This window comes from Cricetulus griseus (assembly GCF_003668045.3).
Source record: "Cricetulus griseus strain 17A/GY chromosome 1 unlocalized genomic scaffold, alternate assembly CriGri-PICRH-1.0 chr1_0, whole genome shotgun sequence".
NCBI lineage: Eukaryota > Metazoa > Chordata > Mammalia > Rodentia > Cricetidae > Cricetulus > Cricetulus griseus.
The window spans coordinates 221,475,212-221,547,300 of NW_023276806.1; the positions used below are offsets into that span (position 1 = coordinate 221,475,212).

At 40.4% G+C, this 72,089-nt stretch overlaps 1 protein-coding gene across 3 annotated transcripts; it reads left to right on the forward strand.

Moving 5' to 3' along the window:
- Positions 1-2,765: 2,765 nt before the first annotated feature.
- Samd9 (sterile alpha motif domain containing 9) lies at positions 2,766-30,889 on the forward strand. Of its 3 annotated transcripts, XM_027389838.2 has the most exons (4): positions 2,766-3,054; positions 13,115-13,195; positions 17,086-17,150; positions 25,705-30,889. In XM_027389838.2, the coding sequence occupies exon 4, from the start codon at positions 25,713-25,715 to the stop codon at positions 30,456-30,458; it is 4,746 nt and encodes a 1,581-aa protein (XP_027245639.1). In that variant the 5' UTR covers positions 2,766-3,054; positions 13,115-13,195; positions 17,086-17,150; positions 25,705-25,712; the 3' UTR covers positions 30,459-30,889. The 3 variants fall into 3 exon arrangements, with proteins under 3 accessions (XP_027245639.1, XP_027245643.1, XP_035306665.1); XM_027389842.2 differs by lacking the exon at positions 17,086-17,150; XM_035450774.1 differs by lacking the exon at positions 13,115-13,195.
- Positions 30,890-72,089: the final 41,200 nt, after the last annotated feature.

The following is a 72,089-nucleotide window of genomic DNA, read 5'->3' on the forward strand; positions in this document are numbered from 1 at the left end:
AGCCGGTATTCAGTACTCAAGGACTGTAGTATCTCAAACTTATCTTTGGAATTAAAAGCAGCAGCGCATTGGACTTTAAGAAAGGGGAAAAAGAAAAGGTTCAGAATTGTGGGGCTACTCATCCTTCACCCACCATGAATACACTTAATTGTCCTTTGATTGAACTGAAATAATGAAAATTGTAATTCAGCCAATTATGTGTCCATTGTTATTAATCATACTGGAATTATTAATGTTTGCATCCTCTGCTATGCTACTTAAGTGTTAATGGAAAAAATCAGAGCTCATTCTGATAGGAATTTGACATGATGTTTATGAATCTTTAGATACAATGTAATAAAGAAGGCAGATTTAGATTTAATACATCTAAATCTATTAGAGACATCCTAGACCAATTTTTGAAAGGCCATTTTATCTTAATTATCCTTACTCCTTGAGTAGGAGATACTTAAGTACATATGACTCAGTACTTTACTCAGAAGCTGGTAGTCAAAGACAGGTAAGATCTTTATGCCTTCAGACAACCTAAGACATGTCATGCACGAGGAAATGTGTGTTCCAGTGATCGTAAAGGTGATAAGTGAAAGAAGACAACCTAAGACAGACACAGTCATCCGTGTAGCAGATGACTGCTACAAGTATTGATTAATTAAATTGAGAAGGGGGAATTTTTGGGACACTTAAAGATGGGTCCACTTCATCTTGCCTCAAAATCAGAGAGTTCGAAACTGTCAAAAGACCTAAAGGTCTAAAGGCTTGGACACACATTAAGTGCTATAATCCATCTGTAACTTCTGAACACTTGTGTTTAAACTTGATTCCTGAGGACTTACGTTAATGGTATCTTGCATTGGAACCTTTGAAGGTAACTAGAATTATATTCCATCATGAGGGCACTTAACCCTCATGATATCTGCAGGATGTTTCAGCCTTGGTAGCAGATGTCTTATCTAAATAACAACAGACCTGGGCTCAGGTGTTTACTCTTGATCCTGAAGGCCAGATAACAGGTGTGGCTACCAAATACCTGGAGGTTTAATGGAAGTAAGTCTATTTGCTCCTTATACATGATAATAGAAGTCTTCTGCCATTGTTGCCACTTTTAATTGGGTATTTAAGAATGTTGAAGACTAAACTAAGGGAGTTGAGTATTGACTCTATCTTGTGTCTCTGTCTTTCTCTTGATGTCCTTAGCTAGCCTTTCTCAATCCACATTCCCCGTCTCAGGTATAAACTGGGCAAGTCAAGTCGGCTGGCTCTGACTGCAACACCTGCACTGAGTCTAAATTGGGCTGTCTATAGAGGGTGGGAATCATGAAAAATACCACACAAGGAGTTGGAAGGATTTAAAGTATATGGAGAAGGGCTAGTAAAATACAAGTTATGTGGAAGTAGACTGGTAAAATACAGTAGTGTAAAGATTTAAATGAAGGTAGGGTAGGGGCTGGGGCTGGGGAGATAGGGAGTGGAGAAAAGAATTGAAAGAAAGGGTTACACAAAACCAGTGATGATGAAAAATCCATATGGACATATTACTTTATAAGACAACAAAATAATATAATTGGAGGTGGAAGTGTATGAGTAGCAGTACTCTGCAAGGGTGGATAATGTTGGCCCCAGAAGCCATAGGAAAATCCCAGTGTGGGTATGGGACACCTCTCTAGAGTCAGAGAGGTCCCAGAGGCCCCCAGAACAATCCAGCCTATTGCCATGGCTCCTGATTGCTCACTGGAACTAGATGGCAGTCTACATGCTAAGACATGTTGAAGACAGCACTCATTCAGTTGTAGGACACAGGAAAATGGAACTGGTCTAGAGAGTCTCTGTGTGCGCCAGTGCAGAGCTTCTGTTGTCCTTTCTCAGAAAGAACAAATATTTCTTCATTAATAAGGTCGTTCAAATTCTCCAAGTGATACTGTTAGATGATTCAAGATGTCAAAACAAACATTTAAGATCTTTCAATCATATATGTGTGTATATATATATATATATATATATATATATGCCTACATAGAGAGACACAAAAACACATACATATATGTCACAAACTTTTCTTGTACACTGCTCTTTGAATGGCTTATTTACTATAAATATTTATAAACACTAATGGCAAAAACAGAGTGATCTAGTGAAGTGTTGATATTGCTATGAAAATCTTAGTTTACTTGAAATTAACACACATTAAGTGCTATAATCCATCTGTAACTTCTGAACACTTGTGTTTAAACTTGATTCCTGAGGACTTACGTTAATGGTATCTTGCATTGGAACCTTTGAAGGTAACTAGAATTATATTCCGTCATGAGGGCACTTAACCCTCATGATATCTGCAGGGGCTTCATTAGGTGAGGAAGAGGAAACCAGGTGATCAAGCCTGTTCCACCTCAGCCTGTGCTGCACCGCCCTGTCTACTTGAGGACACAGGCATCCCAGGCATCCAGAAAGTTCTCCCCAGGTGCAGCTGCTTCACCTGGATCTTCGTAGCCTCCAAAATCCATAAGTAATACAATTCCTTAGTTTATGAATCACTGGTCTGTTATAGCAACAGAACATATGATGAAACAATATTAGATATCATAAATCAACACAGCTGATGTTCCCAGGGAATCAGTTGGACAGAATCACCCATAGTTTGCCTGTATATCAGGGCTCTCTGCCGGTCCTCAAAAATCTCATTCTTTGGGCTTTACTCAAATAAACCAGAAGATGGCATAGTTACCACTTGAAAGAAACCAAATACAAAAAAAAAAAAAAAAAAAAGCATTCCAGGAAATAGTCTTCTCATATCTGAGAATCGAAAGTGCAATGGAGACAGCTTTTTTTCCCACTTCCTTATACCCTTCCAGGATCAGACACACCCTGGTGTTTCTCAGCCGGTTTGAGCTGGCATCAAGGTAGAAGATTGGTTAGTTAAGCTTTCATCAAGACTACATGACGTTGTTTTTCTCTGGCTTCTCAGGACGGAGAAAATACAGACATCAGACATTTTTATTTTCACCAAAATGGACAGTTTTTTCTTTTTTTTTTCAATCATGGAAGAAATTTGAAAGTTGGGTGAGTACATAATCTCTCCTATCTTTGTTGTTATTGCTAGTGTCTTCAGCAACCATTTATTGAACAGACAGAAGTGTGCTTTGTGGTTAGAAAGTCTGAATTTACTTCAGCACAAAAGTAATAATGTTCTGAGCCTGGATCTTCTGGACTATGTGGTGCTGTGAAAGCAGTCTCCTTTATATTAATCAAAGCATCCTATTCGAGATGTAGTTGACAAGTAGGGACACCTCTATGAATATCCCCCAAAGGAAACCAATATCATCAGAAAGAAAAAACTAAATACTTTAATGCTTGCATCATTCAAAGATACAACCTCCCCCACCGCCGCCACCCCCAACCTAACTGAGGAACAGGCAGGTTAGAAAATAGAGTCCTTGACAGCCTCTGGAGTATTAATGTCAACTCAGATCCCTCTGGGAGAGGCAGAAAGGGACTGCCTGCTAGAGCTTCCCCTACTGAGTTTGGAATGATGGCCGATTATGTTTCTGCTGAGAATCAGAGGCTTAGGTCTGATTCCCCAAGTAACTGATAATGTCATTCAAGGGGAATGTATTGGAAGACCTCCTTCAGAAAAGCTGACAAACACACAGTCAACCCTACAATTCACAAGAGTGTCTGTGTGTTCTGTCATATAAATTCTGTTCCTTCATTGCACCCCGTGAGCTCAGAAGCAACCTTGGGGGACAGACACACAACTTTTTTTTTTTTAACTTCCTAAGTAGCCTTCCTCCTGTTCTTTTGTCTTAAGGGATTTTATATATGTTGTGTGATCCTGCAGCAGTTTTTAGGGTTTCTGCAATCCTTTTAGATTCCCAGGACAGTCTAAAGAAACCATTCATACAGTGGAGTACAGAAAGAAGTTTCATCTCCTAGAGTGCTTTCCCCCAAGTGGCCTCTTCAGGGGTTTTTAGTATATCCAATGCCTGGGGTCCTTTGGAATCTTCCCTTTCTGGTCGAGCCAACACTAAATACACTGAAATGTTAGGAAGTTATAGAAAATAGTGTACCTACCTGGTTCACTATTCGTTTACTATATTCATTTGTACTTGTGCAGTTTAGGTTTGAAACAGGATGCATAATGAGTTGTGCACTTCTGTCAGGAAAGAAAATGTAGAAAGAATGTTGCCTTAAAAGAAGGCCAATCAAGTGATAAGTTATTACAAGGCCCCCTAACATGGAAGGTGATGGCACTGAGCAGGCTTCTGATAGGGAAAGCATAGTCATTTGGAGTATAACATTAGGAATTGTGCTGTTGAGCAGTTCTTGATGGATGGTGTGCACCAACGTTGAGATGTTATTGGAGGTATGTATGAGCAAGTTTGCTGTTGCCATCTCTTGCATGGGGTAGGAGAATCCAACTTTTGGACATTGTGACAGGTTGTCAGACACAAAGTTCATGTTTGAAAACCATGCCCTCCAATTACAAAATAAATCTCACACACACACACACACACACACACACACACACACACACACACACACGTGCTTGCACATGCATGTGCATAATGTTTTAAGTAAGTTTATAACTATGGGTTGGACGATATTTATAACTGTCCCTGTCTGTGTGCAGCCAGAGAGCTGTGGGCTAGATAAGCCTACAAGACATAAATAAAGCATCTTTCTGCCAGTTTTAAGAACTGTAAAGTGGAATAGAATAATGAAAGTGCCCTAATATGGAGCTGGAGAGATGGCTCAGTGGGTAAGGACAGCATTTGCTGTGTGTGCAAGTCTGAGAAATTGAGTCAGAGTCCTAAACGCGCACTTCAAAAGCCCAGGAATAGTGAGCTGCCTGTAACCCAAGCACTCTGTGGGGTGGAGACTGAGAGATTGTTGGTTGTTACTGGTTGCTAGCTGAAGTCTGAGTAAGAAAACCTCACTCTAAGGGAAAACATAGATAGTAATAGAGCAGGACTCCCAATGTCTTAAAATATGCTGGTGGTGCAAATTCCATTCATAAACTGGCAATTTAAATTCATGGTGTAATAGTCCTCTTCACTGAAATCAGTCTGATTATTTGAAAGGTTTATTCCATCTCAAAGTCTGCAAGTGGGTCATTAATCTTTCTATTCAACTTTCATCCTCAAAAGAAAGCACACACATATGAGACATGTCTTTGCCTTTCTGTGTCTGGGTTTCCTCACTCAGGATGGTTTTTTTCTAGTTCCATCAATTTACCTGAAAATTTCAAGAATCCATTGTTTACCACTGGATGCTACTCCATTGTGTAAATGTACCACATTTTCTTTACCCATTCTTCAGTTGAGGGGCATCTAGGTAGTTCCCAGGTTCTGGTTAATTTGAGTAATGCTGCCATGAAGGTAGCTGAGCAAATGTCTTTGTGGTATGAGTGTGTATCCTTTGGGTATATTCCCAAGAGTGGGATTGCTGTGTCATGAGGTAGATTGATTGCCAATTTTCTGAGAAACTATTATACCAGTTTCCAAAAAAAAAAAGGAAAGGAAAGGAAAGAAAAGAAAAGAAACAAGAAACACACACACACACACACACATAGACACAGAGGTGGGGAGAAAGAACTAACAAACCATATGAGATAGCTAAGAAAATATGCTAAAAATCAAATATGAATGAAATGTAGTGTTTCAGATTGAAAACTGCTACCTAGCAGGTGTTTATACTTTTGTCTATTGAGCCTTATTAATAGTGAGGGTAGATAGCTTTCTTCAGTTGGAGTTCGTTTTCATGTGCTGGAGCTCTAACCCCAGGTCTACCAATGAGCTATATCCACAAGGTGGATAAAGTTGAGGTAAAGTTTTAGAGAATGAACTGTGAGTGGAATAAGGAGGTCAAAGCTAGTCCTGAAAGCTGATGTAGAAATACTAAGTGTTTGATAAAATTTAAAACTTGAATACCTAGACTTGAAGTAGTCATCACCCTCAATTTTAGAGCACACGACAGGCTTTTTTCTTGTTTCTCAGCAGGCTTCATCTTATTTTAGTCATCTGTTTACTTCATCATATATTTTAGAGGCATTGGTAGCTTTTTTAAGTTTTTTTTTTAATTTTAGAAACAATCTTTGTATCAATGGCCCCATTCACTTGCCCTCCCATCCACCCATGATCCCCGATGCCCCTAACCTATCCCTCACCCACTGCCCAAGGATAGTGAGGCCTTCCACAGGGGACCATCAAAGTCCTTCACATCCTTTGGGGGGGACCTAGGCCCTCTTTCATGTATTTGGGTTGCAATAGTATCCGCCCCAGAGGGAATGGGCTCCCAAAGTCCATTTGTGCACTAGGGATAAACACTGGCTCCACTGTTAGAGGTCCCATGGATGGTACAGGCCAACTAGCTGGCACCCACACTGAGAGGGCTTGGTTCAATCCAATGCTGGTTCCCCATTACGACTTTACGACTAGGGTCTCTGTGGTCTCACTAGGTCAGGCCTGGGTGCAGGTTTTTCCAGCAAGGTCTTGGCTCCTTTGCTCATCCCTCCTCCATCTCCAAAACTGAATTACAAGAGTATGGCTCAGTGGTTAGCTGTGGGTGTCTGCTTCTGCTTCGATCAGCTACTGGATGAAGACTCTAGGATGGCAACCAAGGTAGTCATCAATCTCATTATAGGTGAAGGGCATCTAAGGCAGCCTCTCCACCACTGCCTAGATTCTTAGTTGGGGTCATCCCTGTGGATCCCCGAACTTTTCCCAAGTGCCAGACCTCTCTCCAAACCTATACTGGCTCCCTCTATGAAGGTATCTCCTTACTGACTCTCCTCTATTTCTTCCCTGTCTCAGTCCTCCTGATCTCTCCTTTTTTCCTCCCCTCTCCCTTCTCCCCCTCTCCCCTTCCCACATCTCTCCTCTCTTCTCCCATGCTCCCAATTAGCTCAGGGGATCTTGTCACCCTCCCTTTCTTGGGGATATCATGCATTCTTTTCTTGGGGTCCTCCTTGTTTCCTAGTTTCTCTGGTGGTGTGGATTGTAGCCTGGTAGTCTTTTGCTCTATGTCTAATATTCATATATGAGTGAGTACATACCCTGCTTGTATTTCTTCAATTGGGAACCTGACTCAGGATAGTTTTCTTCCGGTTCCATCCATTTGCCTTCGAATTTCAAGATTTCCTTTTTTTTTTCTTTTTTTTTTTTTTTTTTTTTTGCTGAGTAATACTCCATTTTGTAAATGTACCACATTTTCTCCATCCATTCTTCGATTGAGGGGCATCTATGTTGCATCCAGGTTCTGGCTGTTACAAACAACACTGCTATGAACATAGTTGAACATAAGTCCTTGTTGTATGAATGTGCATCCTTTGGGAATATGCTCAAGAGTGGAATTGCTGGATCTTGAGGTAAACTGATTCCCATTTTCCTGAGAAACCTTCACACTTATTTCCAAAGTGATTGTACAAGTTTGCACTCTCACCAGGAATGGAGGAGTGTTCCCTTTCTCCAGAGCCTCTCCAGCATAAACTGTCATTGGTGTTTTTGATTTTAGTCTTTCTGGCTGGTGTAAGATGGTATCTCAGAATTGTTTTGATTTGCATTTCCCTGATGTCTAAGGATGTTGAACACTTTCTCATGTGCCTTTCAGACATTTTAGATTCCTCTATTGAGAATTGTCTATTTAGTTCTGTACCCCACTTTTTAATTGGATTGTTTGGTGCTTTGGAGACTAGCTTCTTGAGTTCGTTGTATATTTTGGAAAACAGCCCTCTGTCAGATGTGGGATTGGTGAAGATATTTTCCCATTCTGTGGACCGCTGATATATCTTGTTGACTGTGTCCTTTGCCTTACAGAAGCTTCTCAGTTTCAGGAGGTCCATTTTATTAATTGTCCATCTCAGTGTCTGTGCTACTGGTGTTATGTTCAGGAAGGGAGTCTCCTGTACCAATTAGTTCAAGGGTACATCCTACTTTCTCTTCTAAGAGGTTCAGTGTGGCAGATTTATGTTGAGGTCTTTGATCCATTTGGACTTAAGTTTTGTGCATGGTGATAGATATGGACCTATATGCAATCTTCTATATGTCAGCATCCAGTTATGCCAGCACCATTTGTTGTAGATGCTTTCTTTTTCCCATTGTATAACTTTAGCTTGTTTGCCAAAACTCAGGTGTTTGTAGGTGTATGGGTTAATATCTGAGTTTTCAATTCAATTCCATTGGTCTACCTGTCTGTTTTTGTGCCAATACCAAGCTGTTTTCAGGCCTATAGCTCTGTAATAGAGCTTCAAGTCAGGGATGGTGATGCCTCCAGAAGTTCCTCTATTGTACAGGGTTGTTTTGGCTATCCTGGGTTTTTTGGTTTTCCACATAAAGTTGAGTATTGTTCTTTCAAGGTCTGTGAATAATTATGCCGGTATTTTGATGGGGATTGCATTGAATCTGAAGATTGCTTTTGGCAAGATTGCCATTTTTACTATGTTGATATTACCTATCAAAGAGCATGGGAAGTCTTTCCATTTTCTGGTATTTTCTTTAATTTCTTTCCTTAAAGAATCAAAGTTCTTGCTATACAGGTCTTTCACTTCTTGGTTAACATTACCCCAAGATATTTTAAGTTGTTTGTGGCTATTGCAAAGGGTGATGTTTCTCTGATTTCTTTCTCAGCTCATTTATTGTGTGTATAGAGTAGGGCTACTGATTTTTTTGAGTTAATTTTGCATCCTGCCACTTTGCCGAGGGTGTTTATCAGCTGTAGGAGTTCCCTTGTAGAGTTTTTCAGGTCACTCATGTAGACTATCATATCATCTGCAAATAGTGAGAGTTTGACTTCTTCCTTTCCAATTTGTATCCCTTTGATCTCTTTTTTTTTTTTTTTTGTCTTATTGCTCTAGATAGAACTCCAAGGACAATATTGAAGAGGCATGGAGAGAGTGAACAGCCTTGTGTTATCCCTGATTTTAGAGGAATTACATTGAGTTTCTCTCCATTTAATTTGATGTTGGCTGTCAGCTTGCTGTGTATTGCTTTTATTATGGTAAGGTATGTTCCTGTTATCCCTGATTTCTCCAAGACCTTTATCATGAAGGGGTATTGGATTTTGTCAAAGGCTTTTTTGGCATCTAGTGAGATGACCATGTGGTTTTTCTTTCTCAGTTTGTTTATATGGTGGATTACATTGATGGATTTTCATATGTTGAACCATCCCTGCATCCCTGGGATGAAGCCTACTTGATCATGGTGGATGAGTTCTCTGATGTGTTCTTGGATTCGTTTTGCCAATATTTTATTGAGTATTCTAGCATCAATGTTCATGAGGGATAATAGTCTGTAGTTCTCTTTCTTAGTTGTGTCTTTGTGTGCCAAGGTGATTGTAGCCTTGTAAAAACAGTTTGGCAATGAAACTTCTGCTTTTATTGTGTCGAGTATTGGTATTAGCTCTTCTTTGAATTTCTGGCAAAATTCTGCAGTGAAGCCATCTGGCCCTGGGCTTTTTTTTTGGTTGGGAGACTTTTCATGACTGCTTCTATTTCATTAAGGGTTATAGGTGTATTTAAATTGTTTATCTATTCTTGATTTAATTTTGTTAATTATATCTATCCAGAAAATTGTCCCTTTCCTTTAAATTTTTGAATTTTGTGGAGTACAAGTTTTCAAAGTATGACTTGATAATTCTCTGGAATTCCTCATTGTCCGTGTTATGTCTTCCTTTTCATTTTTGATTTTGTTAATTAGCATGCTCTCTTTCTGCCTTTTGGTTATTTTGGATAGGTTTGTCTATCTTGTTGATTTTCTGGAAGAACTAACTCTTTGTTTCATTGATTCTTTGTATTGTTTTCTTTGTTTCTACTTTATTGATTTCAGCCCTCAACTTGATTATTTCCTGGTGTCTACTCCTCCAGGGTGAGTTTGCTTCTTTTTGTCCTAGAGCTTTCATTTGTACTGTGAATTCTCTAGTGTGACTATTCTCTAGTTTCTTCATGTGGGCACTTAGTGCTATGAACGTTCCTCTTAGTACTGCTTTCAGAGTGTCCCATAAGTTTGGGTTTGTTGTGTCTTCATTTTCATTGAATTCTAGGAAACCTTTAATTTCTTTATTTCTTCCTTGACCCAGGAATGGTGCAATTGTGCATTATTCAATTTCCAAGAGTTTGTAGGTTTTCTGCAATTTGTGTAGTTGTTGAATTCTAACTTTAAATCCTGGTGATCTGATATGATACAGGGTTTATCCCAATTTTTTGTATCTGTCTAGGTTTGCTATGTTGCAAGCATGTGGTTGATTTTAGAAAAGGTTTCATGTGGTTCTGAGAAGAAGGCATATTCTTTTGTGCTTGGATGGAATGTTCTATAGATGTTTGTTAGTCTCAATTGGGTCATAACTTCTGTTAGTTCCGTTGTGTCTTTGTTAAGTTTCAGTCTGGTGGTCCTGTCTAGTGGTGAGAGTTGGGTTTTGAAGTTTCCCACTCTAAGTGTGTGAGGTTTTATTTGTGATTTGAGCTTTAGTAATGGTTCTTTTATAAATGTGGGTGCCTTTGTATTTGGGGTGTAGATGTTCAGAATTGAGACTTCATCTTTATGGACTTTTCCTATGATAAATATGAAATGACTTTCTTCATGTCTTTTGATTGATTTTAGTTTGAAGACTAATTTGTTGGATATTAGGATTGCCACAACAACTTGTTTCCTGGGTCCAATTGATTGGAAAATCTTTTCCCAACCCTTTACTTTGCAGTAATGTCTGTCTTTGTTGTTGAGATGTGTTTCTTCTATGCAGCAGGACTGATTCTGTCTTCGTATCCATTCTTTTAGCCTGTGTCTTTTTATAAGCAAGTTAAGACCATTGACATTGAGGGATATTAATGAGCATTGATTTCTAATTCTTGTTTGGTTTTGATTTGTTGATGGAGGTATTATTGTGTGTGGATCCCTCTTCCCCCCCCCCCCACTTTTTTTCTTTTGGTGTTTGGTAAATTGAAATTATCTATTGCCTATGTTCTTGTGTGTGTAGTTATCTTCCTTGGTTTGGAGTTTTCTTTCCATTACTTTCTGTAGGACTGGATTGGTGAATGCGCATTGTTTAAATCTGTTTTTTTTTTTTCATGGAATATCTTGCTTTCTCCATCTCCAGTGATTGAAAGCTTTGCTGGTATTGTAGTCTTGTAGTCTTGGCTGGCATCCATGTTCACTTAGTGTTTGTAGAACTTCTTCTATTCTTCTGGCTTTCAGAATTTCCATTGAGAGGTCAGGTGTAATTCGGATAGGCCTGCCTTTATATGTTACTTGGCCTTTTTTCTTTTGTTGCTCTTAATATTTTTTCTTTATTCTGTAAGTTTAGTGTTTTGATTTATTATGTGGCAAGGGGACTTCTTTTTTGTGGTCCAGTCTATTTGGTGTTCTGTAGGCTTCTTGTACTTTCATTGGCATGTTTTTCTTTAGGTTGGGGAAGTTTTCTTCTTTGATTTTCTTGAATAGGTTTTCTGTACCCTTTAGCTGTATTTCTTTACCTTCTTCTATACCTATTATTCTTAGGTTTGGCCTTTTCATGATGTCCCATATTTCCCGGATATTTTTCATTGGTCAAATTCGTAGGAATTTGTTGGTCTTGAGATTGTCTTTAGTCGATGACTGCATTTCCTCTAGTGAGTCTTCAACACCTGAGATTCTCTCTTCCATCTCCTGTATTCTATTGTTTATACTCACATCTATAGTTCCTGATCGTTGACCCACCTTTTCTATTTCCAGCATCCCCTCATTCTGTGTTTTCTTTATTGTTTCTATTTTGGCTTTCAAGCCTTGAACTGTTTGAATTGTTTCCTTGATTTGTTTTTTTTTCTTGGCTTCTTTTGCATTCTTTAAGGGATTTGTTTATTTCTTGGATTTTTTGGTTGTCTTTTCCTCCATTTCCTGTATTTTTGTTTGTTTTTTCTTCCTTTTGTTTAAGGGATTTTCTCGTTTCCTCTTTGAGGGTCTCTAATATCTTCACAAAGTTGTTTTTAAGGTCCTTCTCTTCTGTTTTATCTACATTGGGATGTTCAGGTCTTGCTGGTGTAGAGTCCCTTGACTCTGGTGCTGTTGTATTGGTCCTTCTGTTGTTGAGTGTGTTCTTATATTGTCGTCTTCCCATCCCTCTAAGAGTGGGTGCTGGTGGGGTCTCTCCCTCTCCTCTTGTCTCCCGGTGGTGTAGGTGAGCCAAGATTTCAGTGTCTGTAACTCTGGATAGTCCAGCCTCTCCTGGTGTTCTCCTCACTCAAGAGAGGGTGGAAGAGGGCCAAGACTCAAGTGGAGGGCAGAGAGAGGAGGACAAAGGGGAGCCAAGACTGAGGTGTGGCCAGACTCCAGGTGGTCTGTCCTGCTGGGGTGGGACCACTACATGAGGAGCAGATCCAGCAAGTTCCAAGTGGAGGGGGGGTGTCAGGAGAGTCGGCAGTCCCATTGGTGGTTTTTGAAATGAAATGAAGTATGATTTATATGATATGAGCTTCTCTCCATGATACAGTTCTAATGTTTCTCTATACATTCATTTATGCAACTTCCCAGATTCAGAGTACTTGTTCCCATTCCCAGAAAGCACGCCCTTAAGCAGAAACTACTGCCAAAGATTAACTCGGTGTTGGTGCCTTAGTTGCCTCCCTCTTGTATGTGTAAGAGTTAGCTCTGTTCTTGCTGAATCAGCACTTCAGTCTTTTTTCCCCTCACTAAAATTGTTGACTTACAATGTAAGTATATACTTAATTTGATAAAAGCATTCAAATCATTTTTCAGACTAATTGAAACAATTTGCTTTCCAAAAGCTCCATTCACTCTCTACTTTGACCAACAATTAGGCTTATGGGTTTTTAATGTCAGCCATTCTGGTTTGCATGTGTTGTATTATTACATCCATAAAGTTTAATTTTGAATTAAATTGGAACTGCTGTAGATTCTAATCTATTGCATCCACCCAAGTGGCTGTCAAAAGCTCCACTGGTTTGTCTTCCTCCAACTAGTCCTATCTTGTCCTCAGCTCCAAACCAGAATCAGAAAATTGTCCTGAGTTCACCTACTTAAAGTCCTCTCTATCTACAGACTTTTGGCATGTTGCTGTCATTTCATCTGTCTTCAGCTACATAACCTCAAAAGTCTAAGCTTTCCAAACCCTTTAATTGTGTTTCTTGTCACTACAGTGGGAACATCAGTAACCTCTGTGGTCTACTACCTTATACTGGGCAGTGGGACTCCTTTCCCTGATTCTCCAGTCAGTGTTGGTAAGTAATATATTTCATCTCACTTTTCAAAGTTTATCCACATAAAGTTGATTGTAGTATCCTCTGATTCATGTAATTTTTGTTGTAACATCTGGTAAGTTCTTCCATTGCTCTTTTATTCTTGGTGGATTCTTCCACACATCTGTCAATTTTATCACCTTGTATTATTGAGTACCCCTGTGGTGCTTTGCTGTGTACCTCCATTGTGACTGTGTTTTCTACTTTTCTCTTTAAATTTCTTCTTTTGAGTCTATTTTCTCCCTCTTTCTTCCCTGTTTAAGTTTACTGTGTTGCAGTTTAAACTCACTAAGTTATCAGTGTTGGTTATGTCCCCTTTTCATTTCTGATTTTGTTAATTTGTATGTTCTCTCTCTCTGCTTTTTGGTTAGTTTGGATAAAGGTTTGTCATTTTGTTGATTTTTCTGCAAGAACCAACTCTTTGTTACATTGATTCTTTGTACTGTTTTCTTTGTTTCTACTTTATTAATTTCTGGATAAAGGTTTGTCATTTTGTTGATTTTTCTGCAAGAACCAACTCTTTGTTACATTGATTCTTTGTACTGTTTTCTTTGTTTCTACTTTATTAATTTCATCCCTCAATTTGATTATTTCCTGGTGTCTACTCCTCCAGGGTGAGTTTGCTTCTTTTTGTTCTAGAGCTTTCACTTGTGCTATTAATTCTCTAGTGTGACTATTCTCTAGATTCTTCATGTGGGCACTTAGTGCTATGAACTTTCCTCTTAAAACTGCTTTCAGAGTGTCCCATAAGTTTGGGTTTGTTGTGTCTGCATTTTCATTGAATTCTAGGAAGTGCTGATAGCTGATCTTGTCTTTGTTGAGTGGGTGTTCTGTTGATTTTCCATTGGCTCTCAGGTTCTTAGGAGACTGTTCTGTCTGTGGTTTGTCTGTTACTTAATAGGGTGTGTTATTTAAGTAGGGAATGGAGAAAAGGCAATAATGGAGAGAGTAAGAATGAGAAAGGAGGATATTGGGCTCGGAGTATAAAATACATTAGAAAAAACATTGCACATTTGGTATAAAGAAAAGAAGGACACATATAAGAGCCTGTTCCAGTAACATACAAGCCAAAACATATCAACTGAATGCTGCAAATACAGAAATGTACATATCAGAAAGAATCTTAAAGGTTAAAGCAAGTGATGCATACAAAATAGAAAATTATAATTTTAAATTCAAAGAATATTAATACAAATAAACAATAAAATGAAAAAGAAGGTATTATGTTCTCAGCCAGCCCTTCTTCCTGCTTTTGTGGAACACCCTGTTGCCTGTGTTTACCTTAGTTCTGTCCAATACTAGCTAGCCTGCCACACCAGGGAGTCACTGTCTCACAGCACATTGGATCAACCCTTGGGAGAACTGGAGTTCTTCCTAAAGCCAAGATTGTCAGTCTGTTGTTTGTTACCAGGGCTTCAGGGATTGCATGGTGCTTGGAGTTTCTGCTTTCTGTTGTCCCATCCAGTCCCCATCTACCCCCAACAAATGGGTAGAGAGACTGGGGAATTGTCTGTTTCCTATCTGCAATGCATCATCTTTCTGGTTTTTCATGCTCTTTTGGTGTCCTATTACGTCTGTCTTGATTTCCAGTTCTCTTTCTTTCCCCAGCATATAATCTGTCCTTCACTACCCTGACTCTTCTTATTCACAGAGTCATAGAGGAAACTTCTAGCCTGTCATTGCTCCCTAGAGTGACGACTGTCACTACTTTTAACTTTAGTCATCTGATGCCTGTGTATTAATGTCTCTTTGTGGTTTTAATTGACATTTTACTGATGGTGAATTATGTTCAACATCTTTCAATGTGTGTATTTACCATTTATACTTTCAGTAGTAATATCTCTTCCTCTCCTTTGTTAGGTTTCTAGTTGTATATTTTCACTTACGAGTTTTAAGAGTTTGATATATACAAGTACTTCATGTGGTTTGCATATAAATATTTCTCTCTATAGCTTGTTTTCGGATCATCTTAATGTTGTTTTATAGGAAAAAGTTCAACTTATTAGGTTCTTCATTATTAATCATGATTTTGGTGGCAGGACAAGAGTTTTTGACTATTCTAGATCATGAAGATTTTCTTGTATATATTTTCATAATACTGTCTTATGTTCCATTTCAAACTCACTTTGGGTATAAGATGGATTTCCCATTACTCTAGCATTGTTTTTTGAGACAACTGTCCTAGAAGCCTCCACAGAATCAACTTTTGCATCTTGCATTTGGGTATATTTGCATGAGTCTATTTCTGGGATCTTAATATATTGATATATTTATCTCTTTACTAATAGCACAGACCTTAAATAACTGTAGTTGTCAAAATGTTTTGAAACACTCCCCCACCTTATTCTTTAACCTATCCTACTGTACCTTTTGATTTTTCCACATAAATTTTATAATAATACTGTCTGTCCATTAAACTACTAAAATTTTGCTAAAAATTATTTTCAACATTTTTTGAAAAATTATTTGTATCAGATGACCCTGGCTAATCTTGGAGATTACAAAACGAAAAAAATAGACATGAACATGAGAAAAAAATTGTAGGGAGAAGGGAGAACGGACAGAGTGCTGAGGAGGTAGAAGGTACATATGTGAAACTGTAAAATGAAACAACTAAAGCTAAAATGAAAACAACTGGATATAAAGTAAAAATTAAGTATATAATAAGTGTGTGTGTGTGTGTGTGTGTGTGTGTGTGTGTGTGTGTGTGTGTGAACATATCACACAAAGCATGTGGAAGTCAGAAAACAACTTTTTGGAATCAGTTGTTTCCTTCCCCCATGGATTCCCAGTCAAGAGGCAGATAGCGATGAACCCTTGTGTGTTATGGAATAATCTTTTTGCACACTGTGAACAGGAGACTTTGTCAAGGCGCCTTCTGATTGAAGGACTAAATGGCCAATAGCTAGACAGGTAGTGGTTAGGTGGGACCTGTGGACAAAAGGAGAGCCCAGAGGTGAAAAAAGGTGGAGTCGTGAGTCAGATGCAGAGAAAACATAAACATGCTATGTTGAAAAGAGGTACTGCCACATGATAGAGCATAGATAAGAAATACGGATTAATTTAAGATGTAAGAGATAGTTAGTAGCAAGCCTAAGCTATTGGCCTAGTATTTTTAGTTAATAATAAGTCTCTGTGTGGTTATTGGGGAACCAGCAGTCCTGATTTTAAAAATCCTACCACACTTGTATTCAGCTTGCTTTCTCCTTATTCAGTCCTGGACCCCATCCCTTAGAACAGGATCACTCATGTTTAAGTTGAGTCTTCCTACCTCAACTAGTCCAGTTTAGACAATTTATCACAGAAAGGTCTATCTCAGTCATTGTTCCGTTGCTGTGAAGAGACACCATGATCACAACTCTTATAAAGGAGAGCATTTAATTGGTTCTTACTTGCAGTCTCAGATGTTTAGTCCCCTTTATTGGAATGGCAGGAAGCATGATTGAATACCAGCAGACGAAGGAGCTGAGGGTTCTATATTCAGGTCCTAAGGCAGCAGGAAGAGAGAACAGATTCTCCAGAGTAAGCTCTGTAGCTTATAGAATGAATATATACATAATGTGTGTGTTGTGTGCTTGTACGTACGTACGTACGTACGTACGTATGTATGTATGTATGTGTATGTGTATATGCATGTATGTATTTATTGAAATGACTTACAGGCTGAAGTCCAACAACGGCTGGCTGAGAATGAAAAGTCCAAGAATCCAGTAGTTGCTCGGTCCATAAGACTGAATGTCTCAGCTAATCTTCATCATATCCTGAAATCCTGAAGAAGTAGGCTCTAATATACCAATGAAGAAATGGGTTGCTAAAAGGTGAGGGCAAACAGGCAGAAAGCAAAATTTTCCTTCTTCTATGTCCTTATATAGGCTTCCAGCAGAAGGGACAGCCCAGATTAAAGGCGTGTCATCCTGCCTCAAGATCCAGATCAAAGGTATGTGTCTTCCTACTCCAAGGTATGGACTACAAGTGGATTCACACACTTCAAACCAAGAAAAAACAAAACCTCACACAAGTGTACAGGATTGTACATTCACTCATTGTAGTGACTTTCAAGATGCAATCCATTACTTGAGTATAGTTCATTCAGGATGTACTTAAGTTTACAACCAATAAGAGCTATCACACTGGACTTGGCTTGAGTTTTTAAAAAACCTCAAAACCTACCCTCAGTAACACACTTCCTCCAAGCAGGTCACACCTCCTAATCCTTTCAAATAATACCACTCACTAAGCATTCAAATATATGAACCAATGGGGGGGGTCATTCTTATTCAAACCACCACAATGCCCAAAGATTTGTTTCTATAGTGATTCTAAAATCCATCAAGTTGACGATCAGGTGCACCCACATAAAATATGCACCCAAATGCACTAAATAAATGTATAAAATTCTTAAAGATTATGTTGTGACTGGTAAACATTCTGTATGATTTCAGTTAGTTTAAATTTGTCGAAGTTTGTTTTATAGTTTAAGAAATGAAAAATCTTGACTTAAAAATGGTACTTTGTGGTTCTTAAATTATTCTATAAATGCAATTTAGCACCTATTGATAGATGGTAATGTTAATGGTACATTTTTCTATATGTCTTCTATTGCTGTCTAGCTAGTGTATCAATAGTTAAAGCAGAGAAAGATATTGAAGCCTCTAGTTATATATATCGATTTGCATAGAATTATAAAATCCTAACAGTGTTTCCATCACATATTTTGTAATAATTTTTTTCTGGTGTAAATACCTTTAGGATTTCTGTGACATCTTATCGGGTAACCTTTTATCAATATATAACATCTCTGTCTCTGATTATTTTCTTTATTCTGTTATCCTGTTACCTTTTTCAGTAGTTTGTTAGTATAAATACTTCTGCATTTAATTGAATAATATTTTAATGATGTAGATCTATCTATATTTTTACTTTCAATTGATCATATCATATTTCAATTGGGTATCATGTAAACAGGATACAGTACAGCCATATTTTTAATTCAATATACCAATTTTGCATTTTTAATTTCTGTATATAAACATTTATATTGAAAATGATTGTTGATACACTACAACTTAATCCTGCTTCAGTGTTCTTTCTATTATCTATTTTTAATCTGTCCATCTTATCTTTCTGTCTTCTTTTGAGTTGAGTTGCTTGACAATTTTTCTATAATTACATTTATATGCATATTTTGGTGTATTACTTTTTATAGCTTTTAAAATTATTTCTTTAGATATTTTATCATACATGCACAATTTATGGTCATCTAAAAACATCCCTTTGCTAATTAGATTAAAATGTTGAAACCTGTCTATAACAATACCACCCTGAGTGCACCCAATCTTACCTTATCTGAAATGTCGAAACCAACCTCTCTTTCTGTGTTCATATTTTAGGTCTGTGCAATGGGACCAAATAATGCAAATGGTTCTCAGTCAATGGCATACACTTGCTCTAAACAGAAAGATATAGACAAGTAATTATGTCTGACTGCAGCTAACTATCAATTACTTTGATAATCTACTCTGGGATTTATATTTTCTGAGTAGATAACACAAAACATTAGAATAGTGTTCCAATAAGAAAACCAATTAATATCTCCAAATATTAAGTGTTTTATGCCTATCATAAATCTTTAATTAATATTTGATTATTCTATTCCTTTCTAACTATGCACAGCACTGATATGTTCTATCTCATTTGTCTGTGTAACACCAAATTGAACAAACAACACTTAGCTCAACACTTAGTTTCATATTTTTCTTTTTCTTCTATTTATCAGGAGTGAATATTCTTTTTTTAATTATTATTTTATTAGTTCTAGTTAGGGAACAAGCTTATTTCAAGTCCCTTCTCCCTCTCCCTCCCCTCACCCTCAACCCTCCTCCCACCCCCAGTCTACCCCCCACCCCATCCACCCACCACTCCCCAGGCAGGGTAGGGCCCTCAACTGGGGCTCTGCAAAGTCCACCAAGTCTTCCTATGCTGGTCCTGGGCCCTTCCCCATGTGTCCAGGGCCAGAGTGTAACCCTTCATATGGGATGGGCTCTCAAAGTCCCTTCTTGCACCAGGGAAAAATACTAATCCACCACCAGAGGCTCCCTGGAGTGCAGAGGCCTCCTTATTGACATCCATGTTCAGGGATCTGGATCAGTCCTGTACTGGCTTCCCTGACAGCATCTGGGGTCGATGTGCTCTCCCTTGTTCAGGCCAACTGTTCCTGTGGGTTTCTCCAACCTGGTACAGACCCCTTCGTTCTTCATTCCTTCCTCTCTTCAACTAAATTCCCGATTTCGGCTCATTGTATATCTGTGGATGTCTGTCTCTGTTTCCATCAGCCACTGGGTGAGGGCTCTAGGATGGCATAAAGAGAAGTCATCAATCTCATTTTAGGGGGAGGGTGTTTAGGTTATCCTCTCCACCGTTGCCTGGATTGTCAGATTGTGTCATCCTTTTAGGTCTCTGGAGATCTCCCTGGTTCCAGATCCCTTCTCGGGTCTATAGTGGCTCCCTCTGATATGGTATCTCTCATCCTGCTCTCTTTCCTCTATTCTTCCCCCAACTCAATGTTTCTGCCCCTCCATTTCCTCTCCTCTTCCCCTCTTCTCTTGCTCTTATTGTAGCAGCTCCTTTCCCCCCACCCACCCTCATGCCCACAATTAGTTCGGGAGTTCATGCCACTTCCATTCCTGGGGACCATTTATCCCTTAGAGTCCTTCATGTTTCCTAGTTTCTTTGGTGAAGAGCATTATATACTGGTAATCCTTTGCTCTATGTCTAAAATTCATATATCAGTGAGTACATACCATGTTTGTCTTTTTGTGACTGGGTTACCTCACTCAGGATGGTTTCCTCTAGTTCCATCCATTTGCCTGCGAATTTCAAGATTCCATTGCTTTTTTCTGCTGAGTAGTACTCCATTGTATAGATGTGCCACATTTTCTCAATCCATTCTTCAGTTGAGGGGCATCTAGGTTGCTTCCAGGTTCTGGCTATTACAAACAATGCTGCTATGAACATGGTTGAACATATGTCCTTGTTGTAAGTACATGCCCTATTTGGGTATATACCCAAGAGAGGAATGGCTGGATCTTGAGGTAGACTGATTCCCATTTTTCTGAGCAACCACCATACAGATTTCCAGAGTGGTCTTACAAGTTCGCACTCCCAATGGAGGAGTGTTCCTTTTTCTCCACATCCTCTCCAGCATAGATTGTCATTGGTATTTTTTATTTTAGCCATTCTGACAGGCGTGAGATGGTATCTCAGAGTTGTTTTGAGTTGCATTTCTCTGATGGCCAAGGATTTTGAGCACTTTCTTAAGTGTCTTTCAGCCATTTCAGTTTCCTCTGTTGAGAATTCCCTATTTAGTTCTGCACCCCACTTTTTAATTTCATTGTTTGGTGTTTTAGGTGGCTAGCTTCTTGAGCTCCTTATATATTTTGGAAATCAGTCCTCTGTCAGATGTGGGATCGGTGAAGATATTTTCCCATTCTGTGGGTGGTCGTTGTATCCTACTGACTGTTTCCTTTGCCTTGCAGAAGCTTCTCAGTTTCAGGAGGTCCCATTTATTAATTGCAGACCTCAGTGTCTGTGCTACTGGCATAATGTTCAGGAAGTGGTCTCCTGTGCCAATTTGTTCAAGGGTAGTTCCCACTTTCTCTTCTAGAAGATTCAGTGTGGCTGGATTTATGCTGAGATCTTTGATCCATTTGCACTTAAGTTTTGTGCATGGTGACAGGTATGGATCTATCTGCAATTTTCTGCATGTCCGAATCCAATTGTACCAGCACCATTTGTTGAAGATGCTATCTTTTTTCCATTGTATAGATTTAGCACCTTTGTCAAAAATAAGGTATCCATAGGTGCGTGGGTCGATATCAGGGTTTTCAATTCAATTCCATTGGTCTATCAGTCTATTTTTGTGCCAATACCAAGCTGTTTTCAGAACTATGGCTCTATAGTAGAGCTTGAAGTTGGGGATGGTGATGCCTCTAGAAGATCCTTTATTGTAAAGAGTTGTTTTGGCTATCCTGGGCTTTTTATTTTTCCAAATAAAGTTGAGTATTGTTCTTTCAATGTCTGTGAAGAACTGTGTTGGGATTTTGATGGGGATTGCATTGAATCTGTAGATTGCTTTTGGTGGGATTGCCATTTTTACTATGTTAATTCTACCTATCCAAGAGCATGGGAGATCTTTCCACTTTCTGGTATCTTCTTTATTTTCTTTCTTTAAAGTCTCAAAGTTCTTATTGTACAGATCTTTCACTTTTTTGGTTAGTGTTACCCCAAGATATTTTATGTTGCTTGTGGATATTGTGAAAGGTGATGTTTCCCTGATTTCTTTCTCATTGGATTTATCATCTGTATATAGTAGGGCTACTGATTTTTTTTAGTTAATTTTGTATCCTGCTACCTTGCTGAAGGTGTTTATCAGCCATAGGAGTTCCCTGGTAGAGTTTTTCAGGTCACTAATGTAGACTATCATGTCGTCTGCAAATAGTGAAAGTTTGACTTCATCCTTTCCAATTTGTATCCCTTTGATCCCCTTTTCTTGTCTTATTGCTATAGCCAGAACTTCAAGTACAATATTGAAGAGATATGGAGAGAGTGGACAGCCTTGTCTTGTTCCTGATTTTAGAGGAAACGCTTTGAGTTTCTCTCCATTTACTTTGATGTTGGCTATTGGTTTGCTGTATATTGCATTGATCATGTTTAGATATGTTCCTGTTATTCCTGTTCTCTCCAAGATCTTTATCATGAAGGGATGTTGGAGTTTGTCAAAAGCTTTTTCAGCATCCAGTGAGATGATCATTTGGTTTTTCTTTTTCAGTTTGTTTATATAGTGGATTACATTGATGGATTTTCGTATGTTGAACCATCCTTGCATCCCTGGGATGAAGCCTACTTGATCATGGTGGATGATTTTTCTGATATGTTCTTGGATTCGGTTGGCCAATATTTTATTGAGTATTTTAGCATCAATGTTCATGAGGGATATTGGTCTGTAGTTCTCTTTCTTAGTCATATCTTTGTGTGGCTTGGGTATCAAAGTGATTGTAGCCTCGTAGAAAGAGTTTGGCAATATCCCATCTGCTTCTATTGTGCAGAACAGTTTGAGGAGTACTGGAATTAGCTCTTGTTTGAATTTCTGGTAGAATTCTGCAGTGAAGCCATCTGGCCCTGGGCTTTTTTTGGTTGGGAGGCTTTTGATTACTGCTTCTATCTCATTAGGGGTTATAGGTCGATTTAAACTGTTTATCTGATCTTGATTTAATTTTGGTAAGTGATATTTATCCAGAAAGCTGTCCATTTCCTTTAGATTTTCCAATTTTGTGGAATACAGGTTTTCAAAGTATGACCTAAAGATTCTCTGGATTTCCTCAGTGTCCATTGTTATATCTCCCTTTTCATTTCTGATTTTGTTAATTAGCATGCTCTCTCTCTGCCTTTTGGTTAGTTTGGCTAGAGGTTTGTCTATCTTATTGATCTTCTCAAAGAACCAACTCTTTGTTTCATTGATTCTTTGTACTATTTTCCTAGTTTCTACTTTGTTGATTTCGGCTCTCAGGTTGATTATTTCCTGGCGTCTACTCCTCCTTGGTGTGTTTGCTTCTTTTTGCTCTAAAGCTTTCAGTTGTTCTGTCAATTCTCTAATGTGACTTTCCTCCAGTTTCTTCATGTGAGCACTTAGTGCTATGAACTTCCCTCTTAGCACTGCTTTCAGGGTGTCCCATAAGTTCGGGTATGTTGTGTCTACATTCTCATTAAATTCTAGGAAGTCTTTAATTTCTTTTTTTATTTCTTCCTCAACCCAGGAGTGGTGCAATTGGGAGTTATTCATTTTCCACGAAAATGTAGGTTTTCTGCAATTCGTATTGCTGTTGAATTCTAGCTTTAATGCATGGTGGTCTGATAAGATACAGGGGGTTATTTCAATACTTTTGTAACTGTGGAGGTTTGCTTTGCTGCCAACTATGTGGTCAATTTTTGAGAAGGTTCCATGTGGCGCTGAGAAGAAGGTATATTCTTTTGTGTTTGGATGGAATGTTCTATAGATATCTGTTAAACCCAGTTGTGTCATAACTTCTTTCAGATCCTTTGTTTCTTTGTTAAGTTTCTGTCTAGTAGTTCTGTCCAATGGTGTAAGGGGGGTGTTGAAGTCTCCTACTATAAGTGTGTGTGGTTTTATGTGTGGTTTGAGCTTTAGTAATGTTTCTTTTACAAATGTGGGTGCTTTCGTATTAGGGGCATAGATGTTCAGGATTGAGACTTCATCTTGATGGATTTTTCCTGTGATGAGTATGAAATGCCCTTCTTTATCTCTTTTGATTGCTTTCAGTTTAAAGTCTAATTTGTTAGATATTAGGATTGCTACCCCAGCTTGTTTCTTGAGCCCATTTGATTGGAAAATTTTTTCCCATCCTTTTACTCTGAGGTATCGCCTGTCTTTGAAGTTGAGGTGTGTTTCTTGTAAACAGCAGAAGGATGGATTCTGTCTTCGTATCCATTCTGTTAGCCTATATCTTTTTATGGGTAAGTTAAGACCATTGACATTTAGGGATATTAATGTCCATTGTTCATTGGTTCTTCTTTGTTTTGGATTTATTGTTGGTGGTATCATTGAGTGTGGATTTTGCCCTTCTGTTTCTTTTTGTGTTTGGTGAAATTAGATTAACTACTGCCAGTGTTTTTGTGAGTGTAGTTATGTTCGTTGGGTTGGAGTTTTCCTTCCAGAGCCTTCTGTAGTGCTGGATTTGTGGATATGTATTGTTTAAATCTGTTTTTGTCGTGGAATATCTTGTTTTCTCCATCTATAGTGATTGAAAGTTTTGCTGGGTACAGTAGTCTGGGTTGACATCCATGCTCCCTTAGTGCTTGTAGGGTATCTATCCAAGACCTTCTGGCTTTCAGAGTTTCCATTGAGAAGTCGGGTGTGATTCTGATTGGTTTGCCTTTATATGTTACTTGGCCTTTTTCCTTTGCTGCTCTTAATATTTTCTCTTTATTCTGTAGATTTGGTGTTTTGATTATTATGTGTCAGGGCGACTTCTTTTTGTGGTCCAGTCTGTTTGGTGTCCTGTAAGCTTCTTGTACTTTCATAGGCATATCCTTCTGTAGGTTGGGGAAGTTTTCTTCTATGATTTTGTTGAATATGTTTTCTGTACCTTTGAGCAGTGTTTCTTCACCTTCTTCTACACCTATTATTCTTAGGTTTGGCCTTTTTACGGTGTCCCATATTTCCTGGATATTTTGTGTTAGGGATTTGTTGGATTTGATGTTTTCTTTGGTTGATGAATGTATATCCTCTAGCGAGTCTTCAGTAGCTGAGATTCTCTCTTCCATCTCTTGAATCCTGTTGGATATACTTACATCTTTAGTTCCTGATTGTTTATCCAACCTTTCCATTTCCAACATGGTCTCATTCTGTGTTTTCTTTATTGTGTGTATTTCAGCTTTCATGCTTTGAACTATTTCAAGAGCTTCCTTCACTTGCTTGGATGTTTTTTCTTGGCTTTCTTTAGATTCTTTAAGAGATTTATTTATTTCTTGAATTTTTTGGTTTGTCTTTTCCTCCAATTCATTTAATTTTTTGTTTGCTTTCTCTTCTATTTCTTTAAGGGATTTTCTTGTTTCCTCTTTAAAGGTCTCTATCAACTTGCTGAGATAATTTTTGAGGTCCATCTCATCTTCATGCTCTGTGTTGGGCTTTTCAGTTCTTGCTGGAGTGGAGTCCCTAGATTCTGGTGGTGTCATATTGGTCTTTCTGTTGTTGAGTGAAATCTTATTCTGTCTTCTCCCCATATCTTCTTTTAGTGGGTGCAGGTGGGTTCTCTCTATCTCCTCTCGTGACCCAGTGGTGTGTGGGGGCCAGGAATTCAACATCCACAACTCTGGATGATCTTGACGCTCCTGGTAGTCTCCTCACTAGTTCCTAGTTCCTCGGTCGTTAGGCGGAATGGAAGAGTGGGGTGCTAGCAGATTCGGGGCGCAGGGAGCTCCTCCCTGCCTGGGCGTGTCTGGCCCAAGCCCGCAGGCACAGGCGGGGGTGGGGGATGGGGGTGGGCAGGGTGTATGCTGTTCTGGTCTGGGGTCGGGAGCGGGCAGAAACTCATTCACCTAGTTCCAGGTCGGTCGGCGGCGGAATCAGGAGTGAATATTCTTAATAATACAGAAAACACACATTATGCTTGACAACCATAAAAAGGATGCTGTATTAGTGGAATTATCCCCATACACTTCATATATAAAGCCATAAAAAGAATGCTCTATGAGTGGAAATATCCCCATACACTTCATATATAAAGCAAAGAAAGCAAAGAGAGCTGGGGATAATGCGCCAGCGTTTGTGTGAAGAACAGTGCTGGTTGATATAAAACACACTGGTGTCAGAAGCTTTTCAAATGTTGTGACACATGCATGCTTTACCAACTTAAAAACAGAATGTTTCATGTTTTCACTCATTAACTACAACATTTTTCTTCTTCTCTATACAGCTCTCAGAATGGCAGAGAAACTCAACCTTCCAGAGAATACAAATGACTGGACAAAAGAGGATGTGAATCTGTGGCTAGAAGGTCATAAGATTGACCAAAAGCACAGAGAAACCTTGATGTTACAAGATGTGAATGGAGCAGTCTTGAAGTGGTTAGACAAAAACCATCTTGTTGAAATGGGCATAACCCATGGGCCCGCTATCCAAATAGAAGCACTATTCAAGGAACTGCAGAAATCATCTTCAAAACAGCCTACTCAGACATCTAAGAGGAAAAGGGGTAGTAAAAATATTCCTAAAACTCAGACAGAAATTAGAGAGACTCCAAAGCAAAACCAAAGGGGTGAAGAGAACACAGATAAGGCTGATGCCTCTGCCTTGAGGCCAGAGGCTAAAGGTGCTGAATCAGCAAAAAATGAGCTGATGGAAGATAAAACAGAGCTACAGGGTAAACAGTCACCTCCAGGACCAACATGCATTGCATACCCTTTCAATGAATTCAGTAATCCATATCGTTACAAATTACATTTTATCCTACAGCCTGAAACAGGGCCCCTCAATCTCATCGACCCAGTACATGAATTCAAAGCCTTCACAAACACAGAAAAAGCCTCAGAAGAGGACATTAAGATGAAATTTAGCAATGAGATTTTCAGATTTGCTTCAGCTTGTATGAATTCACGTACTAATGGGACCATTCATTTTGGAGTCAAAGACAAACCCCAAGGAAGAATTGTTGGTGTGGACCTCTCCACTGTCACCAAGGACACCCTAATCAACCACTTCAATCTGATGATAGACCAGTATTTTGAGGCCCATCAGGTCCAACAAGCAAAGAAGTGTATTCGAGAGCCAAGATTTGTAGAAGTTCTACTGCCAAACAGTACCCCGTCTAACAAGTTCGTTATTGAAGTGGATGTCCTTCCACAGCACTCGGAATGCAAAGAAGACTATTTCCAGATAAAAATGCAACATCTTAAGAGCCAAACATGGCAACAGAGTTCAAAGCACTCAGTGTTTGTTCGAGATGGGCCCCAAAGTAAGGACATCATAGGGAATAAAACTGATTTCAAAGCCTTTAAGTTAGGTTTAAAAGAAGTGGCAGACTCTAGGAAAGAAGCAGAAACGAAATTCAAAGAGAAACCAGAGGGAAACAAGAGTGAGGGACAAAAGCTAATTGATCTGTTGACAGGAAACCAGGATCTGTTAGATAACTCATACTATGAGTGGTACATACTTATAACAAATAAATGTCATCCAAACCAAAACAGTCACTTAGAGTTCCTGAAGGAAATTAAATGGTTTGCTGTGTTGGAGTTTGATCCTGAGTCTGAGAGCAATGGTGTAGTCAAGGCTTTCAAACAAAGCCGAGTAGCAAACCTCCACTTTCCAAGCCAATTTGTAGAAGAAAAAACTACATTAAATGAGAAGATTTCCAGCCTGAATCTCTACCAGCAACCCAGCTGGATTTTCTGCAATGGCAGGTCAGATCTGGAGAGTGACAAATACAAACCCTTAGATCCTATTTCCTGGCAAAGAGAAAGAGCTTCCGAAGTCAGGAGGCTGATCTCATTCTTTACACGTGATGATATAATGCCCAAAGGGAGATTTTTGGTGGTATTTTTACTACTGTCCCCTGTGGATGACCCCAGAGACCCTCTCATTGAGACTTTCTGTGGTTTCTACCAAGACCTCAAAGGAATGGAAAATATACTGTGTATTTCTGTATTCTCAAGCATCTATCAGGTATGGAAAGACCTACTTGAAGCAAGATTAGCAGGACAGCAAGATGAATTATCGAACCGAAGCATTTCTGCTTTAAATCTTGCAGAGATAAATGGCACTATTCTTAAGTTAAAATCCTTAACTCAGTCTTCAAAGCGATTCTTGCCATCTATTGGTTCAACTACTGTCCTTCTGAAAAAGGAAGAAATCATGACTGCCTTGGAGATTCTCTGTGAGAATGAGTGTGAAGGTACACTCTTGGAAAATGACAAAAAGAAATTATTTGAATTCAAGACAGCCAAAGAGCAAGACTTCTACAGGGGTGGCAAAGTGTCCTGGTGGAACTTCTACTTCTCTTCCGAAAACTATTCTTCATCATTTGTGAAAAGGGATAAGTATGAAAAACTTGAAAAAAAAATTCAAGAATGGGCAGATTCCTCTCAACCGGTGTGTGCAAAAATTATTCACCTGTACCATCATCCAGGCTGTGGAGGAACTACTTTGGCCATGCACATTCTCTGGGATCTAAGAAAGAAGTTCAGATGTGCTGTGCTGAAAAATAAGACAGAGGATTTCTCAGAAATTGGAGAACAGGTGACAAATTTAATCACCTATGGAGCAACTAGCCGTCAGGAGTACTTACCTGTGCTGCTCCTCGTTGACGATTTTGAAGAGCAAGACAATGTCTACCTTCTGCAGGCCTCCATCCAAACTGCTGTTGCTAACAAACATATTCGGTACGAGAAGCCTCTGGTGATCATTCTCAATTGCACAAGGTCACAAAATCCTGAGAAAAGTGCAAAGATCCCGGACAGTGTTGCTCTAGTTCACCAACTGTCTGACAAAGAGCAGAGAGCATTTGAGCTTAAGCTGAAAGAAATCAAAAAACACCATGAAAACTTTGAAGATTTTTATTCTTTTATGATCATGAAAACAAATTTTGACAGAAAATACATAGAAAATGTGGTCAGGAACATTCTGAAAGGGCAAAATGTCGCCACCAAGGAAGCAAAGCTCTTTGCTTTCCTAGCTCTTCTTAACACATATGTACCCGATACTACTATTTCCCTCTCACAGTGTGAGTACTACCTAGGCATCTCAAACAAGAAGGCTTTCTGGGGGACAGAAAAGTTTGAAGACAAGATGGGTACCTACTCTACAATTCTAATCAAATCAGAGGTCATAGAATGCGGGAGCTACTGGGGGGTGCGTATCATTCACCATGAGATTGCCTCTGCCTCGCTGGAAGAATTGAAGAGAAGCTACAATTTAAGCAAAAGTGAAATCGTGATGAATATGCTCACAGAAAATTTATTCTATGACATGGGTATTGGAAAAAGCAAGTTTTTCCAAGACATGCAAACACTGCTGCTCACAAGGCAGCGCAATGAACATGAAGGTGAGACAGGAAACTGGTTCTCCCCATTCATCGAAGCATTACATAAAGATGAAGGAAATGATGCCGTAAAAGATGTGTTACTTGAAGCTACCCGCAGGTTCAACCCCAATGCATTCATTTGCCAAGCCTTGGCGAGACATTTCTACCTTAAGGAGAAGGACTTTAAAAATGCTTTATTTTGGGCAAAACAAGCAAGAACCATAGAGCCCAATAATTCTTACATCTCAGATACACTGGGCCAAGTCTACAAAAGTAAAATAAGATGGTGGATAGACGATAATATAAGGAATGGGAGTATCTCAGCTGAAGATCTGACTGACCTTTTAGACTCGGCAGTGCATGCATCGGATGCTTTCAAAGATTCTCAACGGCAAACCGAAGACAGAGAATATGAGGGGAAAGAAAGGTTGAATCAAAAGTCAAAAAGGAGGTACGATACTTACAACATAGCTGGTTACCAAGGGGAGATAGAAGTTGGACTCTACACTATCAAGATCCTCCAACTCATTCCTTTTTTTGACAACAAAGATGAACTATCTAAACGAGATATGATCAACTTTATATCAGGAAATCGTGATATCCCCGGGGATCTAAATGAATTTAAGATAGCACTCAAGAATTTTATTCCTTATCTCACTAACCTGCAATCTTCTTTGAAGAGAGCCTTTGATTTTTTTGATGATTACTTTGTCCTTCTAAAACCTAGAAACAATATAAAGCAATATGAAGAGTCAAAATGTCGGAGCAAGGTGGTAGGGTACTTTAAGAGATATGTAGACATATTCAGTCTCTTGGAAGAATCACAAAATCAAAATTTTAGATCAAAGCTCACTCTACCACTTCAGGTAGAAAGGATCCGGAGAACCCTGGAAGCTTTAAAAGCAGACAAGTTTTCTGGACTCTTAGAGTATCTCATCAAAAGTCCGAAAGATGCTGTGAGCTCCATGGAAGGCATAGTGAACCAATACACGTCCCTTCTTGAGCAGTGTGTTATCAAAACCCAGCAAAAGGAAAAGCAAAATTTTATCTTGGCCAACATCATCCTCTCTTGTATTAATCCTGCCTCAAAATTAGTGAAGCCAGTTAAGAAACTGAAAGAGCAGCTTCGAGAGATCCTGCAACCAATTGGCCTGACTTACCAATTTTCAGAACCTTATTTTCTTGCTTCTCTTTTATTCTGGCCAGAAAACCAACAACTAGATCAAGACTCTAAACAAATGGAAAAGTACGCTTGGGCACTGGAAACTTCTTTCAGGGGGCAATATAAACGTATGTATCGCACGAAGCAACCAATCGCCTATTTCTTTCTTGAGAAAGGCAACAATAGGAACAGACTTATCCACAAAGGAAAAATTGATGAAAATTTTGAAAAAGTATCTGATATTAATTCCTGGTGGCATAGTGGAAAAGTATGGGAAGAGAAGAAAGTCCAGGATCTTTTGCTTCGTTTGCAGGGACGAGCTGAAAACAACAATTTATACATAGAGTATGGAATCAATGAAAAAATCACAATACAAATTACACCCACTCACTTAGGTCAACTCAGAAGTGGGAGGAGCATAGAAAAGGTGTCTTTTTATCTAGGGTTTTCCATTGGAGGCCTTCTTGCTTATGACATTAAAATTGTCTAAGATCTTGAGTTTCTCCATCTGGAAATGTAGTTTTAGTATCTTTTTTTCTCTTATTTATTTATAGATAAAACTCAGTAATTCTGTGTAGTGGGAATGGAGTTAGAAGAAGAAAATCCAGGCTGAGCCTCAGGATATTTCTGTGCAATGGGCACTTAGAATCCTTTTTACTCTTCCCTCTGTATAACTATGTTGTCAAGAAATTACTCTAAAACTTCTACAAAATAAAATTAAGCCAAAATATGTGATTTGTTTTTGTCTTCATGGTCTTGCTCAGAGGAGTTTTTCCCTGCCTCCTGTATACTCATCTCCATAATTTATAAGTTTACTTTTTACCTTTCATTGACAAATACATGTTTATGGCATACAATGTGATGTTCTGAAATATGTATACATCATAAAATGACTAAACTAAATAAAGTTGAAAAAATATATTTATTGGTTCACAAACATGTCTTGTCATAAGAACATCAGAAATTTATTCTACTAGCAACTCTCTCCTCTCCTCTTCTCTCCTTTTCTCTCTTCTCCCTTATATGTCTCTCTTTATATACAAGTGTATATAAACACAAGATAAGTATATACATACTTTATTTATATAAACAGAAACATGAGCATTCTATTGAATCTGATATTGCTTCTAGTTCCCTGGAAAACTTTAATACTCTCCTAGAAACCAATATGCCATCAGATGAGCCACATGTCTCCCCCAAACCAGCCTTTTTTAGGGTACTTGTGATCAATTCTGAGTCTAAGATAAGAATGAGTCAGATATACTAAACTAAGACAATTTGGTTTCTTAATACTTTCTGAATATGAAAGTGAGACAATTTATTTCAATGAGTATCTTTCTAGAAAGCTTTTAAGTGAACTGAGAATTAAATAAAAATGTTCTTATTGATCTGAACTCAGGATACAGAAAAACTAATGTATCTAGCACTGGTCAGTGCAAATAGGATCCAAAGATTATATAATACAAGAAGGGGGCTGGGAAGACAGCTATGGCAATACAGTACTTGCCATATAAACAGGAGCTGTGTTCAGTCTCCAGTACCAACAAAAAGTCTGGTTGTGATGGCACATACATATAATCCCAGTGCTGATGAAGCCTAGACTAACTGGCAAACTCCAGATCCCAGTGTGTCCCTGGAATTTCTTTGGACCATAAGCTCCCCAAAATTACTAAGAGACTTCTTAGTAATTATGAAAGCTTGCCCTTAGCTTAGGCTTCTTCCAAACTAGTTCATATAACTTAGCTCATTTATATTAGCCTACATTCTGCCAGCTGGCTTGTTACCTCTCCTCCATACTGTACATCTGACTTCCTCCATGTCTCACTGCTAAATTCCATGCCTCTCTTTTTTCCAAGAGTTCCTGCCTCTTGCCAGAAGTCCTGCCTATCATCTCCTGACTAGCTATTGGCCATTCAGCTCTTTATTGAACCAGTTAGAGAGTGCCTTGGCACAGAAAACCTTCACAGTGTACAAAAAGATTATCTCACAACACCAATGAGAGACTACAACAACTATGGACATCTCTTGAGAAATGACACTCCAAACTGACCTATAGCCTCCACACATGTGTGCACACATATGACATGAACATACACAGAGAGAGAAAGAGAGAAGAAATATCTTCATGCAGAAATTAGCTATTTTCTACCTTCTTTCACTGTGTTTCATAGAATATACAGCAATCCAAAGTGGGGTTTTATAATTTCAATAGTGTACGAGCAACCCCACATGCTGGTTTAGTGACAGAAACAATAGGCAAATAAAGCAATAATGTTCTTTTAACTCATTTCAGCCTGCATTAAATACTACCTCACTTACTTAAGTTTCAAGAGTTAATAATAAATCCTAACAACTCACATTCATCTGAAAGCAAATAATCTTTTAACTAATGCATTAGTTACCTGAACCTTCATGGGGCTTATCTCATTCTCCAAGGCATTGGTGCTCACCAAACTGTCAAATGAATTTGTCATTTCCTATTTGTATAACTCAATTACCATGCTACCATCAATTTGGTGGTTCTATGTGACCTTCTATAGTAGTTTGAATATATTCAAATGCTGTCATAAATAAGGGCTCAAGAATTTATAGTCCTATGGTAAAAGTACTGATAAATAGCTTTATCCATTTCAAATTCTTTTTCCTGGTTTCACGATTAGAATATAATGCTTTTGATAAATCAATGGTCTCATAGCATGTAGCCAAAGCTTTCTTCAAAGGCTGTAGCAAAGACTCCACATCGACTGAGGCAGATACTACTATTCAGCTAAGCTTACAAGCTTACTTATTGTCTATAGAAAAGCTCTTGCCAATTTCAAGTAATCAATATAACAGGGACTCACATTCTCAGACTACAAAACACAAAGCTGAAGTGGAGGCAGACAAAGTGATAGATTTATCTTGCAAATAATTGGAAGTCTGTCATCAAAATGTTGCATGAAGTATGAGTATATTTAAAAGAAGAAACAGAAATCCATCAAGGAAATGAGAAATAATAAAATATAATAAAAGGTATAAGGAACTACATGGAAATTTTACAGTTGAAAGGAAGAATTGAAACAGAATAGTCAATGGATTGACCCAATAGCAAAACTAAGAAGTCAGGAAAATGAGTTGGGAATTTGAAGAAAGCACACTAGAAAACATTCAATCTGACCGAGGGACAATAAACTGAAAGATGCAGATTCAGGAACCTGTGAACAATTAAATGTTATAAGAGTGTGTAATATTATATACATGTATGTAAGATAGATAACCAGTAAATAGATGATAGACAGATAGATGTAGATGATAGACAGATGTTTGTTTGGAGGGAATCTCAAAATGAAGAAATAAAGCAGAACTGAGAGAGTACTTAAAGAAATAATGATTAAAAGTATTCAAAGTTTGGCAAAAAGGCTAAGGATATCTCTATCAGGTAATTTCATGGAAAAGCACACCAAGATGAACTATTTTTTAAGAGAGCAGACAGAAACTGGCAAAATTAAATTTTAAGATGACAACAAAGAAAAATCAAAATTTAGAAGTTAGTTATTATAAAATATCAATAAAACAGAGGACATCTATCATGACTCACACACACAAAAGAAAAGATACAAATTATCTGAAACTTTGAAACTACTGGAGAAAAACCTAAGAGAAACACTTTCAGGATATAGGATCCAGCAATGATTTGGGGAACATCTGTAACCTCAACTCTTGCATGGAGCATGGAGTAGAGACAGGGTAATAATGCCTGGAGCCTGACGGCTGGTTAGTCTAACCAAACTGTTGAGCTTCAAGTTCAGCTCCAAAAATAAGGTGGAGAGTGACTGTAAAAGACATCCAACTTTGACCTCTGACCTAAATATATATACACACACAAGTACATACATATACATGCACACATACATGACCATGTATACACACACACACACACACACACACACACACACACACAAATAGAACTCCACAAACTAGCCTCAAATAGTTTTACTTGAGAATTCTATCCTACCAAAAAATTAAAGAATTCTAGCTACTCCTCCAGATCTAACTCGCAGTCTCATGCCCAGCTCTTCAGTAGAACAAGTATGACAGCCTTCACTGCACCCTGTTCCCATTCCCTGTTAAGCCCACAGGTCTTCCCCTTCTAACCTCCCATTCAACACTCATTTCTTTGTCCCAACCCACAGCACCAGGCATCCGGTGCTAACCCAAAGCCACTCCTCCCAGGGCCACAAGTAGGCAGATGATAGACCCACACCTCTCCTTCTGCTCCTGAGACCAAATCCCTCCAGTCACCCCCAGCTCTGTGGCAGAAAACTTGATGCAGACTCCTTTTCTTCCCTGCCTTGTCTCTAACAGATCACATAGACCTTTTCATCCATCTTATTTCCATCCACTAGCCTAGTATCCCAGTCTCCAATACCAGCAGGCATTTCCTGTGAACACACCGACTGAACAGGACGGGGAAAGAGGTTAGCCAACTGGAAACCTCCGCCACTCCCTCCTCTTCTCCAAATCCAATCCCAAAGTTCTTTTGTTTTTTGTTTTTTGTTTTTGTTTTTTTGGTTTTTTTTTTTTTTTTTTGGTTTTACAAGAGAACATTTAATTGCTTATGAGATTCAGTTGGTCAGAGGCACAAAATGTTAACAAACGAGACAGGTGAGAGAGGAAAGAAAAAAATATCTGAAGAGAATGAAATTTGGGGAAGATAAAAAGGAGGTACACATTGGTATAGGGTAGGTGAACCCAACAGCAAGCATTAGCAAGCAAGTCAATGCTAACATTCTGTCTTTGCTGACTTTGCTATTGAAGAAATGATTTCTTTTGGTGAATTCTCCAGAAGAACAAATAGTTTAGCTGTGGCACTATGTGTCAGGCTGCCTCTGTAATCTCTGTCAGTTTCCTACCCAAAAACACCCTGCCAGGCCAGGTAGACAGCATGTCATTACCTAGAAGCTCTCATTGGGTAGATGGAGTCCAGCTTCTCAAGTATCATGGGATCTAAGAGAAACGGTCCCTGCCGTCAGTGACATGAGCGCATAGGGGTGTCTTTGAGAGCAAGGGAGCCTTTCTCAGTTCCTGTGCTTTGCCTGGGGACCTCAAACTCCAAGGCCCTGGAAACTCAAGCACCTCAAGCTAGTGACTTTTAGATTCTTATCTCTTGAATACAAAGAATGAAATTCATGGACCTCTGAAGGTAAGTTTTAGAGAGAGAGAGAGGGGGACAGAGAGAGACAGAGAGAGAGAGAAAGCTATTTTTATTACAGAAAGCCAAAGACAAAGGGAGGAAGAAAGAAAGAAAGAGAGAGAGAGAGAGAGAGAGAGAGAGAGAGAGAGAGAGAGAGAGAGAGAGAGAAAGCAGAGCTCCTGCACATAGGCAGGGTCCAGGGAGTGGGATGCCATTGAGGGCGACTGCCTTGAAGTTAAGGCTTTTCTGGGTGAAGGATAAACAAAGTAATTTAAATAAATAAGCTAATTTAAGGTGCCCCTGTTTCAGCCATAGCCTCCATATGGTTTCCAGCAAGTGGTGCTTCCTCGTGGGGGAAGAGATGAAACAAACAGACCTCTACTTTCTGACAGCCCCTCTGATCATGGCAGAACCAGAGACATTTTGGCAGAAACATCTGGCCTCTATCAAAGACCAGGATACTGACATACCCAAGAACATTTTTTACTTTTAGCCATGAAAGGAAGCTGTCCACTCTTCAGTAACACCTTTACCCTAAAACTGCCTGGCTAATTGCTAATGATTTCCTGTCTTCATTTCATTTCCCTCCTTAAAGAGACAGTCCTAACTGCTATTAGGAAGTTGGGGTGAAAACCAATTTGGTTTCTACAAGTTCGAAATCCCTATCTCTACAACAGAAAACCTATTAAAGCCTTCCTTCTCCCTATGCCCATATTCCCTGTGGACCCCACAGACCTTCCCTCCTAACCTCCCTCCTCCCACTTTTCCCAGCCCCCAACTGTAGCAGGAACTCCCTGCTAATTAATGCACAGACTACTTCTACCTTGGAAGCAGGTAGGCTGCTTGTAGATCTGCCCCCCTCTCCTTCGATTACTCTAAATATAACACCCAAGTATCATCCCCAGAGCTATAGTAGACTCTCTTCACTGTCTTTCCCATTTCAAGGACATGAAGTAAGTAGATCCTGGATGAACACACTGCTCTCATCTCTCCTGTAAAGTGCTTCATACCCTTATGAAACTTCTTCAGATCTGCCTATCCCCATTCCTAAAACTCAGTTCTCAATACTAGAAACATATTTTATCTGGAAACCCCTATGCCTACAACTATCAGGTCCAAAGAAAGTTTTCTACCAGGAAACACAGCCATTACACTCTCTGAAAATGCAGAGAGAAACACAAACCAAGGAACAAAACACTCACCCACCAAAGACAAATCCAGAAATCAGCATCTAAACTTATAATCATCCCAAACCCGGCCTAGAGACCAGCATAAAAACAGAGTCAACAACAATTAAAGCACTGTGTCTCCCCCAGAGCCCAGCTATCCCAACACAGCAGGCCCTGGATACTTCAACATAGATGAAGCACAAGAAAAAGACCTTAAAACCACCTGTGTGAAGACACTAAGAGTCCTTAAAGAGGAAATTAAGACATTCAGGAAAACACAGTGAAAGGCAATGTATGAAACTGTACAAAGAACTGAAAACAGAAATAGGATCAATAAATAAAAGCCAAACTGAGGGAATTGTGGAAATTAAAAATTTAGGGATTTATATAGGAACTACAGAGGCAAGCTTCACCAACAGAATGTAAAAAAAAAAAAAAAAATGGGGAGACATCTGACGCCAGGGATCCAGGGATCTGCTCACTGGATCCGAACTCGGCAGCAGGATCCAACACACCCAGACACTGTCAAGGCCCAGGTAACAGTCCCACCTCCATCCACAAGAAAAGGACAGATATCAGAGTATTGGAACTATTTGCATCTATCAGAAGGGAACCTTGGTCCCAAACCCAGCAGGAGAGGAAGAGACTCCTGCTACACCCACCAGAAGAAAGGATGAGAAGAGGACAAGGCAAAAGCACATTCAACAACAGAAAACCCAATATGACACCACCGGAGACTAGGAACCATACACCAGCAAGACCTGAACATCACAATGCAGATGAAGCAGAAGAAAATGACCTTAAAAACATCTTCATGAAATGTCATACATTTCATGTCATACAGAATACTAACTATTTTTAGAAATAAGCTTCATCTAGCTTCCTCTACATACTTTTGGGTTTGAGTCTGAAGCAGATAATTAGGAACTAAGTTGTGTGCCCCAGATGTACTTAATAGATTGTGGTTCTCTAACTTTTCAAAGACCTGCTGTATATGGTATTTAAAATGTTTATGTTTTCTTCAGTGAACTATGACTATTCCTAAAAAAGACATTTGAGGTCTCCAAAATGATGATGATATCCTGCAATGACAAGTCCACCTGTACTGTGGTAATGCCATTAAGCTGACAAATGCCACCAAAAATCAGTCTCAGGCTACAAACTGCTCGGGGCAACTTGAAAGCTGCTAGTCTTACAGGATACTCCAGCCAGGGCTTCAGTTAACCCCTGCACTTTCTCACACAAAGACTGGACAACAGATGATGCAGCTAGCTCTCTCAGGACTTGACCATTATCCCAGTGTTCTCAAGGTCCCCTAAAATTGCCAGCAACAGCCAATGGGAAGTAATTTTAAGAATTCCCACATTCCCAAGAAGTGGGGTGGGTGGGTTTTGGTCATACAGTGGGTTATGGATGTTTTTCATTGTTTAGGGGGCTTAGTTGCAAGTTATTGGCCATAGTCAGAGAGGAAACTAAACAAAAGAGGTTAGAATAAGGGGTTTTTTCCTTCCCTTTTCTGTCCTCTATTCTTCTTTCCTATCTAGTGAAAAGAGAGGGTGAATATAGGAATAATAGGATAAAAGGGTAGCTTGTTAAACCTACTTTTAAACTAAAAGGTAACTACTAGTCTCAAATAGTTTACATTGGTATGGATTTTTTAATATTGATACATATTCTAGGCTATGTAGAGTTGATAATTAAAACTAACCATCAGACTGCCCTAGGTTGCTTCTGTCCAGTTATATTATCACAACAGGAAGAATAACTAGGACAGTGTACTTATGCAGAAGTGAACTATGTGGAGCCCAAGAATAAGCAAATGAGTTATGATTGGGCTTCTGCTTCATGCATCAAGGGATTAGAGGATGGTAGGACATTCATGATAGAAAGTAGAAGTCACAATACTTGGGTCAAAAGATTTAAGCATGTGGGAAAGAAATTAGGAAGAGAGGGAATAGGAAAATGGGTTTTAAAAAACTAAAGATGCATTAAAGATAAAGAAGACTGCTACAATGTAAGCAAATTGGAAATGTAATTATTTTTTAAAAAGAATTAGAGCAGAGGGTCCCTCCATGGGTGTATAAAACTGCTCCCATAAAACACTGAATATTGAACAAAAATCCCAGTGCCCAGTTGAGCTAAGTTCCTATGAACTGTTGGTCATCCGGTCCTCTGCAGCCCCTAATGCAATACAGGCTATTGACACCTTCCTTGATTGACCACATAAGCTAAATAGTAAGTTCTTATTGCTGAAGATACCATCTGCTTTGGCTGCAGAACACAGAAAACAAACTGGAACTGAGCTAGAACATTGCTCTTTGCTGGTTAGATTTCATTGTACCAGAAGGTATCATTCAGGCTTCTGAGGGAAAATGATCATCATCGGGCTTACCCAGCTTTGAACTTGACACACTAGATCACCAACCTATCACGCAAGATGCAACCACTGGTGCAATAATGGTATGACTGTTATGGGAGTTACAAACCACTTCTGACAGGATTTGAAGCCTACTCGACAGAAAGGAATTTATGCTGCTACTGAAACCTTTCTTAAAGATTTCATTACTGGGAAAATCATAGGCCTTAGTGGAGCAGCTAGTACTATTATCTTGTCAAATGGACATGCTGTGCCTGTCTATATATACTTGAGCCTGTAGATCAGTTAGTTGTCAGCCTTGGTCAAAGAAGCTTATTTTTGCAGAGGAGAATCAATGGGTACTGAAAAGACTCAACCTCCGTGAAGTACTGAGAACAGTAACTTTTGAATGTTCAGTTCTAAGTGGACACTCTCATGAAATTTCTCAGAAGAGAAGTTGGAAAGAGCGTAAGAGCCAGAGGAAGAGTATTGTGGAACACATTTTCCCCTGCCTGATCCTGTTGTATTTAGCAACACACAGTAGTTATGATTGCCTGTACATGACCTGCACAAGATACAGCCTGTCAACATTCCATAATAGATGCTGCAGAGGTTTACGAGACCCCCCCCCACACACACACACACTATTTATCTTCTGCCTTGGCAATGCTCCTGACTAAATGTAGCTACTAATATCCTCTGTGGGATCTTGATTAGCTTGACAAGATTTTCTCTCCTTGTGGATTCCAGAAAATTCTCACTCCCTTCATTTTTCCATGCCTAGAAGGTAACAACTCTGCTGCCATGAACTCTAGGACAGTACTAGTTTCCCACAATTCCCACCTTTCTGTAAAATCCTTCTCTGTGTAAATAATCATCCTGCTATTATCCTGATTTGTATGCATCATCTATTTCCTGCTGGGATACCACCAAGTAGTGATATATTCTGTGTGCTTGCCCATGACACACCTGTGATGTGTTTTTTAATTATTCTTTATCAATAAAAAATTGGAAGTCAAATATCAGGGTAAGAACCTGAATGATCAGGGAAATAGCAGAGATGCAACCAATAACCTATCTCTTCCATTCCTCCCTCCAAAAGTGCTGAGATCCTCTCTAAGCCCTGCCTTACTCCTTCCTGTCTCTCTATTCTCAGTCCTCCAAAACCTCTATGATTAATTTTGATCAGTTAATAGCTAGCTCCACTCTCTGATTCATAGCAAACTTTGTTGTCACAATGTGGTCAAAGTGCCTCACAACATACCTGGTGGCTAGATGTGATTTCTTTGGAATGAGATTAGCCAACCCCAGGAAGAATGTAAAGTTTGAACAAAACTCTCACTCTATATTTGGGGTTCTAGAGCCTCAGGGCCACTGAAACAAGATAACAGTAATGTTTATCTAGATTTTTTTTCTCCTTCCTTCCCCTCAAGGGAGTCCCTTAACTGAAGGCTGGTTGTGGTTTAATGACTAGTTTTCCCTTCTTTGTCCTGTAGAGAGCCAAATGTTGATGGGAGGTATTTCAGGATTCTCCCGGTAGCACAGTATAGAGAAAGTAGAAATAGAGTGAATTGGTAGAGCTTTTTCCACCCATTTCATCCAAATTTCATTTGAAAGTTTATATTTCATTCCACCAGGTACAAACCTTTTAGCAGCTGTTTGGGTTCACCTCAATTGTAAGCATGACCAGTGAGAGCTCTCTGAGATGTGGGATGACAGAGAATGACGCAGAGATGGTCACAGCATGGAGGCTTCATCTTAGGTTATTCTTTTCCAGGGTAGCTCAAAACATACCCTCGAGTTATGCACAGCTACTCAAATATCCTCACGACTTGTTTCTTTGTAGAAAGTTTCTTTTAGAAAAAAACTCAGGAGGCATTTTATGATCCATGTAACCCACTAGCCACTTTATTGAAGGCATTCAGCTATGTCACACAGACATTAATTTTCAACAGTCACTGTGGTGGTTTCCAAGAAAATGCCTCCCAATGGGAGCGGCACTATTAGGAGGTGTGGCTTTGTTGAAGCGGGTGTGGCCTTGTTGGAAGAAGTGTGTCCCTGTGGGGGTGGGCTAGGAGCTCTCATATCCAGTCAAGCTATTCCCAGTGACTCAGACCACTTCCTGTTGCCTGTGCATGCTTCTCAGCACCCTGACTGCCTGCGCACTGCCATGTCCCACCATGACGATTAGACCTCTGACGTTGTAAGCCCGCCAGTTAAACGTTTTCCTTTATAAGAGTTGCCATGGTCATGATGTCTCTTCACAGCAATAAAAACCCTTAGACAGTTACTGCACAACCATTACCCCGACTGGCTCAGGATTCACTAGCGTGTTCCTCTCTTTTCTGTATCACTTGCTACAAATGTGGATGGCTCTTGCTATTTGCAAATCCAAAGATCCAGATGAGTCCATCTTTTTCTAATTATTGTTATCTTCTTTTAGGAACTCTTCCCAGGGTAAGTAGTAATCATCCCTCGGCAGCTACCATCTGGTATCATTTAGTGGATTTCAGTCTGTGAGTCATGAAATCACAGGAACTTGACTGTCAAGGTCACTTGATTCAACTTCCCTCCCCTGTGGAAGCTCTGCTCTAGTTTCCTCTACAAGTGGTCATTCAGCAAACCACCTGAATGCCTGGAGAGCAAAACTTTTTTTCCATAAAACCGCTTCCATGAGTGACTTTTTCTCTACGTTAAGACAAAAATGTGCATGATATCAACCATTCCTAATCCTTCCTTCTCAAATTAACATCAACTCTTGTCCCTATTGATAAAGTAGCCCTTCAAATACTACCCAGCAGTACTTATGTCCATTTTGTCTGTCCCACACAAATCATCCATTATCACCAAATGCGAAACTTTTGCTCTGGGGACATTTGATGAGTTCCAGGCCTCTTTCCTGGATGTGCTCCATTTTTTACTTTGTTCCTAACATTTGCGTATGGAATAAAATTCTGGAGGCCACCTTGCTAAAGACATTCAAGTACTTCATTCAGACATTAATTTTTGACAATCACTATGCATCATTGCCCTGACTGGTTCAGAATCCACTAGAGTGTTCCCCCATTTTTTACATCACTGCTTACAAAGTTACCTTCTTTCTTATATTGGTACCTAATTTCATGACTTTAAATGCCACAAGGAAGACACATTCTTCTATATAATGTAGATAAGAAAAATACACTTGAAGGGGTTAAATATTATATAAGAATCATACAATTGTCCAGTGCCTTTGTGGCAAATTGGTTCCTGAATGAAACTTATTCATCTTCTGCTGTCATCCTGTTCTATCCTGTTCTTTCCTTTATTTGATTCCCTACATTAAATCTAACAATTGTCTATATGCCAGACAATATTGTAGGTCTTGAAGAAAAAGTACTAATAGAAATGTAATTAATCATAATCTCAAAAGTAAATTTAAGAAAACTCATCACAGGCAAACTTCTAAGATGAAAGATAAATTTAAAAATTTAGAAAGGAGTAAGAGGGAGCAAAATTATTTCTGAAAACAATAAGAATCTCATATGACATCACATCAGAAATAGTGGAAGCCAGAAGCCATCTATCTCAACAATGACTGTAAAAATCAATCAAGAATTCTATATCAGGTGAAAGTCATAATAGTCTTCAAATGTAAATCAGTAACATGGCATTCTTAAGAAACAAAGTCAGAAATGATCCATTTCTGAACCCTTAGACTACAAGAAAGGCTAAGAGAGTTAGAGCTAAAGAAAAATATCAAATAGAAATTTAGAGGTACATATAGAGAAAATGTAGTCATTATTAGACAATTTTAAAGTATCTTTAACTATTTATAGTAAAATAATAAAGACTCACATAATACTATACCAGGTAAGTATAGCATGTCTGTGACAAACTACCTGAGAAAAGGGAATTTGTGTGTGTTTGTTACTGAGGGTTAATTTCAGAGGTTTCCTTGGCTATTTGCTCTGGTGACTCTGGGCCCACTGAGGCAGTGCATCATGAGGGAAATGCATGGCAGAAAAAGGTGCTCATCTTACAGCAGCACCAAACAAGAAGAATGTTCAAGTGCATGAAATATACCTTTGGAGGGCACGTCTCCAATGACTTCCCCTCCTAGAGTTGCTACCACCTCCCAATAACCCATTTAGTTGATAATGGATGAATCTATTCCTGAGGTCATGCCCTCAGAATCCAGTCACTTCCAAAAGGCCCCTTCTCTGAACACTGATGTATTAGGGACCAAGTCATGAGCTTTGAGGGTACATTTAGGCTCCAAACCATAGCAGCCTCGTAAGATTTGGAGTGCATAGAACAAAAGCTTAAAGCAATAGTACCAGGAGAAATTTTTCTACTAATGCTTTGCATTTCTACACTTTTTTTTTTTTTGCACAAGAGCACAGAACTCTTTGCTTGAGGCATGCCTTTCAAAAACACGTAATAAACAGATTTGGATCATACAGTGCCCCTTCCAAGAATCTTACAAAGGAATCCTCTAAGGTTCAGATTCCCTGATCTTGGGATTGATTTCTTATGGCATAGCCTGTCAGTCGCTGTTCTGGTGCTGTGAAGATACATCATGACCAAGATAACTAATAAAATAAATCATTTAATTGAGGGCTTGCTCACAATTTTAGAGGGTTAGACGATAATTAATCATCATGGTGGGAAGCATGGCGAAATTCAGGTAGCTACAGGAGCAGTAGCTGAGAGCTGTATCCTGATCCATAGGCAGAGAGAGATACTGGGCCTGGCATGAGCTGTTAAACCCTCAGAGCCTAGTAACATCTAGTAACACACTTCCTCCAACAAGGACATACCTACTACAACAAGGACATACCTACTACAAGGACACACCTTCTAGTTCACCAACTAGAGACTAAGCATGCAAACATATGAGTCTATGGGGGTCACTCCTGTGGAAGCCCCACATAACCCCCCCAAAATGTGCAAGAATCACCTGGTATAGGCATAATTTTCTGTCCAGTCAGCCAGCTCCCAAATAACCACACAGAGACTTATTATTAATTATAAATACTTGGCAGATAGGCTTAGGCTTACTGCTGTCACATCTTAAATTAACCCATGTTTCTTATCTGTGTTCTACCACCCACACGGCTTGTACCTTTCTTTAACATAACATGTTCACCTTGCTCTCCCAGAATCTTCTGGTGGCTCCGCCCTCCCTCATCCCTGTACTTTCTCCCTGTCCACAAGTCCCCGCCTCCAACCTCTTCCTGCCTAGCGATTGGCCACTTAGCTCCTTATATACCAATGAGAACAACACATCTTCGCAGTTACAAAAAGATTGTTTCACCACCACATGGTCCATTTCACATCACCCTCTGTCTCACATCTTTCTTTTCTCTAAATTCAGTGCCACATGAGCGTCACTGACAAGTCCAGTGGCCCACTTGGACCACAACTGCAGCAGCCGCTACACGCAGTTGCTTTGTAAGAGCGGGAAACCCCCTGAGCCCTTTTCTAAGTTGCAGCTTTAGCTGGGTGGAGTCTTGCCCTGAGGGTACCTTCCCAATCTCTGCAGTACAGAGGCAGGAGGCTTCTCTTTAATAACATTTATCTCCTTAACAATTTCAGCCTCCTGATGATCCCCCTTGGGAGGCCTCACCCTCCCTAGGGAGTGGATGGGGGATGGGACGGGGGGGGGGTTGATGGAGGGGGATGGGAGGACGGGAGGGAGAGGGAACTGAGATTGGTATGTAAAATAAGATTGTTTTTAATTTAAATTTTAAAAGGAGAGAAAATTCTAAAAGAAAAACCAACAAATTTCAGCCTCCTTTATGACACATGAATTTGCTTTAATATTAAACTCTTAGTGCTCTCTTATCCGCTAAGCTGTACTTTTTTTCATTTATTTTGCCCATTGTGGTGTTCTTTCTCATCTCAGACTTGAGTAAGAGTGATCAGTAATAACCATACCACATTATAATATCTTGAAGGTTGCTCAAAAAATTAATCAGTTACTTTTGAATTTAGCTTCAGGCAACTTCTCAGGACATAGGCAGAAGGCAGACAGTTTCTTTGCCAAGATAACATTAATGCCCTCTAGGCCTGTCATCAGTAGAGTGAGTCCCTGTCTTCCTTTGAACTCTCATGAGGCAGGCCTCTACTGTCTATATTACTCAACACTACTGCCTCCCAAGTTTCCACTAAAATGGTCTATTAAGATCTGTTTAAATAATTCAACAGTTTCCCAATCCAAAGTCTTCCACATTCCTCCAAAAAATAATAGGGTCTTGGCAAAAACAACCCTACTTTTTCTGGAACCAATTTCTGTATAAGTTCCCTTTCTGTGATTGTGGTAAAAAAAAAAAACACCATGACCAAAGCAACTTCAGGAAGAAATGCTGTGTTTTGACTTGGTTCCACAAACAGGATCAATAATGACAGGGAAGCATGGTATGACAGCAGGAACAGGAAGCAGAGAGCTCATATTGTATCTGTACATGGGAAACAGAGAGATCATGTTGTATCTGTACATGGGGAGCCCAGGGGAAGGGGGGGACACAGGGATTGTGGTGAGGCTACAATGCTTCAGAGCTTGGCCCCAGTGATATACTTCCTCCAGCAAGGCTCTACCTCCTAGCTTGTCCTATAATCTACAACAATAGTTCCACCAACTGGGCACCAAAGTGCTCAAATATATGACCCCCACTGGGAACATTTTCCATTCAAGCCACCGAAATGAGTGTCAGCTGCACCCTAGTTATGACTTAGACTTGTCCTCTAGAATTCCTGTGTTGGGAAAAGTGGTCCCCAATTCAACAATATTGGGAAGTAGGGTCTAGAGGAAATATTCAGGTCACGGGGTTCTGCTTCATGAATGGACTGCTCTGCTCCCCAAAATTACCAGAGTCTGGAGTTCTTGGCGTGTTATTCAAAGAAGTGTAAGAAAGACACATGATTGCAAAGAAGCAAAGAATTTTTTTCGAAAGGAAATCCATAGTACAGATCAGAAGTGCACTGCCATTGGACCACATGAGTGAGAAAGTACTCAAAGGACAAGTGTTCGGAGCTTCCCGGATGTTACTAAGGAGGTGCTTGACAACTGAGGAGCAAAGCACTGCTGTCCTCTATTTGCTTTTGATTTATTTTCAACCCTTTTATAATTTAAAACACTTTGTAAAACACAGCTAGTTTAAGAATAGCACCCCAATTTTTCAGTGTTTCTCTGTTTGTTTCTGATTTTAATTGTTTGAATGAAATTTTTATATATGCATTACATATGTTTTGCTAAAATCTATCGCCTCCCCTCAAATTCCTCTCTCATTTCCCTACCACTTTTCCTCCTCAACTTCATGTTCTTTTCTGTTTCCTAACACAGAGCCCATTTAGTGTGACCTCTATGTGTAGGGTCTTAGACCATCTACCAGAGAGTGGGTACAATCTTAGAGACTGCGTCCACAGAGAAAACTTTCTCTGACCAGCAGCCATCAATTGTCAAAAACTTCTCCGATGCAGATGGAATTTTTGAGTTCTTCCCAAGTCTGTGATGGGACTTGGGCTGGCTTGATCTTGTACAGGTGCTGTCCTGTACAGCCACTATGAGTTTGCAGGTATAATATAGCTCTGTCATGTCTGGCAAATACTGTTTCACTACAAACACCCACTGTCTCTGGTTCCTTCTGCTGCCTCTTCAAAAATAATCCTTGAGCTTTATGAGGAATGGGTAAGATATAGATGTCTCCTTTAAGTCTGAGGATCCTGTAATTACTCATTCTCTGCAGGCTGACCAGTTGTAGATCTCAGTATTAGTTGTCATCTAATGCAAAAAGAAGCTTCTCTGATAAGGCCTGACAGATACACTAATCTATGAGTCTATTAGGGAACAGGTTGTTTCTATGTCCACTTAATAGAATAGTAGTACTAGAGTCTCCCTTAGGGACTGTGACCTAGATTGCCATGAGGATTTTGCCCAGTTAATGGTACCACACAAGAGTTCTGTTTTGTGGAGTGGGCTTTAAACCCAGTCATATAGTGGTTTAATACTCCTATAATATCCATGCTCTATTGCACTCATGGGCATATCTTCCCATTCAGTTGCTATTGTGACACTCAGGGTTCATAGCAGGGTAAGACTAATAATTACTTTTCTATATTAGTATTGTGCATAGAACCATAAATCACTGTAAGTTAACCACCAGTAATGGAGCTTCCAGGTTTATGTCAGCCTCATTTCTAAGTGTCCCACGACTCAAGTAAATGGTGTCTTCAGCAATAGGGCTGACTATCAAGCTCTACGATAACCAAGACCAACGGCAATAGTCTGTAATGTGTGTGGGGAGAGGTGTTTATGGAAACCCACTCACCAACAACTACAAAAGTGGTAACTTACATCTGATGATAGGATTTGTATTTCATAGCTTAGATGTCTAGGAAAATTGTTCTCCTTTTGTAGGGTAACCCCATTTAAATTCCTTTAATATATGTATATGGATGCATTTTAGGAAGTTTCAACAATAATAGGTAAATATGACATTTTCAAATATTTTAGTATTATTTATGCTTCTCCATAATCGCTCATCTACCCTGCCCACTCATCCCCTACCCCACTTAACACTTCCTGTCCTATTATTTCCCTCTCCCTTTCATACTTCCTGTGTTCTGTCTTTTCCCTTGGCATTCACCCCCCCCCATTATCACTCATTAGTTTCCTGTCATCTGTGGGTACATCCATATCTAAAGATTCAAAACTAGCACCCACATTTAAGAGAGAAGTGTTAGTAATTCTGGGTCTGGGCTTCCCAATTCAGAATGATTTTTGAAGCTCTATACTATTTACACATAAATTTCATGATTTCATTTTCTTTATAGCTGAGTAGTATTCCGCATTTTCCTGATAGTTAAGGATGTTGGCTGTTTTAAAAAATATTTCACAACCATTTGTATTTCATCTTTGGGAACTCTTTGTTTGGGTCTATGCTTCATTTTTTAATTAGGTGGTTTTATTTATTCATTTATTTATTTATTTTTTTGGTGGTGGTAGTGTTGATGCTTAGTTTTCTGTTTATTTACTTGTTTGTTTGTTTTAGTGTTTTGTGTATTCTACACACACCCACTCTGTGAGATTACCGCTGGTAAAGATTTTTCTCCTTCTGGAGTCTACATCTTCATTTGAATAATTGTGTCATTTCCTGTGCAGAAGATTTTAGTTTCATGAGGTCCCATTTTGTCCACTGTTGATCTTAATGCCTGTGATACTGGGATCCCATTCAGAATGCCCTTTATTGTGGCTATAAGTTCAAGCATACGCCTTTCTTTTTATTCCATAAGATTTAGGGTGTCAGGCCTTATGCTGAAGTCTTTGATCCCTTTGGAGTTAAGTTTTATGCAGGGTGAAAGACAAGGATCTCATTTCGTTCTTGTACATGTAGCTACACAGTTTGACCAGCACCATTTATTGAAGATACACTTTTACACTCGTTTTCTACCCTCCTCCCTTTAATATAGTTCCTTATGCTGTGGTGACCCCCAACTATAAAATTGTTTTGTTGCTACTTTATAACTGTAATTTTTCTACTGTTATGAATCATGATGTAAACTCTGATATGCAGGAAATCTGATATGTGACCACCAAAGGAGTTGCGACCCACGGGTTGAAAACTGCTGCTAGTGTGCATTTATTTGTTTGCTTATTGTCTCTTTGTCAAAACTCAGGTAACTGTAGGAGTGTGGGCTTATATCTGCATCCTCAAGTTTATTCCATTAACCATTGTATCTGTTTTTATGACATCAACATGGTGTTTATATTACTGTGGCCCATACTACAATTTAGAATCAGGAATGGTGCTACCTATCATCCTTCTCTGTGTTCTGAAGTATGTTTGGTAGACTCATGAAGCAGGAACACTGAAGGTACCACCATTTTTGACAAGTTTAGCAGTCATTTTCATGTGGGCCCTTAATGTCCAGTTTAGACAGTATATTGTCAAGCAGTCCAGGCAATGCCAGTTTCTCACCCAAATGGCTAGCCTTGCCACATTGAAAGCAAACTCCATAAAGAGCTTCTTCAATGCCCAACATCCTCTTGAAGTAATTGTTACTGCCAGGAGCAGATGTGTCTCACTGTCAAGAAAAGTCTAAGTTTGAACTAACATTTGAAATGCCATTTTCTGTAGGTCTTTGAAATGTTTGAAGATTACCTATCCATCTGAAATATATCTACATGTCTAGAAAACCTAGCATGACTGCAAGTTTGACTATTATAGATGACTATTAATTTGTATTTCTTAACTAGATATTACATTTTTAAATGAGCTGCATAAACATAATACCTTAAACAAGAGTGTAAATATACATATAGTATAACAAAATTGACCTTAAATTTGTGCCAGTAAACCAGAATCCATAGCGATATAAAGTGTTTTGAGATTAACAGTAGATTCAATAATCTTTTTCATCTTTTCTATATCATATGCTCCCTTTCCTTTAGAAAGAGATTGACTATGACCATTAGTCATTTATAACTAACCCCCTTTAAATAAAAACAAACATTTATAAACAATATTTGGGAATTTGGGCCTAGCTTTCTATTCTACTCCCTGATGTTTGGGAGCACTGGTAATCTTATGGGGATTCTCAGAAAATTTAGAATAATGGTCAAATCCTGACTAGGGTGTTTTGTGTGGTTGATCCTGAAGGGACCAGACCTTCACCCAGTCCCCTGCTTTAACAACCATGACAGGCTACAGAAAAGAGCCAGCAAGAGGTAGGCCTCTGTCTGAGCAACATGTGCTGAGCTTCTGGACCTTGACCAAACTCTTAGTCACTAGGTGGTCGAATACCCTTCATGTGACAAGGAACCAATCAGAAGCTAGCTGGCAGACTCGGGGTATGCTTTACGGTAACAGTGGAGTGAAGCATAGCGACGTCTATAGGCCATAGCAACCAGTTGACCAATCAACACAGGACAGGTCATCCAAGCCAGGAAATGCACCAATCCTGAGACCGTTGAGGACCCCCAGACACTCCCCTTGCTCTACCCCAATGAATTCCCTGCCCCAAGGTCCCTCCAGGTCCACTCCACTCCACCCACTGTGTTGGATGGACAGAGGGACCAAGTTAATACAGTTAACTCTTTAATTAATTAAAGACTCTTTGCTTTTGTATTGGATCAGGTCTCTTGGTGATTTGGGGATTCAGAATTTGGGCACAACATATCCATCTCACCTGGTAACCTTAAAGTTGTTGTAGATGTAGTGTCATTTGAGCCCTCATTCCCATCAGAGACTTTTCAGGGGGTCTTGTTCCATCAAATCATATTAGCCTGGAAAGAATCCATAGCTTCTCATCTTCTGTGGAAACAAAAGCAGAACCTCTTTTCCAAAGCATCATATTTTTAGACTTAAATTTTGAAGTTAAGATACCTTTAAAATATATAAATTGGTTTACCTTAGTAGCCACCACAATCAAATGTCTCTCAACAGTTGGCTCATTAACAGTCAAAAAAATTCAAAGAAAATACAGTACACATAATCCAGACTTTCTGTGTATTTTCCATCTTTATTTTGCTTTTTTCCTTTATATTACTTCTATTGTCTCTTTAAGGACTTCATTTTTGAAAACTCTTTCTTTCTTTCTATAACTGCCTATATTTTTCCTCTGTCTCTCCCAAGCCTACATATATATTTTTAAATACACTATGGCCACTTTGGCTGTTGGTTCTATCCTGCTTGGCTTTTCAACATGGTGGAGGTACCCAGGAGAGTCACGCTTACTCCCCCACGCCCCCCACCCCCACCCCACCCACCCCCCACCCCCCACCTCCCCACCCCCGCCACACACACACACACACAAACTGCCATCAGGTAGCCTGGAGCCAGACTACAAACTTTTTTTGTCTGTATGGGTAAAAGCTAAATCTATCATGCAATGTGCTATGACACTTGGAGATGCCTCTGTGTACCAGGGCGAGAATTTTCCATGCTGTGCTCAAGCCCGAATGCTGCTTCATGATAGATAAAACTAGGAAGCTGTTTTGGCTCCATTTTGTGTGTCTAGAACTATGCCCCCCCTTTTTTTTTAGCTTTCTCAGGCCCTATGGAAATTCTAGAGCCTCATGTTGATATACCAAATGTAGCTGGAAGCTTTTCTTCGTCCCACATGGTCACTCAGTCACTTGCAAAATAATCACTCAGAGGCTTAATATTAACTACAAACTGTTTGGCTTAGGCTTATTACTAGCTAACTCTTACATTTAAATTAACCCATTTCTATTAATCTGTGTATCTCCACGTGGCCCTTGGCTTACCCATGGTGCTCTGGTATGTTTTCCCTTGGGCAGTTGGATGGCAACCCTCCCAACCCTGCCTTCTCCCGCCCCCCATCTCTGCTTGGATTTCTGCCTAGTTATAGTCTGCCCTGCCATAGCTCAAAGACCCTTTATTCATCAACCAATAAATGCAACACATTTGAAGTGTACAGAAGGACACCCCACATCAATCTAGAGAGGAGACACTTGCTTTTGTCGTGAAACACTTCTTCAGATTTTTCTTTTTATATGAGCTTACTATCCCTTCTTCATTCCCTCCATGGTGTGATTCAGTACTCTTCCACACAGCTGAGTAGATAGGAGTCCCGAGCTCTTGGTTTTCCCAGTCTCCAGAACCATAAGATATTACAAGTCTCTTTTCTTCATAGATCCATCTTGCAAAGGTTGCAGCCTATCCCACACACCTTTAAAGGAGTCCCAGAAGATCTGTGCCTACATCTTGAGGTTCTGAGGGTTACAGCCCCTTTCATGACCCATTTGTATATGACCCAAGGTCTCAGGTTGCTGAATATTCATGATCATCTAAGAATGACCTGGGAAAGTGGCTCCAAGTTCATTGTCTTACAGCAATAAAAATTGTAAACGTGAACTCTCATGGAATTATGCAAGGCTGAATTAAGCTTTATTAAGAATTATAAAAAAAGTTAGAGTTTGAGGAAATGTAAGAAACTAAATAAAAATAATTCCAAGAGTACGAAGGAGTCTCAAAAAGAAAAAGTCCCTAGAATCTGGTGGCATCATATTGGTTTTTCTGTTGTTGGATATGTTCTTATATTGTCGTCTTCCCATCTCTTCTTCCAGTGGGTGCAGGTGGTGTCTCTTCCTTTCCTGGTGTGTACTGGTCCAAGGTTCTGGAAAATGGGAATCAGCCTACCACAAGATCCAGCAATTCCACTCTTAGGCATATACCCAAAAAAAGCACATTTATACAACAAAGACATCTTTTCAACAATGTTCATAGCAGCACTATTTGTAATAGCCAGAACCTGGAAGCAACCTAGATGCCCCTCAACTCAAGAATGGATACAGAAGATGTGGTACTTTTACACAATGGAGTACTACTCAGCGGGGGAAAAAAACAGAATATTGAAATTCTCAGGGAAATGGATGGAACTAGAAGAAACCATTCTGAATGAGGTAACCCAGTCACAAAAAGACAAACATGGTATGCACTCATTCATATATGGTTTTTACACATAGAGCACAGGATTACCAGCCTATAATCTACACCACCAGAAAAGCTAGTAAACAAAGAGGACTCTAAAAGAGACATGCATGGTCCCCCAGAGAAGGGGAAAGGGACAAGATCTCCTGGCAAATTGGGAGCATGGAGGGAGGGGAGAGAGAGCTAGGAGAATGAGAAGGGAGAAGAGGAGGAGTGAGGAGGATATAAGGGAACAGGAAGGTTGTGTAGGGGGAAGAATAGAGGAGAGCAAAATAAGAGATATCATCAAAGAGGGAGCCATTATAGGTTTAAAGCGAAATCAGGCACTAGGGAAATGTCCAGAGATCTACAAGGATGACACCAACTAACTATCTAAGCAACAATGGAGAGGCTACCTTAAATGCCCTCCCCTAATAACGAGATTGACTACTAACTTATATATCATCCTAAAGCCTTCACCCAGCAGCTTGTGAAAGTGGAAGCAGATACCCACAGCTAAAAACTGAACTGAACTGGAATCCAGTTGCAGAGAAGGAGGAGTGATGAGCAAAGAGGTCAAGACCACACTGGTGAAACCCACAGAAACAGCTGACCTGAACATGGGAGAGCTCTTGGCCCCCAGACTGATCACTGGGAAACCAGCATGGAACTGACCCAGACCCCATGAATGTGGGTGTCAGTGAGGAGGCCTCGGAAATATTTGGGGCCTTTTGTAGTAGATCAGTACTTATCCCTAGCATAGGAATGGACTTTGGGAGGCCGTTTCACATAGAGGGATACTCCCTGAGCCTAGACACACGGGGGAGGGCATAGGCCCTATCCCAAAGGATATGACAGACTCTAAAGACCCCCCCCATGGAAGGCCTCACTCTCCCTGGGGAGCAGAAATGGTATTGGATATGTAGGGTGTTAGTGGGGGCAGTGGAGGAGGGGAGGGAGAGGGTATGGGGACTGACATGTAAAACAATCTTGTTTCTAATTTAAATTTTAAAAATTAAAATAAAAAAGACAAAGAAAAAGGCATCAAATTCATTTTTTTCTCCCTCTTTCTCTCCCTCCCTCTGTCTCCTTCTCTCTCCCTCCCCCCTCTCTCTACAACTCTCTTTCTCCTATGCAGTCATGGTAGAAACTGGACAAAGACTGAAATAATCTCTATTGAGACTAGTTACTTCTCTAGGCTATCATGGGCTAAAACAATGACTTGCCCATACCCTATGCATGACCCTTGGCCTAACCATTGAGATGAGCATACACTAGTCATGCGTCACCCATCCAGATAGGGGTGATTGAACCCTCACCACCCAGCCATCTCTGACTCAGGCTGAGTTAGAGATTGACTTTAATTATCTGCTAGATTTTAGTCACTGAGTGGTGTTCCTGCCTATGCAGGAATCTCAAGTGCCACTGATTAGACTGAGACCCCTTTTTCCCACATTTACATAACCAGTTCCTAGCTTTACCATGGCAAAGAGTTAACCCTGTCCCAGCTGTAACCTGAAGGCTTCCTTTGGTTAACTCCTGTTTAGTTCATTGCTATGAGGTGGTATCCTGAGTAGAAACATTTTATTATTAGCCATATTTATCTACAATCAAGTCTGTTCACATGGAGCTGAGTTCCAAGTAAAGGTAGGCAAAAGAGCAATGGTATCTAGCATACATTGCCCTGGAGAGGTTCGTGGAAGCTAGCCAGCCAGCCTGCTGACAGGGACCTTGCTCTTATCAGTCCTGCCTGGCTGTCTCATTGCCCATTACAGGTTCTCCTTGCTATTCATCTTTCTTGGTGTAGTAGACTTTGCCATTTTAACCTTTAGCTCCTTTTAAAGCCAGCCAACCTTCTCATGGCAAAAATATGTCAACAGTTTTCACCATAGGTCCATTTTCCTTGCTACCTTCAGAGAGCTAGACCCACATATGTGTGCTTTTATAAGTATTTCCAAGTAGCTCAAGGTGGGCTATAGTCAATGTTGTGGTGTAGTGCTCAAATTCCCAGCAGGGACTGAAGACAACTCAGGGCAGCCCTGAAAAATCTTTGTGCTTTCAGAAATTCCAGCATAGTCAGCCGAGGCTTTGTTGATCCTGGATTTGAGCCCTGAGTCACCCCCTTCTTCCCAGAGCTGCATTCTCTCTTCCAGTGTTGACCCCTGTCATTGTATCTAATAAACCTTCTCTCAGAGTCTCGGGCCTCCTGGAGGGATGGACCTGGAAACTGGTCCAATGGGTCAGATTCAAAGGCCATCTGACCTCGCCAGTATTGAGGTGTAGCAGTTCCTAGATTTTCTGTAACATCTGCCTGACTGAAATATCTAACAGAGAGGAAAGGTTCATTCTGGGTCATGGTCTAAACTCAGGAGTTAATCCTTTGTGTGTGAAGGAATATGTTGGGTCTCAAAGAGACCCAGGACAAATGGCTAACTGAGGCGGCTGTTTAACGTGTCAAAAAGACACTGGCTCCTCAGCACTCTCAGCCCTTCTGCCCCTTACCCTAAAGTTTGCCAACCCCTGAGCTTCACTTTCCTTCCCTATACAACCCAGCCATGTTGGCTACTTGGCCTCTTGGCCTCCTGGTTCCTCTCTCTTCCTCTCTCCCTCTCTCCCTCTCCTCTCCTCACGGTCCAGTTCACTCTGGACCTTTCCAGCTGCCTCTGACTGCGCTCTCCCTCATATCTACAATAAACTTCCTTCTCCTCACACCTGGAAAGGTCAGGAAGAACGGAGGGGAAAATAGCTTTCCCCTTTTATATTCATGCTCAGCCCAGGTGTGCTGCCCACATGAGGGCAGGTCTTCACCCCTTATTTCATCTTCTCTGGAAAATCTTCACAGGCATGCCCAGTGGTATGCCTGGCTAATGCCCTCAGTCCAGCCAAGCTGACAAGCAAACTTACCCATCATGTGTGGAGTCTTGTTTTATGACAAAGGTAACGTAGCAGATTAAGAACAGGCTGCGGGCCAGCACTTCCCCAGCTAAGCAGTGTTCCTCACCCTTCACAGCTGCGTGGCTTTCAAGTGCTCCATGTCTGTGCCAACACTAAGCACTATTGACTTAATTTTTTACCCAGATAATTAATTGCATTTTGTTGCGGTTTTTCTGATCATTTCATTACCAACCACAGTGGGAAATAAAACTTGGAAAGGGAAGGCTCCTCAAGTTTCTTGATGTTGAAAGTTTCTACTGCTGACTATAGTTAGGTAAGTATATTGCATTCACAATTATTTTTAAGGGACACACGTGTGAGTACAATTTCAGCATCGCATGGTATAATTAGAAATGTTATAAGAAATGTTTAAACAGAAATCTTTCTTTATACCTCCCTCCAAATGCCATCTCCATATCTCTCCTCTGCTGTTTAACCCCTTACTTCAAACAAGGTCATGCTTTCTGCTGTCTTTCCTTCTGCTCTCCTGTATACGTATCTCCACCACCACCCACTGAAAACAGTGCTGCAAGGTTCTTAGCAGCATGGAGGGAAGGTATCCACCCCTGATTCCTAAAACACTCACTCCACTAAGGCCTCCAAAACATTTCACTCTTGATTTTTTTCCAACCTCACTGACTATTTTCCTTCATTTATTTCTGTGATTCTACCCTATATTTGTTTGAGGGTTTTAGAAAAACACAAAATCTACATATAATGATACAGTGATATTTACAAATCTTTTGTATCCCAGTGATGATAAGTGCATACAGACATAGGTGTGAATGTCATGCTAAGACAGACAAGGCAATACTCCAGGTCCTGAGTTCAAATCCTTTACGTGTTCTGAGAGCTGAGTCTTGGCTCTTCTCTTTTCTGCTCACACTCGCTGCCTTGGTGATTCCATCCTGATTCCTGACTTTCAGTGCAATCTACATGGTTATGATCATACCTTTATTTTGTGCCCTACTTCTTCCTCTGAATTTCCTTTGTAATATCACTGAGAAAATGTCCTGTGGTCGTCACAAACCACCAACGCATCCACACTGAACATCTGAGCATTTCCAAATGTGTTCCTCCCAAAGTTTCCCCAAATATTGACAATTCCACTCTTCCCGTCTCTCAGACCATAAACTCATCGCTAACACCCACCATGTTTTCATGTCCTGCATCTTATCCTGAATTTTATGTGTAAGACTTTTCCATAGAAGACTGAATGGGGTGGGGGGATGGAGACCTGCCCTGATAAATACTTCGCTTGCTATTTCTGGTACGCATCACCACCCCAGTCCCTTCTCAGCAGTCCATTCCTGCAAGCACCGTCCACACCTCCAGTCGTCCTCACCTGAAAGGTGCTCCCATTGTTGTATCATTTTTGCCTGTCTTCTATATATTCCAGGGGGGGTTAGGAGAGCTCAAGTCAGCCTGCAATCCTTGTGCTCAAAAGTCACTTTGTAAGTGACTCCAAATCCGCAGTCCTTACAGAGATGCTCTGGCATTGTGGATTTGAGTTCCTGTGGTCTTACATCTGTACAAATGTAGCCTGTTCTGCTCCAAATACCATACCTATTGTGGCTGCTAGTAACTCAGGTGGGAAGATTGGAGATGGGCATGGTGAGAAAGGAAGAGCAGCTGTCTCTGCTGAGATCGCTGGGCCATTCCAGCCCCCACAGAGTGCGGAGAGTGCAGAGGGGAGCTGATTCGGCCCCTAACTTGGGCCCAACTTCCGCCTGCTCACCCTGGCAAACCCTGCCCAGGGATCTTCCACAAGATGACTGAGGTCCCTGAGGACCAAACAACCCAGAGTCTGCTGACATCTCTGCGCCAGTGCTGCTCTCACCCACCTGGAGAGCAAGTACCTCAGACCTGCCTGCACCCACCTTGAAACCCATCAGAGTATCAAAGTCAATTGCACACCTGAAGAGAACACCGTACCCATACACACCAGGAAAAAAGTGACACCAACTGCACCTACTGGAACAAGAGATGGGAAGACAACAATATAAGAACACATCCAACAACAGGAAAACCAATGTGACACCACCAGAGTCTAGGGACTCTACACCAGCAAGACATGAACATCCCAACATAGAAGAAGCAGAAGAGAGCAACCTTAAAAACAACTTCGTGGAGATGATAGAGAACCTAAAAGAGGAAATAAAAAAATCCTTCAGAGAAATGGAAGAAAAGACAAACCAAAAGGTGCAAGAAATCAAGGAAAGCCAAAAAAGCCAAGAAAATACAATTAAATAGCTGAAGGAAACAGTTCAGGACCTTGTTAGACCCCTGGAAAACTCAGGTATCCGGGGTCTCAGGCCACAACCTCGATCACCCCAATCACCAGGCAGATTCGAGAGCTTGCTGCAAACTGCATGAGGCTTTATTGTTTTTTAATGAGCTAACCCCATATTAGCTCGGGTCTTTTATCCACCCGCCATGACAGATGGCTCGCAAAAGACAGTTTGAACCTGCTGCCAAGCAATCATGTAGGGCAGCGTAAGGGGAGTGTCTATGGGTACGCACAGGCTCACAATTGGTGTGTCTCCAGGCTTGGAGGGCTTGCCCTGTGTTGATTGGTCAACTGGTTGTTATGGCCCATAGGCCCTCCCAGGGTGGTTGCTATGCTCTGTGCGTCATTGCTGTGCGCTTGTCCGTAAAGCACACCCAGGGTCATAAAGCATAGCTCCACCAGCTAACTTCTGATTGGTTCTTTGTCACAAGGCAGGCACCTAACCTCTAGTTACTAAGACAAGGTCATAGCGAGCACGTGTTACTGTCATGGTTGCCGAAATGGGGAGCTGGTCCCTTCAGACCTAAAAACTGAATTAGAGAAAACAAAGAAAACACAAACTGAGGGAATGCTGGAAGTGGAAAAGCTGAGTAAACAATCAGGAACCACAGATGCAAGCATAACCAATAGAATACAAGAGATGGAAGACAGACTCTCAGATGCTGAAGACAAACTAGAGGAAATAAACTTGTCAAGCAAAGAAAATCTGAAGTCTAACAAATCCATAACACAAAATATTCAGGAAATTTGGGACACCGTGAAAAGACCAAACCTAAGGATAATAGGTATAGAAGAAGGAGAAGAAACCCAACTCAAAGGTGCAGAAAACATATTCAACCTAAAGAAAGACATGCCAATGAAAGTATAAGAAGCCTACAGAACGCCAAATAGAGTGGATCACAAAAGAAAGTCCCCACGTCACATAATTAAAACACCAAACATACAGAATAAAGAAAAAATATTAAGAGCAGCAAGGGAAAAAGGCTAAGTAACATATAAAGGCAAACCTATCAGAATTACACCAGACTTCTCCATGAAAACTCTGAAAGCTAGAAGGACCTGGATAGATATTCTACCAACTCTGAGAGAACATGGATGCCAGCCCAGACTACTATACCCAGCAAAGCTTTCAATCACTATAAATGGAGAAAACAAGATATTCCACGACAAAACCAGATTTAAACAATATGTAACCACTAATCCAGCCCTACAGAAAGTACTGGAAGGAAAACTCCAACCTAAAGAAATTAACTACACTCGAATAAACATAGGCAATAGATAATCCCACTCTACAAAAACACAAAATAAAAGGCAGGGTAAATCCACATACAATACCAGTACCAACAACAATCCAAAAACAAACAAGAATAAACACTGAATGGAACTTAATTTCCCTCAATATTAATGGTCTTAACTCACCTATAAAAAGACACAGGCTAACAGATTGGATAGGAAGACAGAATCCATCCTTCTGCTGCATACAAGAAACACACCTTGAATTCAAAGACAGACATTACCTCAGAGTAAAGGCTTGGGATAAGATACTCCAATCAAATGGACCCAAGAAACAAGCTGGGGTAACTATCCTTGTATCTAACAAAATAGACTTCAAACTAAAATCAATCAAAAGAGATGAAAAGGGTCATTTCATATTCATCACAGGAAAAATCCATCAGGAAGAAGTCTCAATTCTAAACATCTATGTCCCAAATACAAAGGCACCAACATTCATAAAAGAAACATTATTAAAACTCAAATCACAAATAAGGCCTCACACATTTATAGTGGGAGACTTCAACACCCCACTCTCACCCCTGGACAGGACCACCAGACAGAAACTTAACAAAGAGACAAAGGAACTAACAGAAGTTATGACCCAATTGGGATTAACAGACATTTATAGAACTTTCTATACAAACACAAAAGAATATACCTTCTTTTCAGCATCACATGGAACCTTCTCAAAAATCGACCACATTCTCAGCAACATAGCAAACCTCGACAGGTACAAAAAAAATGGAATAATCCCCTGGGTCTTATCAGACCACCATGCTTTAAAGATAGAAATCAAAAACAAATCAAAGTGCAAAAAACTACCAACTCATGGATATTGAACAACATGCATTTGCAACATTCCTGGGTCAAGGAAGAAATAAAGAAAGAAATTAAAGACTTCCTAGAATTCAATGAAAATGTTGACACAACATACCCAAACTTATGGGACACTTTGAAAGCAGTACTAAGAGGAAAGTTCATAGCTCTAAGTGCTCATATGAAGAAACTAGAGAATACCCACACCAGAGATCTGACATCACAGCTGAAAGCTCTAGAAAAAAATGGAAGCAAATTCACCACGGAGGAGCAGACGCCGGGAAATAATCAAACTGAGGGCAAAATCAATAAAGTTGAAACAAAGAAAACAATTCAAAGAATCAATATAACAAAGAGTTGGTTCTTTGAGAAAAATCAACAAGATAGACAAACCGTTATCCAAATTAACCAAAAGGCAGAGAGAGATCATGCAAATTAACAAAATTAGAAATGAAAAGGGGGACATAACAAAGGACACTGAAGAAATCCAGAGAATCTTCAGGTCGTACTTTGAAGACTTGTACTCAACAAAATTGGAAAATTTAAAGGAAATGGACGATTTTTTGGACAGTTATCACTCACCAAAATTGAATCAAGAACAGATAAGCAACTTAAACAGACCTATAACCTCTAAGGAAATAGAAGCAGTCATCAAAAGTCTCCCAAGCAAAAACAGCCCGGGGCCAGATGGATTCACCGCAGAATTCTACCAGAAATTTGAAGAAGTGCTAATACCAATACTCCTCAAATTGTTCCACAAAATAGAAGCAGAAGGGACATTGCTAAACTCTTTTTACGAGGCTACAATAACCTTGATACCCAAGTCACACAAAGACACAACTAAGAAAGAGAACTACAGACCAATATCCCTCATGAACATTGATGCAAAAATTCTCAATAAAATCCTAGCAAATCGAATACAAGATCGATCACATCAGAGAAATCATCCACCATGATCAAGTAGGCTTCATCCCAGGGATGTAAGGATGGTTCAACATACGAAAATCCATCAATGTAATCCACCATATAAACAGACTGAGAAAGAAAAAACACATGATCGTCTCACTAGATGCCGAAAAAACCTTTGACAAAATCCAACACCCCTTCATGATAAAGGTCTTGGAGAAATCAGGGATAACAGGAACATACCTCAACATAATAAAAGCAATATACAGCAAGCCAACAGCCAACATCAAATTAAATGGAGAGAAAATTGATCCAATTCCTCTAAAATCGGGGACAAGACAAGGCTGTCCACTCTCTCCATACCTCTTCAATATTGTCCTTGAAGTCCTAGGTAGAGCAATATGACAACAAGATGAGATCAAGGGAATACAAATAGGAAAGGAAGAAGTCAAACTCTCACTATTTGCAGATGATATGATAGTCTACATTAGTGACCCAAAAAACTCTAACAGGGAACTCCTACAGCTGATAAACACCCTCAGCAAAGTGGCAGGATACAAGATTAACTCAAAAAAATCTGTAGCCCTACTATACACCGATGATACATTGGTGGAGAAAGAAATCAGAGAAACATCACCCTTTACAATTGTCACAAACAACATAAAATACCTTGGGGTCACACTAACCAAAAATGTGAAAGACCTGTACCATAAGAATTTTGAGTCTCTAAAGAAAGAAATTAAAGAAGATACCAGAAAATGGAAAGATCTCCCATGCTCTTGGATAGGTAGGATCAACATAGTAAAAATGGCAATCTTGCCAAAAGCAATCTACAGATTCAATGCAATCCCCATCAAAATCCCAACACAATTCTTCACAGACCTTGAAAGAACAATTCTCAACTTTATATGGAGAAACAAAAGACCCAGGATAGCCAAAACATCCCTATACAATAAAGGAACTTCTGGAGGCATCACCATCCCTGACTTCAAGCTCTATTACAGAGCTATAGTCCTGAAAACAGCTTGGTATTGGCACAAAAATAGACTGGTAGACCAATGGAATAGAATTGAAAACCCTGATATTACCCCACACACCTATGAACACCTGATTTTTGACAAATAATCCAAATTTATACGATGGAACAAAGAGAACATCTTCAACAAATGGTGCTGGCATAACTGGGTGCAGACATGTAGAAGACTACAGATAGAACCAAGCCTATCACCTTGCACAAAACTTAAGTCAAAATGGATGAAAGATCTCAACATAAATCCAGCTACACTGAACCTATTAGAAGACAAAGTGGCAAATACCCTTGAAATAATTGGTACAGGAGACCGCTTCCTGAATATTACACCAGTAGCACAGACACTGAGGTCAACAATTGATAAATGGGACCTCCTGAAACTGAGAAGCTTCTGTAAGGCAAAGGAGACAGTCAGCAAGACAAACGACAGCCCACAGACTGGGAAAAGATATACACCAACCCCACATCTGACTGAGGGCTGATCTCCAAAATATACAAAGAACTCAAGAAGCTAGTCCCCCAAACACCAAACAACCCAATTAAAAAGTGGGGTAAAGAACTAAACAGACAATTCTCAATAGAGGAATCTAAAATGGCTGAAAGACACATAAGAAAGTGTTCAACATCCTTAGCCATCAGGGAAATGCAAATCAAAACAAGTCTGAGATACCATCTTACTCCTGTCAGAATGGCCAAAATCAAAAACACAAATGACAGTTCATGTTGGAGAGGGTGTGGAAAAAGGGGAGCACTCCTCCCTGCTGGTACTGCTGGTGGGAGTGTCAACTTGTACAGCCACTTTGGAAATCAGTATGGCGACTCCTCAAGAAAATCGGAATGAGTCTACCACAAGATCCAGCAATTCCACTCCTAGGCATATACCCAAAAGAAGCACATTCATACAACAAGGACATCTGTTCAACGATGTTCATAGCAGCACTATTTGTAATAGCCAGAAACTGCAAGCAGCCTAGATGCCCCTCAATGGAAGAATGGATAGAGAAAATGTGGTACATTTACACAATGAAGTACTACTCAGCGGAAAAAAATCAATGGAATCTTGAAATTTGCAGGAAAATGGATGGATCTAGAAGAAACCATTCTGAGTGAGGTAACCCAATCGCAAAAAGACAAACATGGTATGTACTCACTCATATGTGGATTTTAGACATAGAGTAAGGATTACCAGCCTACGATCCACACTGCCAATGAAGCTTATAAACATGGAGGTCCCTAAGAGAAGGGGAGAGGCTCAAGATCTGCTGAGCAAATTGGGAGCACGGGAAGAAGGGGGAGGGAGCTTGGAGAATGAGAAGGGGAGAAGAAGAGGGATGCTGAGGACAGGAGGGAGCAGAAAATATGAGTCAGGGGAAGAATAGATGATAACAAGAATGGAGATATAATAGAGGGAGACACTTTTGGTTTACAGAGAAATCAGGCACTAGGGAAATGTCTGGAGATCTACAAAGATGATACCGGCTAACTATCTCAGCAACGGAGGAGAGGTTACCTCAAATGCCCTCCCCTGATTATGAGATTGATGACAGACTTATATGCCCTCATCCAGCAGCTGGTGGAAGTAGAAGCAGACACCCATAACTAATCACCGATCTGAACTGGAACCCAGATGCAAATAGCTGGAATACCAGCATGGGACTCCAGACCCAAGGAACATGGGTTTCTGCGAGGAAACCTCGGAAATCTATAGGACCTCCTGTAGAAACCCAGTATTTATCTCTAGCATAGGTGTGGACTTTGGGAGCCCAGTCCATATAGAGGAATACTCCCTGAGCCAAGACACATGGGGATGGGCCTAGGCCCTATCCCAAAGGAAACATAAGACTCTGATGACACCCTATGGAAGGCCTCTCCATCCAGGGGGAGCAGAGAAGATATGTGACAGATAAGGTTTTAGTGGACGGGGCGGGTAGGGGAGGACGGGTGGGAGAGGGGAAATGGGATTGTCATGTAAAACAATCCTGTTCCTAATTCAAATGAAAAAAGTTGGGGAAAAATGAAAACAAAAAAAAAGAAAGGAAGAACAAAAACTGTAGTTCTGGTCAGAAGAGGTACGATATGTATTAGATACCGAAGTGAGGATGCTGAGTTTGCAGGATAGAAAACTTCGGGTGGGGAAAGACTAATCTGCAGGTCTGAGCTTGGGAACCACCCATGTGCAGCACTGATTCTATCACTAATGTGAAATATATGTGCTATAACTAAAGACAATAAGGAAGAGCTTTAAGATAAAATATTTCAAAAAAAAATAACAAAGAATCATTGTGTGAAACACAAAAAATCTTTTACTGTGTTGGTAAAGAAAAGAAAACACAGTAGAGAAAGATAAAAGAGATAGACTGTTTTTAAGAAGAGAACCTGAATAGCTAGTCAGCCAAACCCAGTAGCAAAGAAGAAAATAAGAATTTGGATATCACAGAGACATAAGTTGCACCCATTAGGTTGGAAGAAACTACTCTTACAAGTGAAGATTTTCAAAGCTGAAACAGAATAGCTGAGCTCAGCCCAGAGGGAGGGAAGCCTGGATAGACATGGGCCACCATTCAGCACTCATTCTTACAGTTGAAAGTGTAGGTGTAGAGCCCACGGCTGTAGTTCATGATTTCCAAGGATGTGCCAATGCCTCTAAGGCAATGAAGACATGGAGAGAAAATACAACTTTGGACTTTCAGCTTTATTCAGTCCTGAAAGTGATACACGGGAAAACACCCACCGCTCACTCAGTGCTCGTACAATTTGTCCTTTGCCTCCTCCCATTTGACAAACAGTCTCCAGACTTCACAATGGGTGGAACACTGAATTCCCAGAGCAAATACTTAGGGATCATTTCCCTTCACAGTTACTGGCAACACCCAGGATACATAGCAGCCTGCATTCCAGAGTGGGACAAAGGAAAGGGGAATCAATCCTTGGCTAACCCAAGATTGCACTCAGGGCCAGCTCCAAGATCAGACTCATACAAGTAAACATGTATGGGCTAGACACGTTTTATTTACATATCCAGGAACACACACACACACACAGTCTCCTTATAGAATGTGAACTGTGTTTATTTCCCCTGGATTATTGTCTAATGTAGCACCCACATGGGGTGGGCAAAACCACCTCTAACTCTAGCTCTGAGGAGCCTGACCCCCTCCTCTGCCCTCCATGGGCATCCGCATACATGTGGCAAATGGACACACAGACGAATACATAATAACAAATTCTTTAAGTATGTATTTATTATAATATATAATATGAGTGGAATGCTACTTTGCAACTAAAAGTGGTCAACCAGAAATGCTTGAGGCAACATGAACATCGAAAGACCGTGTTAGTACAGGACATAATCCTGCTTGCTAACTATTTTCATCAGCAAAGCTACAAAGCCATTAAAATACAGTTTTTGACAAGAGAAGACAGAATAATTTTTAAAACGGGCATGGATTTTGCATTGCATCCATGATGAAGACTGATCCCCAGCCCCAAGCGGGAAGAGATATGTGGACCCCAAGGGCTCTCTAGCCATCCAATCTAGCCAAAACTACAGCGAGCTACAGCTTCGGTGGGAGACCCTGTGTCAAAAGGCAAAGTGGGGAACAAGAGGGGAAGGCCGAATGGACTCTGCCCTCACGTGTACATGCCCACACACGCACAGGAGACAGACACCAGACATATACCTCCCAGAGGCAATCTGCAGTAGGGAAATCAGAACCGGATAAAAGAAACCTGAAGACAGAGCTGTGCTGGAGGAAACGCGGCGGGAAACACAGTGGTGAAAATGACAGTGCAATGAGAGGCTGCAAACCACAGTCAGAGCGGAAGAGTTCATGTGATCTGTGTCAGAAAAACAATGTCACGTGACTTCGGTATCCAGGAATACATGTAGGTTATTAAAAAAAAAAAATTTAAGCAACCCAATTAATACTTAAACTTGCTATGTTAGATGTTATGTTATATTCGTAAATAGAAAAGAAAAAGAAAAAGAGTGCATGCTCGCCAAGTGCTCCCAGAGCGATGCCAAAGCGTGCTAACTTTGAAAGGAAGTCTCAGTAATGATTTATCGCTTGGGTCACAGTCTAACGAAAGGATATTTTCCAAACACTAACATCTGTCTGATAGCCTCTGATTGGCTCTCGTTAGTAACCTCTGATTGGCTCTTAAGCAGGAAGAATGAACTGACTCTCAGTTCCATCCCCTCCAGGGCGGCTAGCTGCTTAACTGTTTGTAGAACCTGGGATCCCAGCGGAAGCTCAGCGCCGCCTCACATGGTGGCAGTGACACAAAGTGGCCACTAGATGGCAGGGCAGTATTACTTCATATTTATCCTCACCTGTCAGCATTCTGGTCCTGAGTGCGTCAATCAATCCCCACACAAAGACTTGGATTTCCGATTCAGTTCTGGTCCCTTCCAGGTTTATTTCAAATAGCTAATAATGAGAAAGCAATTATTATTTATGATCAATAATTTCATTATTCCATAAAACACAAGTGTTTTATCAAACAGACGTTTCCCAAGTCCACTTGCTTCCTGTTACTTCTTTAGTTTGCTAAAGCACCTTTGGATCCTTGAGGCGATAAAAGCCACAGGCTTAAAACCATTAGGAAGAGAGTCGAAGCTTTAAACAAAGGAAATTTTCTAGATTGTCTCTAATTTGAATATATAAAAAACTTTGGCCAACACAAGTATATAAATGCACGGAGAAAGGGGTCTTGAAAAAAAATCTGTCCTGTGTATTTTCATCTTATTTTTTAAAAAAACTGATAAATAGGAAGCTACTCTATTTTTAAAGATTCTATGGAAGGAAATCATCCGTCAGGAAGTCGTTCTTGACTATCCAAATCCCCCCTGGTGAAGCTTAATCCATTTCCTCTAAGGGAGGCTTCCAGTGAGGATGAACAGCTACAGACAAGGACTGCACCACCCTCGCTCCTACGCTGGGTTGTGTGTGCCTGTGAGGTGCCCAACCTGAAACACAGACTTCCCCCCCCCCCAGAGGTGCGACCTCAGCTAAACCAATAGATCCAGAGATGTCATAGAAAGAAACTCTCAAATAAAAGCCTGATGTAAACAGGTGTGTGTGTGTGTGTGTGTGTGTGTGTGTGTGTGTGTGTGTGTGTAATTAAAGAAAGCCATGAGTTTGAAAGAGAGCAAGGGAGTATAAGGTAAGGTTTGGAGTGAGGAAAGGGAAGGGAAGGAAATAATTATACTCTCGAGAACTAGAGAGAGAGAGAGAGAGAGAGAGAGAGAGAGAGAGAGAGAGAGAAAGAGATCCAACCTTGAAGCTCAAAGCTATAACCTTGAAAAAGAGATTGAGGTACTTAAAATAGTTAACAAGAAATGTTCTGGAATCTACTAGTCTATCTTTAAATCGGTGTTAACAGACGTTAGAGGAAGCCAGATGCTAAAGTCAAGACATGTATGGAAAGTTCCTTCCACTCAGGCCTGGCCTATGATGAGCTTTCAAGATTAGAATTGGAATTGCACTGGCCTTGCCTGCTGGCCCCTCCCTCCTCCCCCCTCCCCTCCTCCCTCCTCCCTCCTCCTCCCTCCTCCCTCCTCCCTCCTCCCTTCCTCTCCTGTCTTCTCCACTCCCCCTTCTTCCTCCCTCCCTCCCATGCTAGGCAAGTGCCCCCACCCTGGGCAATACCCCCAGGCCCTGCCTCCTTCCCTTTCTTCCTTTCTTCACTCCCTTCCATCTTTTTCTTCTTTCTTTCCTTTCCTAGCGCTTTGTCTTTGTTGTCCTTTCCTCCTCTCTTTGAGAAGAAAGAGCAAACGCTACAGACAGAGCAAACACTGAACAGGTTATAGCCCTCCTGGCCTCCCTCCAGACAGCATCTTGAGAGAGAAACGCACAGGAGCAGAGAAGGAAGGAGCGGGGAGCCGCCTCTACACACCTGGAGCAGTCTTGCGCACTCTGCGCTGCTTTGCATGCTAACATATCCCAGGGATGGGAATATGTTTTCTCCTAGTGGCTGTGCACTTTGTGAGCAAAGATATGCTCCCTTATCTGGAATCCCAGCATTCGGGAGGCGGAGGCAACAGGATTACAAAGGGTTTGGGGCTAGCCTTAACTACAAAGAGAAACCCTGCCTAAAACATAAATAAAATACAATAAAATAAACCCCAGAGATGCTTAGGTGTTTGGGAGGTCTACATGATTGGTTGACCATTTCTCCCTGACAACTGAATGGCCCCATTGGTTGGTTGCCCCCACACTACAGTGGGGTCTTTACGATGTCTTACATTTCATGTGGCTTCTATTAAGTGGATTCCATGCCAGGTTGTCCTGAGTCTCCAGGATGTCACACTCCAACAACTCTTTCGATGAATTATAAGTACTTACTGCTTTCACAGAACAGGCCAATAGAATATAAACGCTGACTCATGCTCTCGGCAGTCTCAAGCAGGTCTTGGCTGCACAATGCATTCCAGGTCAGCGTAAGATTATACAGTGAGACCCTGTCTTGGGAAACCAAACAAACAAACAAACAAACAAACTTAAGAATAAAAACAAGACGGACAAACAATGGTGACAAATAGAGGGAGGGAATTCTGAATCTCCAGCTAAAGGGAATGTCTCTTTTCTTCCAACATTTATGAAATGTTGCTTTAATGAAAATGTGGCATTTGTGAGATCTATTTGTGGTTTGATTTGGGCAGGTTCTACAAAATCTGCCTACAGGGAAGGTCATAAAATATCTCCACAGTATATCCAGTGAGTTCGGTAAATAGGATAAATAGTATTTCTATGCTTCTGAAAGATGTTAGTGCCCTCTCCCAAGAAATCTTAGCCTTCCTGAATAGTCTCCTCGCTCCTGTTTCTGTGGACATGCTTTGGGGTTCTTTGGTTATGTGCCTCAGGGTGGAGTTGCTGAGACACACGTTTCTAGGGCTTACTTCCCAAGACCTGAGCTGGCAGAAGCAGGCACACGGTTCCATTGTACGTCCCCGCTGGCACTTGTACGGTTGCTAGGTGTTCGGTGGTCTCACTAACTTCTCACGTGGCACAAACTGGGATTTTAATTTACTTTTCCTTAATTCTGCAATGATTAATGATGTCTGAGAATTTATCGTTGTCCACTTCCTTTGTCAAATCTATGTGCGTGTGTTTAATTCCTACTTTAAAACTATTCTTGACTTAGAGGAGCTACCACAAATGTCAGAAAGACTTCCATTGCCTATGTAAATTAGAATTCTCTTCTGTCTTTAGCCTATTACTTTATTTTACAACAGATCTAATGTTCTCCTATTCTTCCATCTAATAACTATCTGGTCTTTACTTTTAAGTTCAGATCTGCAACCATCTGACTAATGTCTGTATATTGATATTGTGTGAGGTAGGAACCGGGCCTCATATATGCTTTTCTTCCTGTGGCTGTTTGTGTGTGTACAGGGATGCATGCGTATGTATACACATATGTATGGAGGCAAGAAGCCAACCTCAAGTGTCGTCCCTCAGATCGTCCACACCGTTTTCAAATTTTGTTTTTCTCAGACAGGGTCTTTTCTTGGCCTTGTGATGGCTAATTGGGCTAAGCTGGCCAGCAAGTAAGCCCCAGGGACCGGCCTGTCCCTGCCTCGGAAACACTGGAATTACAGGCTCGTGTCACCATGCCCAACTCTTTTATGTGAGCTCTGGGAATCAAATTCAAGTTCTCATGCTTGTGCAGCAAGCCTGTTACCAACCAAGCCAGCCTGGTTGGCCTGGTTCACCTTCTATGTGGTAAATAAACCCGAAAGGGCTCCCTGCCATTTATGTAAATGAGAGAGAAGGGTGTTTTCATTCATTTTGGTGAGCACATTGAACGTATGGACGGAAGGAGTGGCAGGCAAAAGAATTCGGTGATGTGGGAAGTTCAAGGTGTTTATTCTGTGGGCTGTGGTTTGGAGATTCCTGGTTGGAATGGTCCACACTGTAGAGTTCTGGGCCGGTGCCATACCACACAGGAAACAATTGGAGCCTGCCCTGGGAGAGAGGTAGAGAGCTAACAAATTCAGTGCGCGTTGTAACGCTTCGTCAACAGGCCTTCTGCAGGGCCTGCCCTCTCTGCTGGGGCACTGACCTTTGTAAGTGCACAACCATGGCCGCCGCCTGGCAAGCATGAAAAGAAGACAGACAATGGACCAGAAGGGGACACGCACAGGGGGAGAAAATGCACTCATTCAAGGGATTTACTGGTCAGGGATGTCATGTCTTCTGTCCAGTTCCAGAACGCATGTGGTGGTGCTTAAACCATGCCTATTGGGCTGAATAAATATGAAGAATGGTTGTTATCAACTAGTGGGCATAAAAATATCCCTAAGATTCAGAGGTAGCAGTAGCACAGCAGTGTAAAAAGTTGCTCTTTGCTATAAAGTTTTCAACAGATTTTAAAAAGCTTTAGATCATGAAAATTGATTAGGGTGTCATGCAGACTGATTTCAAAGGCATTCCAGACTCTGGAGACAGTGGCCAGTACCAAATAGTGGTCTGCAAGTCCGGGAGAAAAAAAACGAATTTGGGTACTGGGCTTGTCAGAAAGTAGCTGGTAACCTTTGCCCTCTTGCTGCAGCTCTCAGAAATCTATTTCCCCACTTGTTCATCAAGTAGGTGCTGCTTTGATGAATAGTCCCAATGTCATGATGTCTTAGCAGTTTTGTTTGTCATTGTCCCTTCACATACACAGAAGATTTGCACGCTTTCTTGTTCAGAAAATATGCTAAAATAGCTGTTCTGAGAATGACCCTCTTCGGTTCCTAAGGTTTCCGGGCCATACCCTATGGCCACACCCTACCCCATTCAGTGAGACACCCGAGTGCTATTTTGCAGAAAGAAATTCCATTTAGGCTTTTCCCTTTTTGTTTTTGTTTTTTTTTTGTTTTGTTTTGTTTTGTTTTTGTTTTGTTTTTTTTGTTTTGTTTTTTTTTTTTTTTTTTTGAGACAGGGTTTCTCTGTGTAACAGTCCTGGCTGTCCTGGAACTCTCTTTGTAGACCAGGCTGGCCTTGAACTCACTGAGATCCTCATGCCTCTGCCTCCCAAGTACTGGGATTAAAGCCTCTTACTTCTTAAAGTTCTTTCCAAATGGAAACAAGCACTTGGGAGACAGATCTTATATCTGCTTCCAATAGTCTGCAATTCCTAACTTTAAAATAGCCACAAATTTGAACTTTTTATTGAGAAGGTTCTGACATTTACATTTCTTTCCTATGGGTACCCTATTTCGTAATCAATATACTATTCTGATAGAAAACTGAGTTGTGCAGGTACATCTGTTGAGGCGTGCATTCCAAGGATTCCAGGGTGGGACAGTTTTGATTACACACACACACACACACACACACACACACACACACACACACACACACACAGCCACTTAAGAGATTGTTGCACAAAGTGGTTTGTGCCACTGGGACCATCAGCATTTCATAGTCATCAAGTCTTGCCACCTGTCATCTGCTTACCTCAACCAGAGGGCATCTCAAATGTGGCATCCTGCCTGGCATCTATCTCAGTGTGTATCTTGGGGGGCCAGCCTCCTAGTTAACAGTGGTTTAAGGAAAGCAACCCAATTTTAACGGTAACCAGACCCACCATGTTTATCTATGTAAGTCAGCAGAAAGAATAATACTGTGTATTTTAAGGTCAAGCAAAACTTCTTTCTATTATTGATCACTGGAAAGTCCTTCTAAGCGACTTGCAAGTGTTTCTTAAACTCTCAGTGTGTACCCAACATTGATAGTAGCTTTCATTGGTGCATAGGGTAGCAATAATTATACAAGTTTGCAGAAGTCAAGAAATCTAATCCTGGAGCTGGCAATACCATTGTTCACTTTAATGAGTACGTAACTGGCCTTCCCAGGACTAGCATCTCCTCAGGGCAGCATAGAGCTTATCTGGGACTGCTGTCTGGGATATAGAACAATACTTTCCTGGGAGTCCTGATTGACATGACCGTTTCTGGACTTCATGAGAAGCCCTGGAGAACACTGAATGAACATGTTTAACATGCTCACTCCCAAAACATAGGCATCTGGGTGGTTATGTTTTAGGAGATTTTAGTCTGGCACATAAAAACTCCCTATCATGCAAAAGGTCTAAAATATCACAGAGTCATGTGGCCAGCCCCTTGGCACATGGCTAAGCTGTTTGGATATATTTTTAGATTGTTTTTGATGCAGCTATTCCTCTTCAAATCTCTTTCTTCAGGAGAGAGAGGAGGAGCCAGAGCACACTTAAGTTTAACAGAGACAATCAAGAGAGGAGGAGCCAGAGCACACTTAAGTTTAACAGAGACAATCAGTGTTGGCCAGAATTTTGAGAAAAGTGAATGCGTTCGCCACACTCTCTTCATCAGGAGCAGCTTCCTGTGTGAGGTGGCGTTTGAGTCATATTAAGTTGTCCCAGACCACACCAAAATTAAGCTGTTCACGTCGAAAACATTCCACGATTTCAGTTGCGAGGAGGAACTTGTTCAGCCTTGTTATGGATTCGTCCAGTGTCCTTATGAGGGGAGACCGCCTCCATTTCCCACAGTGTGGAGAGCTAAATAAATACTCTCTCACAGTCAATGCAGAGGTAACTTTTTTTTAATGGATTAAAAAAAAAAAAAGCCGTTCTGAGAGTCCATCACTGTTCCAGCATCCCCATTCAGAGAGGGGCTTTTGTCTCTCTCTCAGTGGGAGCTGCCATTTTAATGGGGCCTCCAGCGGGGCCTGGTTTGATGATGTGAAGTAGGCCTGGAAGAATCTCGGAATTTTTTTTTTTTAATT

Excerpts from the sequence above, each read along its gene's own strand:
- Samd9 (XM_027389838.2), top strand. The coding sequence starts at position 25,713 with ATGGCAGAGAAACTCAACCTTCCAGAGAATACAAATGACTGGACAAAA.